The sequence below is a fragment of the Pongo pygmaeus genome, chromosome 8, assembly GCF_028885625.2.
Source record: "Pongo pygmaeus isolate AG05252 chromosome 8, NHGRI_mPonPyg2-v2.0_pri, whole genome shotgun sequence".
Taxonomy (NCBI): Eukaryota; Metazoa; Chordata; class Mammalia; order Primates; family Hominidae; genus Pongo; species Pongo pygmaeus.
In genome coordinates, this window is record NC_072381.2 from 129,055,762 (window position 1) to 129,127,200 (window position 71,439).

The window sequence follows — 71,439 nt, forward strand, 5'->3', positions numbered from 1 at the left end:
AAAAATCTGCTCATAAGTGGACCTACACAGTTCAAACCAGTGTTGTTCAAGGGTCAACTGTATATGAACTGTTCAGAAATAGGCAAACTCATAGAGACAAAAAGATTAGTGATAGCCTAGGCTGCCAGGTGTTAGTTGGTTTGGAAGTTGGAGATGGAGTGGGGATGAGAATAACTAATTGTTAATGGAAATGGGGTTTCTTAATTATAGTAGTAGAGAGAATCCAAAAGCTTCCAAAATTAGAGGTGGTAGTGATTGTATACTCAGTATATTTAGTATATTCAGAGTACCGAATATACTAAAAAACATTGGATTGTATACTTTAAATGGGTGAATTGCATGATATGTTAATTGTATCTCAATAAAGCTGTTGTAAAATGCAGATTAAATGTGTGCCCAGAATGTTTGAAAAAATAAAGTTTATCCAGTGGCATCAGTTCTGCCAAGGCTCTGTTTACGAGTGCTGGATATTCACAGCCTGCATGAAACTGAAACTTTCCATGAAAAATCTGCCAATGCCAATATTTTAAGGAGGTGTCCTGTCCTTTGATAACTCTAAAAAGCTACTTTATGGCACTGAAGATAGTTAGTGTTGCAGAATTATTTAAGTCCTAATTAAAGAGGTGCCTAATCCAATTATTGCTGGAATTGGAAACAAAACTTTTTTTCATGATTTACTTGCAATTGTAGCTGCACGTTGGTGCACATAGAGATAAACCCACAGAGTGCACGTGGTTCACTGGCAATATTCTCTCACACTAGGGCTGGAAAGAGCCCAGTTCTTTATTAAATGGCTTCACTGGTGCCATATGATGTCCTGCTTTTTTTCTTATCCATCAAACCTTCTATACAGAACACACTGACATCCTTTGGTGTTTGCTTGACCCAAATGTGATTGTCAATACATAAGCTGATGTTGACATTCTAGACTAGAAGCAGATTATTCAGTGGTCATCCTAGAAATCATGTGTGTGCATATGTGTGATTGCCATGCACATATATGTGCACAATTGTCAGAGAGAAATTTCAGGCCTGAACTGAGAAATACAAATTGAAAGGCTACAGAACCAGGGTTTGGGCGGAAGGCAATAAAAACGAGCCATGCAGGAGAAAATGGGTGGGTGTGCTGGCGGCGAGTTGGGTAGGGGTTGGTACAGGGTCCTGGACAATAAATTAAGCGTTTGGACCACAATGGGCCAAGGTGAGGCACCACAGGTGGGAGGGGGCCAGAAACTGTATTTGAAGAGGAGAATTTGAATGATAAAATGTCACCAATCTCTTCTGCTCCTTTTATTATTATTATTATTATTATTATTATACTTTAGGTTTTATGGTACATGTGCGCAATGTGCAGGTAAGTTACATATGTATACATGTGCCATGCTGGTGCGCTGGAGGCAGCTCCTGCCCTTTTTGCTATCCTGCACAAGGATTTGCAGCCATTTTCAGGTAAAAAGAAGAAACCACAGATGCAAAGAGGCTTCCAAAGCTGCAAGCAATGAGCTGTTCCAGAGAGCAGCCGGAGGGGCTGGCCTGCAGCCAAGGCCTGGCGCCTGCAGTGTCTCCACATCTTCTTTTGTTCCTGGGGATGGAAGGGAGAGAAATTGACTCAATTAATGGAACCTAGAGCCACTAGTGAACACTGTGGATAAATAAGGACTGAGATGTCAGTCCCTTTCCTAAGCAACCTCAGTGATGGGGAGGTGCTGGCGAGTTTTCCACGCTGTGTAGCCACATTCGAATCCACAGACTCCTCTTAGCCCCGTGCCTTCCAGGGTGAACACACTCTGCGAAGTGCAAATCCTCCTTGAACAGGGACCCAGGAAGCAAATTCTCTTTTGTATCCAGCACATATAAGGGCCTACATTTTGCTTCCAGAAGGTGGTGCTAACTGCAGATGCTGAGCAATGGGAAGTTCAAGGGTGAGTTTTCATTGGGACTTGGCGAGTGGAGAGCAGCAGCAGTGAGGAGAGTTTCCTATCCCAGCAAGTCAGTTTCCTCTGCCCCAGCACCTGGCTCAGGACCTGGCCCACAGTGGGAGGCAGCACCCATGGTCTGGCATGCCTGAGTGATGGGGAGACGGAGGACCCTGGCGTGGACAAGTGCCCAGGATCCTGGTGTCCAGGCACTGCCGCCCATAAACCTGAAAACAGCGGTTAGGCACTTGCCACAGACTCCCAGAAAGGAGAGGTCATGCACTGCCACCCTGGGGTCACATTCTGCACCTTACCAACTGCATGATCTTGGGCAAGTTACCGAACCTTGTTTTTCATCCATAAAAAGGACCTTACAATACCTAACAATGACTGTGACAATAAATAAGGAGATGCTGAGTGGCAGCGAATGGCCACTCCCTTCCCCATCCTCACCGCCCCACAGCCCCCAATCTGTGGCTTCCTCCCTGTTCTTCCGCTCACGATGGAGTGGCGGTTCCACTCCGTAGCATGGTAGTAGGAATCCCTTACCTGAGCATCTGCATATCCACCAACTTATTGGGTCCTCCCCCAAGGTAAGGGCATGTGGCTCATTATTTCTGTGCAGCTGATGAGCCGACGGAGACTTGGGAACTTAGAGCACCTGGCACAGGTTCACTGGCTCTAAGTCAGGCGTCTGTGTCCCCTGCTGCCCCCTGGCGGAAGCGGCTGGTGGAGCCACTGTCAAGCGGAGTTAGCATTCCTCCATCAGCCCTGCAGCCCCTGCCTCAGGGCTGACAGCCCACCACCCACCACCCACACTCTCGCCTCCCAGCCTCAGGTATCAAGTGTCTTTCACAGAGGTGACGTCAATGTCTCTTGTAAAAGAAGCTAAGGGATGTGTAAGTAAGAGCCGGACATGAAAGGTCACTCTTTGGCCCCAACCCCTTCCATGCCTCCCCCACCCGAGCTCCCTCCATGAAGGTTCTGGAACATCCTTCCGGCCCTTTTCTAAGCATTTACATACATATTCATGTGACTATATTTTAAAATGAATGTTGCCATATAATATATATCGTCCTGAATCTGATCTCAACAGTATGCCTGAAGGAGCCTTCTCAATCAGCTGCCTCATTTTTCAAGGATTTTCAGTGCTCTATTGTTGGCTGATCTCTTTTTGTCCAGGTCCTTAATGATGGATTTCAGGTTGCAGCAATGTCACAATGACCATCCCTAGACACGCATTTTTGTGCACATGTGTAGAATTCTGCATTACACTCATATTACAGGTGAAGAAATTAAGGTAAGACAAGGTGAAGGGATTTGCCAAAGGTCACCTGCTACCCCACATGGGACCACAGACTGGGTGTCCAGAATCCCCCATCCATGCTCTGTTCTCCAGAGCACAAAGAAGGGAATTCTAGGATTCCCACAGAGGAGCGATTCTCATCCTCGTATGGAATTCTGCACACAGGCCCTTCCTCCCACAGTCGTCCCATGCATGCAACTCTGCCTATGCCTTTCTCTGTTTAAAACGGCCTGGGGGGCCGGGGGCGGTGGCTCACGCCTGTAATCCCAGCACTGTGGGAGGCCGAGGCTGGCGGATCACGAGGTCAGGAGATCGAGACCATCCTGGCTAACACGACGAAACCCTGTCTCTACTTAAAATACAAAAAATTAGCCAGGCGTAGTGGTGGGCGCCTGTAGTCCCATTTACTCAGGAGGCTGAGGAAGGAGAGTGGCGTGAACCCGGGAGGTGGAGCTTCTGGTGAGCAGAGATCGCGCCACTGCACTCCAGCCTGGGCGACAAAGCGAGACTCCGTCTCGAAAACAACAACAACAACAACAAAAACGGCCTGGGTTTCCCACTGTCTTCAGCATGGAGCTGCACCTGGAAGCCTATGGGCCCCCCTGCCCCTGCTGTGTGCTTCCCAAACTCCTAATCCAATGTGAAGGAGCCAGCCATGCCACACACTTCCCCAGAGCGCTCTTCCCATGCTCTGCACAGTGTTGTTCATGAACATCCTTTTCTGTGCCACTGCCCCCTGAGCCAACTCCCACTCAGCTCTCAGGTCCCCACTGACCCATCACTCTACCTAGGAAACCCTCCTTAGGCCCCCTCCGCAGACCTTCCATCCTAGACTGTGATTCCCTGCTTACCTGCTCTTCTCAAGCCAGGTTGTGAGCTCCATGGGAGTAAGGCTGCATCGGCCATCTACCAGCACATCCCCAGTGCTATCAGCCTGATAATGAGTGTGGATGTGGAGAATGAACACATGCATGCATGTCAGAGACACACTCTGCTCCACCTTTGGTGCCCCTGGGACGCTGGAGATATACCAGTAACTTGAGAACACTGACACTTAAATGCAAGACCACCCCCTGTATCCCAGAACAGTCCTGGATGCCCAGAATTAGGCCACTTCGGTTGATTTTATTTCTACTGTTGATGTAGCCATAAGGTCTGAGTTTCCCTCAATGGAAGAGGAAGAGAGAAAAGAAGGAGGCCAAGGAGGAGGATCAGAGATGCCCTGAGGGGTCACAGGTGAGGATGTCTTCAGACACTGGCATCTCAGTGGCTGTGAATGTCACATACATTTCTTGTGAACAGCTTGTGTTTGGGGACCATGAAGTATGACATACTCATGATGGGCAGGGTAGTGGTGGTGATGATGGCACCTGGGACTCAACAGGGTGGGGAAGGAACAGGGCAAGGAAATGAGACGACACTGTGGTTACACGGTGAGCATCTCCCTTTAGCCTCCATTCCAAAAGGACCAGCTCCCAGGAGCATATCCACTCAACAAGACCTGGGAGAGCTCACCTTCTGGCTCATCTACCTGGTGCTGGCTGCTCTGATGAACCTGAGCACAGACAGAACCATTCCGGGGCCTCCTGCTCAGGTGTGTGATGTCTCAGCACCCTCCACACATGTGTTTCTCTGTTATTCCTGTAGTCACGCCTTCCTGAGATGTAGTTATTATTATTCCCGTGGTACAATTGAACAATGAAAACTGAATCTGGAGAGATGGGCAGTGCACCTACAGGTTCAGGAGCCCCAGCATGGCTGTCCTGACTCCAGGGTTCGGACCCTGCTTTCAAGGCATTGCTGCTGGCTCTTCGGGGTACACAGACTGTGTAGTCAGAGCCACAAATGAGACCTGTGTTTCTCTCTCCCTCTCTTCCTATCCAGCCTTCTCACTTCTTTTCTGCTGCATTCTATGCCAAGCCTCTCCTTCAGAACAGACCCCATGAGTAATTGTTCCTAGGAACACACAGTCCCCCGGGAAGAGACCCCTGCTGCCTTGTGGATGGGTCTGTGCAGCTAAAGCAGATTGAACGCTCGGGGACTGGAATAGTTTTTATTTTGAGGCAGAGTAATCCCTAAAATTAGAGAAATGTGTAAAATGTATGCTTCAGATTTTCTTTGAAGGAAGATTATTTGCCAGAGACTGGTATACCTATCAGGCCCTAGTTTTCAGCCTGGCTCAGCATCTTCCCAGGGAATTTTCAATGAGTTTCAGGGTGGCAAGTGCCTTATCCTTCACAGGTGGCTCTGATATTAGAGTAATTCAAAGATTCCTCCAAATTCCAGAAAGGGCCAGGTGGGAATATCCAACCCATAGGGGAAGGAATCAGAAGACACAGAGACAGGCTTTCCACTGCTCACAGCGGGAGGCCCCCAAGTCCAAAGTGAGAGACAAAATTAAAGGAGAAATCAGTGAACTCATGCATGTTGGTTACAGGAGAAAAAAAATGGTTACAGAAAATTGAGGGGAGAGGGGAATAAGTTAACGACATCATGAGAAAGCAGCTGGACAAAGGCCAGGTGTGGTGGCTCACGCCTGTAATCCCAGCACTTTGAGAGGCTGAGGCAAGTGGATCACTTAAGGTCAAGAGTTTGCGATCAGCCTCACCAACATGGTGAAACCCCATCTCTACTCAACTTAGCCGGGCGTGATGGCACACACCTGTGATCCCAGCTACTTGGAGGACTGAGGCAGGAGAATTGCTTGAACTTGGGAAGCAGAGGCTGTAGTGAGCTGAGATCATGCCATTACACTTCAGCCTGGGCCAGAAGAGTGAAACTGTGTCTCAAAGAAAAGAAAAAAGAGAAAGAGAGAGAAGAAAGAAAGAGCGAAAGAGAAAGAGAGAGACAGAAAGAAAGAGAAAAGAAAAGAGAGAGAGAGAAGGAAAGAAAGAAAGAAAGAAAGAAAGAAAGAAAGAAAGAAAGAAAGAAAGAAAGAAAAAGAAAGAAAGAAAGAAAGAAAGAAAGAAAGAAAGAAAGAAAGAGAAAGAAAGAAAGAAAGGAAGGAAGGAAGGAAGGGAGAGAAAGCAGCTGGACAAATCCAGCCAGTGGGTTTGTCTGTAGACACTGGCCTGGTCTCTTCTTCAGGTTTGTATCACTTAATTGGGACATTGCTGAGCTCAAAGGGACCTAAGGACATAAACACATGGTCTGAGGGGTCCTGCATCAAATGCTGCTTTGGGAAAGTCGGCTCTAGAAGACATTGTTGGGTCAATCAGGAAAATCAGAATATAGTCTGGGTATTAGATAGCATTAAAATGTTCCAAACAGACAGCATAGTGGAGATCATTTACTGAAAAAAATCAGATTATAAAACATTGTGTGCAGAATGATCTCATTTGGTGAAGTAAAAAGGGAATGATATGTGTACTGAGGTGTTAAAAGTGGAAATTTCTGGGTGGTAGGAATGTGATAATTTTCCTTTTTGTTTTTGTTTGACTGTATTTTCCTTTTTTACAATGCACACGTGGAGCTTCTGGAACAATGAAAGATTATTTAAAATTTATAAACCAAACAATTTGGGCAATATTAGTAAGTGAGCATGGCAGAAAAGGGCTCATAAGCCAATGCAAGTGTTCCCGGAAACTAATAAGAAAGCCAAGGCAGGCATGGAACCGCGGGTGTAGGAGGCAACTAGAAAATCCACCAACGAGGAAATGTGAAGGACGCATCTACTTAAAATGCTCAGCCTCATCAGTAATCAAGGAAATGCAAACTAGAAAGAAGAACCAAATTTCTACCCAACAAATGAACAAGCATTGAGAAGAAAAGAAAGATCCTGCCCTGAGGACGGTGAGAGGGGCGCCGGTGGGCACAGTCACTGGCACTGCCGCCATGGAAGGTCACTTGGCAATGAACACCAAGACCCTTCAAGCTGTCTGTGCTCAGCAATTCCATCTCTGGGATTCTTTCTTCTAAAAAAAAAGAAACCATAATATGAAAAATGTGATGCTCATTACATTATTTATAATTCTAAAAAAATTACAACTCCTCCCACCATCCGGCATTTGGAGGATGGTCAAGTAGGCTGTGCTAAATCCATTGAATGCAGCACCAGGCAGGGGTGACAGTGTGTCCTGAGAAAGTTGAGATGCATGTGGACTAGTTTTGTGATAACGTAAGTAAGTAAAAGAACAATTAACAGTACAGTCCCAACTGAGAAAAACAAATAGTTACAAAGAAGCATTTAAAAATACAATAAAGAAACACACAGAAACCTTCATACCATTGGGTTGTGGAGGTGGAATGACATTTCTCTATTTCCAAATGTTGACAAATGCCTATTACTTTTATAATGAGGAGCTAGAAAAGAATAGAAGGCTGACCATGAAGTCTTTTGGGGTTTGAGAAAGTTGTGAAAGTTTTGGACATGTAGAAAGATCAACTTAGCCAGGACCATACATGGCAGCTGCCAATAGGCTAAGCAATTCTTATGGATGCTTGGGAGCCAGCAGGAGCCCCTACCTCCCAGGAAGGGCGTATGAGTGACAAAGGGGAAGGAGGCCTGGCCGAAGGCAAGACCCAGGCTGGAAAGTGGGACTTTGGCAGAGGCTGGGGAGCAGTCTCAGGGAGGTGAAGGTAACAGCCAGACCATAGTCAGCTCCATCCCAGAAGCAAAGCCACACAGCCACGGAGTGGGACCAAGGACACTGTGCCACCTGCTCAGCAGGTTGCCTGGGATTGCAGAGGCCGCTCAGTATGCAGGACTGAATGGCAAGGCTGTGCCTGCTGGCCTGCTTCAGACCCTGGGCCCCTGTTCCTGCCCCCTGACATATTCTACCTCTGTCACTTCCCCGTCCTGTGGCTTTGGGCAAGGTGTTTGTACCTGTCTGAGCCAGTTGCTCCTCTGTAAGGTGGTGCATTCGTTTCCTAGGGCTGCCGTAACAAATCAGCACCTAACTAGGGAGCTTGAAACATCAGACACTGATTCTCTAACAAAGGAGGTTTGGGCTCCCTTTGAAGGTAAACTAATAGGACTTGGGATTCACAAGTCTCTGGCTATCAGACCAATGAAAACAGCATGGAGAAGAAAGCTGACATGGAGTAAGAGGAAGAAGTGAGTGTTGGAAAAGAAGGTGTCAGAGAGGGTGCGTTCCAGCACCTGCTTCCAGACATCTGCAGCTCCAGATGCTCCTGGCTCAAGGGTGCATGAAGCCAAAGAACTCTCTTCTGCCTGAACTAGTTAAAATTGGGTTTCTGTCCATTACAAACACAAATACCCTTACTAAAATAACTGGCTATGTACTTGGGACTTGGATGTAGTCCCTGTCCTCTTGGGACAGTTTTTCTGGGGAAATGAGAAAATTGAACAAATAATTCTAACTGTAGAGAGAGTTATAAACAAGAAAGACATCAGGAACAGTGTGGTCTGATGCTATCGCCGTGGGTTTTAGTTTGCTCCCTTGTTCCTAGAGGGAAGAAAACAAAGGTTGTGTGTGTGTGTGTGTGTGTGTGTGTGTGTGTGTGATTAAGCACAAAAACAGCATCCTGTCTGCCCTAGCTGAATATTCAGAAATAGTCAATCTTCAAAAACAACAGTGTGCCAAGATGCCCAGGGTTTTATTTCTCAGGTGTTGGTGAGTGACAGGTGTTTTCTACATCCAGCTTGCTTGTCAACTCCTCGGGATGTTTCTAACCATATTTCACAGGGGAAAAGACTGGCTGGGGGAGATGTGGGGGCCCCCTTCTGATTGGAGAGGAGCTCCTGTTGTCTGCAGGGCACCACCATGTGACAGGTTGCCCACGCGGCTGAACATGGTCCTGACAGATGGTCTCCCTTCCAACAGGGGCAGAGAGTGGCTGTTGGCACCATTTGTTTGCAGTTAGTGGTGTCTATCACCTTGCTGGGGCCTTTCAAAACCTTTTTTTTTTTTTTTTTTTTTTGTGGCTGGTTTTTGCTCACTCCCAAGTATGAAGCAAGACTGAGGAATAAGAAGTCTGGCCCCTTCGCCTGAAGCACTAGAGATTCTCCCAGTGTTTCACTCTGCATTTGCACACACCCTGCCTTCTTCGGAAGATGCCCTTCTCATGGTATAAGTTCAAAGCATAGCTCAGACATTCCTCTTTCCTCAGTCAGCCAACACATCTTTAGCAAGCAGGTACCAGCGATTTGCCAGGTACCAGCCTTGGGGGCAAGGCCTGGAGCTTCTTGGTTCTTGTACTTTCTGCAAGACCCAGAGACCTTCTGTAGTTTGTTGAGTGAAGGAATGGGCAGCACGTGGGATGCTGAACAAATAGCACAGAGCTTTATGATGACTTGGAATTATTAAAGCTTCTGGATGCAGAGCTGATGTCCCAAATATTTGATGAGACACTAACTGGGAGATCTTGGATAACAACCAACACTCTGATGGGGCAAGTTTTTCCCAGGTTTCCCTCCTTTCTCCTGGATGGGTCCCGAAAGCTTCACACCCTGAGAAGCCCTACCCCAGCCGGCACGGGCTTCCTGTTGAAGCTCCATTCCTTCCACTGGAGAAAGCACCAGATTGCCTCGTGGATTCACACAGTGAGCCTTACCCAGCCCAGGGAAGCCAGGGCCCTGGGTCTTGGCTGAAGCACACTTGTGACCTACTGTTAGGGTTTTGAGCCCTTTGGGATTCCCATAGCTGGAGCTTCAGTGGCAGCATAGGGCCAGCCCAGAGGGTTGTGCTGGATTTCAGGGCCCTGGTGTTGAAGTCTCTTGGCCCTTTCCTTGCCTTCCTGCTATAGGACTGTGCCCCCAGTGTTGAGGATTCGAGGTCTGTGCATTCTCAGGAAGTTCTGGAAGCTGCCTTCAAGTCCACCTGGACATGACTGGACAGAACCTGGATGGAGTGAGTGGAACCTTCCAGGAGCTGGTTGAAGAAGTAGCCAGTAGCAGTGAACCCACATGCTGGCCAATCCGATTCCCTCTTAGAATTGACAAAAGAGGTGGCCCAGCCAGAGGTTGCTTGGCGTGGCCAAGGACATGGGCTTTAGAACTAACAGGCCTGGCTGGGCATGGTGGCTCAGGCCTGGCTGGGCGTGGTGGCTCACGCCTGTAATCCCAGCACTTTGGGAGGCCATGGTGGGCAGATCCCCTGAGGTCAGGAGTTCGAGACCAGCCTGGCCAACAGGGTGAGACCCTGTCTCTACTAAAAACACAAAAAGTAGCCAGGCGTGGTGGGAGGCACCTGTAATCCCAGCTACTTGGGAGGCTGAGGAAGGAGAATTGCTTGAACCCGGGAGGCAGAGGTTGCAGTGAGCCAAGATTGCACCATTGCATTCCAGCCTGGGTGACAACAGCAAGACTCCATCTCAAAAAAAGAAGAAGAAGAAAAAAAAAAGAAGAAGAAAAAGAAAAAGAACTAGCAGGCTCTGGTTCTAACAGTCCTGCCCTCTCTTGTTGTAACTCAGGCTGGTTGCTTGACTTTTTGGAAACTCCTGCTGTAAAATTGGCTCATGATGGGCCCCTCATGGGGCTGCTTGACAAGGACAATGACATTGCAGGAGAACCCGAGTACACTGGCTGGCACACAGCAGGCTCAGTAGCTGGGAGCCACCCCTCCCTTTCCTCTCTTCTGATGCTGTGTTGACATGGAGGAGAGGGGAGCTGCCTGTGCTCTCCTGAGAAGGCCCAGCTTCCTGAAAAATGCTGGAAGCTGGGGGCTGACTGCTGGGTATTTAGGAAGAAGGGGTCTTGCAAGAAGCAGGAGATAAGGAGCCCACAGGAAGCCAGATATTAGTCTCAGGGTGAATCTGCCTGGGCTGCAGCTGGGGCAGCTCCTCCCAGGGTCCCATCATGGGGACTGCCCATCTGGCTTGCCCTGCAGGCATGTGGGCATCCTGGAATGTGCCCCTCACTGCAGCCAAAAAACCTTGAGGCTGACCTGCCCAGGAAGACAGGGGCTCAAAAGGAAGAGAAGCCTTACCTCTGCCTGGCATGGCTTGGCTCACTCCCCTTCCCTCAATAATCACAGTGTCAGCCCTCAAGGGTACCACTTGTGGGACTTCTGATTGACCTCCTCTTTGAAGGCAGGGAAGTTACACTCTCTAAATGCAAAATAGAGCTATTGTTTTTATTTTTATACTTTTTAAAAATAGCAATGGGATTTCACTATGTTGCCTAGCTGGTCTTGAACTCCTGGGCTCAAGGGATTTTCCTGCCTGGGCCTCCCAAAGTGCTAGGATTACAGGTGTGAGACACCATGCCCAGCCAAAATGCAGCTCTTATTCCAGATTTCTCAGGACACATGGAGTTGGGGAGAAGATGGATTGCCTTCCTGTGCTGTCTCTCTATTATATCAAGTGGAAATAAGGAAGGATAGAACACAGGCTGGGGAGCTGGAGGTGGGGCTCTGGGTTCTACGTGCCAGTGCTGTGTGACCTTCACCAGCACCCTCATCCCCACCCAGGGTTTTTGATTTCCAACCTGTAAAATTCGGGGACTGCAGTAGATTATCCTCAGGGTCCTAGTAGCGTTCCATGGATGTGACGCTGATGATATGGGCTTGCCTTATTGGGGACTTAGTGAAAGCTGATCAAGAGGGGAGAAGGCTGGGGGAGCCTGGAAGACATGGTTGAAATCCAGACTCGTGCCTCCTCAGCAAGTTCAGCATGAAATTAAAGAGCCCATGCATGTGAGGAAAGACAAAGAGTTGCCAACAACAACCAGAAGGATCTTGCTACATAAAGCTACAAAAAAAGAGTTCTGTTACAAAACAAAGAAAAGATTTTATTGACAAACCAGAAATCTTCTTTTGAGGTTTTGTGCTGACGTTGCCGCAAGATCTGGTGCTGGCAAAGATGTTGCAAAGATAAGTCTGATCTCAGGTACAGAAGGGCTTTGGCAAGAACCCTACTTTCTCAAGCCCACAGACCCCATCTCCCTCCCCAAATCTGGCTGGTAAACCTACATTTTCTTATATGTTGCTGGTGCTTTAGATTAAATTTTCTCAGAAGGTAGCGATGGTGGAGTGGGAAGAGTAGACAGAGCATTAAACCCCATCTCTGCCACTTGCTACCTGTGTCACTTAAACTCTATTAGGTTTCTCACCTGTGAGATGGATATAATAACACCAAACTGTCTTCTTTTGCTAGAAAATACTTGCAGTGGTCTTACTAATACTTATAAATGTTTTATATTATTAAGAGATGAATACTAGAAGACCAGTATTTGGAAAATCCTGAGTGCAATGCAGGAGTCCCTGGAACGTGTGGGCCACCTGCCTCTTCATTCAATAGGAAGCCTCAGTCCTGACCCATTCATTTGGGTTCTGGATGCTGCTTGGCAATAAGAAGCCCAAGGGGCAGGGCACAGTGGCTCATGCCTGTAATCCCAGCACTTTGGGAGGCCAAGGTGGGAGGACCACTTGAGTTCAAGAGTTTGAGACCAGTCTTGGCAACATGGTGAAATCTTGCCCCTAAAAAAAAAAAAAAAAAAAAATTAGCCAGGTGGCCACCTGTATTTCCAGCTATTCAGGAGGCTGAGGTGAGAGAATCACTTGAGCCTGGGAGGTGGAGGTGGACACCTGAGCCTGGGAGGTGGAGGTGGAAGTGAGCCAAGATTACATCAGCTCACCATAACCTGGGCAACAGAGCCAAACCCTGTTGAAAGGAAAGGAAAGGAAAGGAAAGGAAAGGAAAGGAAAGGAAAGGAAAGGAAAGGAAAGGAAAGGAAAGGAAAGGAAAGGAAAGGAAAGGAAAGGGGGAAGGGGGTATGAGGAAGGGGAAGAGGGAAGTTGGAAGAGGGGAGGGGAGGGAGAGGGGGAGGGGGAAGAGGAGGAAGGGAAGGGAAGGGAGTGAACAAATAAATAGAGAATAAAATTTACAAAACCATGGTGCATAGAATAACATAAAAACATAACATACCTAGAGATAAAAGGGAGAAATGTAAGGCTGAAAATGACAAATATTGCTGAGAAGAATTAAAGGAGCTCTAAATAAATGAAAAGATGTACCATGTTCATGGAATGAAAAACTCAATATTGTTAAGATGGCACATTTTCCCAAATGTATCTATGAATTCAGTGCCATCCAGTCAAAATTTCAGCATGTTTTTAAAATTTGTAAGCCAATTATAAAAATTATATGGAAAGTTAGAGAACCTAGAATAATGAAAACTATTTTGAAAAAGAAGAATAAAATTGAAGAACTCCTGTACCCTTATTTTGGCACTTGGAGATCCCACTAAGGGGTCTGATGCTGATATTTATTTTAAGGCGATTATTTTAAGACTTACTACAAAGAAAATGTAATCAAAACAGGATAGATTGATGTCAAGATATAAAAAGAGATAGAACACAGTAAATAGTGCAAAAATAGAATCTCTCTTATATAGTCAGTGATTTTTTACAAAGCCCCCAAAGTTATTTAATGTAGAAAAAAAATCTGTTCAACAAAACTAGATATCAAATGGAAAAAAATGGACCTTAACCTTACCTCACCATCATACACAAAAATCAATTTGAATGAATTCTTTGCCTAAATATGAAAGTTAAAACTATAAAACTTCTAGTAGAAAACATATCTTTGCCAATTTGGGATAAGAAAATTTTTCTTAGCAGAACAAAGAATCATAAAAATATAGATTGGACTTCACAAATATTAAAAAGTTCTGCTCATCAAAACACATCATTAAGAAAAGAAATATGTAAGCCACAGATTAGGAGAGTATTTAGAACACATATATCTAATAAATTACTTATATCCAAAATATATTTTAAAACTCAATAAGTGAAAGATAACCTACTTTAATGCTGGTTGCATTGTAAAATTGTACAGACATTTTGGAAAACTGGCATTTTCTTATAAAGTTAAATATATATGTAGGTATTTACTAAAAAAAAAAAAAACCTAAAACATGTATATTTAAAAAGTAGTGGAAGAGGGCCAGGTGCAGTGGCTCATTCCTATAATCCTAGCACTTTAGGAGGCTGAGGCGGGCAGATCACGAGGTCAGAAGTTCAAGACCAGCCTGGCCAACATAGTGAAACCCCATCTCTACTAAAAATACAAAAATTAGCCAGGTGTGGTGGTGGGTGTCTGTAGTCCCAGCTACTTGGGAGGCTGAGGCAGGAGAATCGCTTGAATCCAGGAGGCAGAGGTTGCAGTGAGCTAAGATTGCGCCATTGCACTCCAACCTGGGTGACACAGCCAGATTCTGTCGCGAAAAAATTAAAAAAGCAGTGGGAGAATGTCCAAAAAAAAGCTTTATTCAGAATGTTTGCAAATTGGATATAACACAGATGTTCATCAACAGGAAAATAGCTAAAAACAAACAAACAAACAAAACAACCCTGTGGTATATTTATACAATACAGTTCTGCTCAACAAGAGAAAGGAATGAACTGCTAAAATACACAACAGCATGGACACACAAAAGATATTATGCTGAGTTAAAGAAGCTTGATGTAAAAGAGCACACACCGTATGGTTCCATTCAAATGAAGTTCTAGAATTTGCAAAATTAATCTACAATGATAGAAAGCAGAACTCTACAGTTAGCTGGGGAAGATGAGATGTGGACTGCCTGGAAAGGGGCATGAGGGGGTTTTCTGGGGTGATAGAAACATTCTGTATCTTAATAGGCGTGTGAGTTACTTGGAAGATGTGTTTATCAAAACTCATCAAATAGTATACTTAGGATTTTTACTTTTCACTATGTAAATCCTACCTTGCTAAGAAAACATTTCTTACAATAAAGAAACAATTTGAATCTGCACAGAGGGAAAATATGCCTCTACTCTCAGAGCCATGAAGAGCCAGAACAGAACCACTCAGGTGGTCTGACTACTGGACTGCATCACCAACAGGGGAGGCGGGGCTGCCAGGAGCAGAAAGGAAGGGGAGGTGGGGTGGGCAGGATCAAGGCTTCCGTTCCCATCTGGCTAGGCCAGGCCCTGCATCACCTCCTGGTGGAACCTCCAAGTGTCAACACCACAACTTGTTGGAATGGTGAGCTTCTGAGGCTGACAAGTGATATTTGAGAATGCATAGTCAGGCTACAGTTAGAGAGAGGTACCAGATGAGCTTGGCAATCCCCTTTCTGTAACAGGCTCCCTCTAACCTCTCTGCCATGAGTTTGGTTTTCCATAAAGTGCCCTGAATAGTCATGCAAAATAAAGAAATGACCTTTTTTGCTTTCCAAATCTTGCTAAGCCCCGAAGAGTTGAGTCACTTAGTGAAAGAGACATATGCCTGCCTTGGTTTCCCTGCGTACCTACACCAATTTGCATAAGAAAACATCACTTTGAGGCTACTAACCAGACTTGAGCTTTTTTCTCTTTCTTGCACACACTCAGACACATCCACACATATGCACTGCCCCTGTCCCCAGCAGACTTACAAGTAGGCTGTCTCCCTGAATGCATGTACAGAGTGGGGCCTGAAATGCATAGGCTCTTTATGCATGATGAGGGCCAAAAGCTGAGCCCAGTGACTGTTCCCAGCAGTGCGGCCAGAGAAGAGTGAATCCTCCTCCATACGTCTACCCACACAGACCTCCGAAGCAAAAGTGATGCATGGGCTTCATCTGCCACTGCAGCGGAAGGGATTTAATTTCAGCTATATGGGGGAAGGAAGGCCCTAAGATGCCTGTCTCTGTTTCCTTTTACTGGCCCATTTCCCCTTATCCAAGTTCCTTGTGTGGCATCTTCAAGGGGCCTAAATTGACCAGTGAAATCACCTCATCCACCCACCTCATTTCGCAGGTGGAGAATCTGAGTTACAAAAGCAGAAGGAATTGCCCAAAGGCATGTGATCAACTAGGGTCACTGACTAGACCAGCATCCCGAACTCCTGGTTTGCAGTCCAGGGTGATGTCTGCTACACGATGCTGCCAGCCCACAGTCTCTTTTCCATCAGAGAAGGTGGCTTATTCCCATTAAAAAGTACTGGAAGGTGGCACCTAGGCTATGGGCTTCCCCAGTGGTCTGCTGGGGACTCCCCACCAGGACTGTTTTTCCAGTCCTGGCGTGAGGGCACAATTAGAGAAGCTTCAGAATCACCAGTAAAGGGAGGTTCTCCCCTTTAGTTGTTCACTGAGAACATAGTCACAGAGGTACAGATTATGGTTGCCAGGAAGCCCAGTGGAGTCAGATTAAGTCAGGCCACACATACCACTGAGAGCAGCCTGGTATGTGTTCCATGTCGTGTAGGTTACAGGAGGATGGACAGAGGAAGTGGAAGGCATAGTTTTGAAATATTCTGGCTGGGCACCATGGCTCATGCCTGTAAACTCAGCACTTTGGGAGGCTGAGGTGGGCGGATCATCTGAGGTTGGGAGTTTGAGACCAGCCTGACCAACATGGAGAAACCCCCACCTCTACTAAAAATATAAAATTAGCCAGGTGTGATGGTGCATGCCTGTAATCCCAGCTACTCGGGAGGCTGAGGCAGGAGAATTGCTTGAACCCAGGAGGCGGAGGTTGTGATGAGCCAATCACGCCATTACACTCCAGCCTGGGCAACAAGAGCGAAACTCCGTCTCAAAAAAAAAATCTTTATTTCAAAATGATGAGACAGTATAGTTCAGCGATTAAAAGCATGGCCTTTGGAATCCAACAGACCTGGATGTTGCCTCTCACTGTATATGTAGCCATGAACCCCACTTTCTGAGCCTGTAAATGGAAAGGAACAGTTATCCCAGCATCTACTCAGTGAACAGTACCTGAGGATGGCTTGCTTTGAAGATCTAGTTTCAGAACTCAGGAGACACAACACCCAGAGGCCAGCTCTGGGCCTTCACAGCCAGTGAATATAATTTTTTTATTTCTTTTCTTTTTTGTAGAGTCAGAGTCTCACTCTGTTGCCCAGGCAGGAGTGCAGTGGTAATGACAGCTCACTGCAGCCTCTAACTTCTATGCTCAAGAGATCCTCCTGCTTCAGCCTCTCCAGTAGCTGCGACTATAGGCATGCACCACCGCACCTGGCTGTGTTAGTCAGGGTTCTCTAGAAGGACAGGACTAATAGGATAGATGTATATATGAAAGAGGGTTTATTAAGGAGTATTGACTAACACGATCACAAGGTGAAGTCTCACAATAGGCCATCTGCAATCTGAGGAGCAAGGAAGCCAGTCCAAGTCCCAAAACCTCAAAAGTAGGGAAGCCAATAATACATCCTTCAGCCTGTGTCCAAAGGCCTGAAAGCCCCTGGCAAACCACTGGTGTAAGTCTAAGAATCCAAAAGTTGAAGAACTTGGAGTCTGATATTTAAGGGCAGGAAGCATCCAGCACAAGAGAAAGATGAAGGCCGAAGACTCAGCCAGTCTAGTCCTTCCATGTTCCTCTGCCTGCTTTTATCCTAGCCACGCTGGCAGTTGATTAGATGGTGCTCACCCAGATTGAGGGTGGGTCTGCCTCTCCCAGTCCTGACCCAAATGTTAATCTCCTTTGTCAGCACCCTCACAGACGCGCCCAGGAACAATACTTTGCATCCTTCAATCCAGTGAAGTTAACACTCAATATTAACCATCACACTGGCTAATTAAAAAAAAAAAATTTTTTTAAGACAGGGTCTTGCAGTGTTACCCAGGCTTGTCTTGAACTTCTGGTCCCAAGCAATCCTCCCACCTCAGCTTCCCAAACTGGGGTTACAGGTGTGAGCCTATACGCTTGGCCCCAGTGTTGCTTTTTAATTTCTTTTTGTGTAGACTGGGTCTTGCTCAGCTGGGCGCGGTGGCTCACACCTGTAATCCCAGCACTTTGGGAGGCTGAGGCGGGGGGATCATGAGGTCAGGAGATCGAGACCATCCTGGCTAACACACGGTGAAACCCTGTCTCTACTAAAAATAAAAAATAAAAATAAAAAATAGCCGGGAGTGGTGGCGGGCGCCTGTAGTACCAGCTACTCCGGAGGCTGAGGAGGGAGAATGGCGTGAACCCGGGAGGCGGAGCTCACAGCGAGCTGAGATCGCACCACTGCACTCCAGCTTGGGCGACAGAGCAAGACTCTGTCTCAAAAAAAAAAAAAAAAAAAAAAAGAGAGAGAGAGATTGAGACTGGGTCTGGGTCTTGCTATATAGCCGAAGCTCTTCCTGGGCTTAAGCAATCCTCCTGCCTCAGCCTCCAAAAGTGCTGGGATTGTTACAGGCATGAGCCACCTCTCAGGGCCCAGTGTTCTTTTTTTTTTTTTTTTTTTTTTTTTTTTTTTTTTTTTTTTTTTAGACAAAGTCTTGCTCTTGTTGCCCAGGCTGGAGTGCAATGGCACAATCTCAGCTCACCGCAACCTCCGCCGCCTCTCGGGTTCAAGCGATTCTCCTGCCTCAGCCTCCCAAGTAGCTGGGATTACAGGCTCCTGCCACCACGCCTGGCACTTTTTGTATTTTTAGTAGAGACGGGGTTTCGCCATGTTGGCCAGGCTGGTCTCAAACTCCTGACCTCAGGCGGTCCGCCCACCTCGGCCTCCCAAAGTGCTGGGATTATAGGCGTGAGCCACGGCGCCCGCCCCTCAGTGTTCTTGAAAGTGATCAGAGGGCGGGAGGATGAGTGGGAGGAGAGGAGCTGTCCACTATCCCAGTGCTGACCTGCTGAGAACTCCATCCTGAGCAGGACCCTGCAGGCTTGCAACCACTCAGGCCCCCTGGTAAATTTCTAGGCTGTGGTTGTGGGTGAGTGGGGGCTGGAGTGGGACAAAGAACTGGGAGAAATAGCTTTCCTGAAGGCTCCAGTCCTGGGAATACAAGACAAGCTCCACTGCCTCACTCCAGCTCAGAGGCAGGAAATGAACAGGGCCAGACATCTTTAGAAGGCAGTTTAAACCCAGAGAAGCTGTTGTTCATGAACCGGTTCAATGCCTCGCAGTCTAACACTAAGGAAGATCAATCACACACTTCTCTGCTCCTGGAATCAGCCTGCATTGCAAATAAAGAAGCTGCTGCCACCACAGACACATTTAATGGATTTTCAAAGCAAGGTGCAAACTCACTGGCTGGCTGTGTGCCTGTGAGTTCAGTGGAGAGGAATGGCTTTGAGTCAGGTAGACTCTAGCTGAACTGCAACTCTTTCTATTTGTCCAACTGTGGGGCAACTGTGGTGTAGGTGATGAAGTCCTTGGCTGAGGGAGGACCTGTGTTCTCATCTCAGATCTGCCATAGGGCATCTGTGAGACCTTAAGCAAGCTGCTTGGTTGCAAGTTTCTGACACTCAGTCCATAATCAGGGTAATTATCCCTATCCCATGAATGATAAGGGGAGAAATGAATTTAATGTGCTTAGCAGAAGGTCTAGTCCACAGCGAGCCCTCAGATAGACACTGACTTTATATACTATTCAGCAGGCATTCAGTCCAAGCATTCGGTTTGGGAAGAGAGTTAGAGGAGAGAAGAATGGGAGTGATGGGCATTTGGGCATCATCCGGAAAGACGGGGAGAACCAAACCTGGGCATTAGAACAGAGTCAGCATGTTTATAAACATAGGCTTGGGTCCACATCACCTCCCTCATCAGCTCTGGCCCCCTGGGAATGCTGCTTAACCTCTTTGAATCTCAGTTTCCTCATCTGTATGATGGGGTAACTAAAGTATCTCCAGTAAAGGGCTGCCATGAAACTTACAAGAGATAAAGCAAGGGATCCTAGCAAACCTTCAATAGATGTTGCTCAGCTTTCTGAGTCCCTTCAGACAGTGGGGCCTCAGCTTCTTCTAAAAGATCATCAGCTGACACTTCCAGGCAGTAGGCTTCCTCTTCTCTCTGGCTGGGCCCTCCGTCTGGCCTATGGGGCCTGGGCCAGCCAGAGACTCAGGAGTGGCGAAGGCCCTGTCTAGCAAGCCAATTCTTGTCCTATCTGATAATGAGCAAGTGAGCTGGAGGCTCAATGGTGCTGTTGGACTTTGCTTTCATGATTCGGCTTACCCCACTTGAGGACTGGGCCAGGGGTGTGCATAAACAGCTTTCCTGGGGGCAGGGACCACCTGTCTGATAGTAGTAGCAGAGAGACCATTAGACAGCAGTCAGGATCCTGAGTTCCAGGCCCTGGTCTGCCACATGTTCTTATGCAATGAACATTCCCTGTAGGGTTTCAGAATTCTTATCTGTGTGTCATTCCTACAACTCCCAGGGTTCTACAAGAATCCCATGAAGAATCAGATTTGTAAAAGCTTTAAAAATAGAGAACTGCTGGTGGGCCAAGGTGGAGAGACTAGAAGGGACCTATCCCCAGAATGACTGGATGCTGCAGGTCCTGCAGTTATCATCTGAATGGGACTGACCTTCCTGTCCAGCCTGGCATTGGGCTGGCATCCACAGTTTGCATCCAGAGTTTGCCAATGCTCTTTCTTCCTGCTTTTCTACAGACCTATGTTATGCTCAAGAGCCACAACCACATGCCAGGCTTCAGGTTCCAGGCATTTGTTCAGGCACTTCCTTTCCCACGGAATGCCAGGCCCTGGTCCCACTCCACTTGCAGAGCTCCAGATTCCCCCAAGGGATGTGCTCTCTGTGTCCATGGCACTTTTACAGAACTTCCCTTGGGGCATTGGTGACATTCTGGTTTGTGTTCAGTTTATATCAATATTTCATCTCTTTCTAAAGATGGCAGTGGAAAGGATCACTGCAGTCTGCAACCTCTCATTGGAGTGTGTACTCAGGCACATGCATGGATTAAAGACAGTAGCACAGTGGAAATAACAATGGATTTGAATCCTGACTCTTCATCAGTTCATTTTATTCTATCTGTTGGTGCCTACTTGGAGTGACCTTAAACAAATGTGGACCTCTCTGAGTCTCAGCTCCTTCACTTGTCAAGATGGAATCATGATATTTATGCCGCAGGGTTGCTGCAGGATAGGCGATGACGTGCACACCCATCTGCCTTTACCATAGTTCTGTTTTGAGCTCTCCCTTGGGTACCAGTTACAGCATTTAGTGATTCACATTGACTCTGTCACGAACATTCCATTGCTGCTGACTTCCCTCCAGCTTGAAGGAGCAAGCCATGCAGATCCAGCCACAGCGTGTTCTCCTGGTGGGCACACTCCAGGCCTTGTTGCCCCTGGTCAGGTGGGATCAATCATTGTGGCTTTTCATGGAGGTGCAGTGAGGACTTGTATCAAGGCCTGGATAGGGACGTGCATCTCCCCTCCTTGCTGAGTGTGATCTCACTGCCAATTGGTGTCTGGGGCCATGTTGGAACCTGTGTTTGGGGAGGCTCAGCCTGGCTGAAGCTAACAGGATTGGGGGCCTGGTTACTATGGGATATCAGCTCCCCCCGCCAAACCATGGTCCAACTGAAGGCAGGAAATTTTGCTTAAAACTAGAGGAAAATGAGCTCAGTTTCTTTAGGAAACTGAGTTAATATATTCTGAGTGTCTTTCTGGCATTTTAACCTTTCAATGTTGCCTTTAGGAATTCAGAAAGCAAATGATCTTTAAAATATGTGAGAGGGTATATGAATGTGTGTGTGTGTGTGTGCATGTGTGTGTGTTCATTGGTTTATTGATGTTGGACCTAGTTACCAAGTCACCAACATCAGTTTGGTGTTGCAAAATTGAGATACTTTTAAGTTACAGTCCAAGGACACCTTCCTGAGAAGGTGGCTGAGGACCTCTGGAGTGTGCAGAAAGAGCCAAGCCATGGAGCTAGAGGTACTGGCTTCATCCCTCACCAACTCTGTCACTTAACTTCTTTGAGTCTTTGGGTTCTCATCTGGAAAACGTGGGGCAGCAATAAAAGCTTTTCTTCCTGTCTTTGTTGCAAGAACTAAATAAAGTATGGTAATGTTTGGACATGTTTTATAAACTCCAATGTGCTAGGAGAATATTAATTGACATGTTATATTGTCAATATAAATATAAATAAATATTTATATAAAGATATAAAAATATAAATGGGATCCCGTGTGTCTAGAGTCTCTGATGAGGCTTCAGTGAGTGCCTCCAGGCCAGAACATCAGGTCATGGTTGGAGGATGTGCCCAGGTGACTGTTTCGCATCCAGTGGCTTACCCTGACCATTTCTCATAGAGCACACGCCTGAGAGCATGACCACAGACCACCCTCACCAGAACTACCTAAGGAGCTCATGAAAATGCAGACTTCCAGACCTTCTGATTTGGAAACCCCAGGGGGTGTGACCCAGGAATCAAACTCTTTAACCAGCACCCCAGGCTTACCAGGTGACTCTGATACACACAAAAGTGTAACAATCACAGATCCAATAGTGATCCCAAAACAGTGGCTGATTTACTCCACAGACAGTACTTGGGCACTATCTTAGTCTATTTTGTGCTGATATAACAGAATACCTGAGACTTGGTAATTTGTAATGAATAGAAATTTATTGTTCATGGTTCTGGAGGCTGGGAAGTCCAAAATTCAGGGGCTGGCATATGATGAGGGACTTCTTGCTACATCATCCCCTGGCAGAAAGTGGAAGAGCAGAGGGAGGGAGACACACAGGGAGAGAGAGAGAGACAGAGAGAAAGGGGGGGTGGCAAACTCATCCTTTAATAAGGAACCCATTCCCATGATAATGGCACTAATCCACTTATGAAGGCAGTGCCTCCATGAGTCAAACACCTCCCATTGGGACCCACCTCCCAATACTGTTGCATTGGGGGTCAAGTTTCCAACACATGAACTTTGGGGGACACATTCAAACAATAGCACAAATAGCTCCTATCTCCTGCCAGGAGCTATTTGTAGGGGACACTTCCTTGGCCGCAGGAGAGACACACAGATGAACAGCGTCCTCTGCTGTCATATACCAGGTATTTAATAAGACATGTAGCCAACACTAAAATCTGTAGGCTACATGAGGGGGCCAAGGGATGATGATATTGCTAGCATTCTGCCCTGTTTCCTTCTCTGGGAAGCAAAGCTAAACATACACATTACCTTATGTAGTCATCACCATAGCTCTGAAAGGTAAATAAGAAAACCTAGCCTCAGGGATGTTGAGTAACTTGCCCAGGGTCCTATGAAATCAGTGAGTGGTGTGTTGTTAAATGTTTAACCACAGGCTGGGGTGGGAGAAGCCCTGATTTATGGAGTTTGCTGATTTCTATAATGCAAAAACTCTCATTGTGGTGGATTTTAAGCAACCAACATGCTGTCACTGAAGCAGAGATGGAGAGAGATGCCCATAATGGGCCCTTGTGAGCTGGTGTGAGCTGGCTTCAGAACTCCACTGTCTGCAGCTGTCAGTCACTCAAATAACTGTCAATGAGTGTCATCTGTGGACACACAGAGAAGAGAGGGAATCTTGTTTCTGCCCTCCTGACACCTCATTTCATGAGCATTTAATAAAGTTTGGATGTTTGTCCCCTCCAAATCTCATGTTGAAACATAATCCCCAATGTTGGAGGTAGGCCCTGGTGGGAGGCAAAGGCGACTGGATAATGGGGGCAGAGCCCTCATGAATGGGTTGGCACCATCCTGAATGACTTCTTAGTCCATGAGAGATATGGTGGTTTAAAAGCCTGGGACCTCCCCATTCTCTTTCTTGCTTTCACTCTTGCCATGTGACATGCCTGCTCCCACTTTGCCTTTTGCCATGATTAGAAGCTTCCTGAGGCCCTCATCAGAAGCTGAGCAGATGTTGGAGCCATGATTGCATACCTTGCGGAATCATGAGCCAATTCAACCTCTTTTCTTCATCAATTACCCAATCTCAGGTATTCCTTTACAGCAAAGAAAAATGGCACAATACAGCATCTACAATGTGCTTGGTACTATGTGAAGGAGATAATTAAGTATAATGAGGTCTCTACCTTCATGGGGTAGAGTCAACCACATCCTTGCTTGGCTTACTTTATCTAGTGGCTTGAGGCCCAGGAATGTCCAGTCACCACTGGCCACACCAGGAGGCTCCAGGATAGGGCAGTCTATGTCCAGGACAGGGACCTGAGGTTGCTGACATGGTGCAGGGGGTTACTGCAGGGCAGCGTCACACAGAGTTGAAGGGAGCTGCAGGGGCTCTGAGAGCTGCCCCTGTCTGTCCATCCCCACCCCTTCCCCACAGAGTCTTGGTTGAGAACAGAAGGGCCACAGTCCCTGCACACTTTCCTGAGGGGAGGCAGGGGTCCCCTGTGTCCAGGGTCTCTGTGGCTTGGACCATGCCTGCCGCCTGATACCCTCCCCATTTTCTGAAGAGTTCTGGCACCTTATATCAGGCAGGTCCCTCATAAACCAGAATATGCTGCCTCACCAGTCTCGGGGCAGAGGGGTGTGTGGCTTCAGGGCTGCAGGAGGCAGCTGCTGGAACTTGGAGCAGGACAGCAGAGTATCCACCACACCAGGGCTGCTGTCTAGGCTGGTTATGGACAGCCTGGCCTGCCCAGGTGGGAGCAGTCAGGGTCAGAAAAGGCCTCTCCCAGCTGGAGAGATGCCCAAGGGATGTTACAGAGAGCCTCGGGGTCCCTGCAGCAGGCTTAGGATTCAGCCGAAGCTCTGGCTGTAGGGCGAGGGAAAGAAGGCACTGAGAATCGAGTAACCTCAGTCATGTAGCAGCTGTTCTTGGGACAGGCAGGCTGGGACACTCACGTCAAGGACTGCCAGGATGGCATGCAGGCGGGGACAGGTGGCACTGGGGCGTGAAGGTGTCCAGGCATCCCTTCCTTTTCTCAGAGAGATTTCCTTGACTCAGCCTGTCTTTGACACACACGGGGGGATGGAGGATGATGGGGGAAGGGAGCCACAGTGAGCCAATCACCCTGCACTGGAGCCTTCAGGGCTGGTTCCCTCCGAGCCTGTGTGAGTGTGTGTGCGCAAGTGTGTCTGTGTGTGCACCAGTGGGGATTCCTGTGATAGAAGCAGCCAGATTCCAGAGACAGAGAGAAGAGGAGGGGGAAGAACAAGAGGGGGGAGAAAATTGGGGTGGGAGAGACAGACGGAGACAACAGCGCGGGGGGCGGGGAGAGGGAGAGAGGTGGAGGGGAGAGCAGAGAGAGAGAGCGAGCCAGAGAGCAGAGAGGGAGGAAGAGAGAAAGCAAGAGAGCGGGAGGGTGCGCGGAGCGGAGCGGAGACAGAGCTCGCGGGCAAGGGGTGAGAGCGGGAGGAAGCAGAGGCAGAGGCAGAGCGGGGGCGCGGGTGCCTGCAACCCAGGATCCCGGGGCGCTAAAGACTTCGGGTTCGACCGCACGCTCAGTCGCTGGCTCCAGAGGGGCTGCTGGGGGCCGGGGTTCACTGCCGCGCGCCAGGTGCCTGCCCGTGAGGCAGCGCGGGGCTCCCGGGTGGCTGCGCGCCCAGACGCCTGCCCGGGAGGCTGCCTGAGGCTCCGGGGTGGCCGCGCGCCCTCCGGGGAGCCATGGCGGCTGGGGCCGGGGGTCGCCGGGCGGCGGCGGCGCGGAGGGGCTGAGCCGGCCGCGGGCTGCGCCATGGCGGCGCCGGGTTGCGGGCCCTGAGCGCCGGCGCGGGGCGCGCACCATGAACTCGTGGGACGCAGGCCTGGCGGGGCTACTGGTGGGCACGATGGGCGTCTCGCTGCTGTCCAACGCGCTGGTGCTGCTCTGCCTGCTGCACAGCGCGGACATCCGCCGTCAGGCACCGGCGCTCTTCACCCTGAACCTCACGTGCGGGAACCTGCTGTGCACCGTGGTCAACATGCCGCTCACGCTGGCCGGCGTCGTGGCGCAGCGGCAGCCGGCGGGCGACCGCCTGTGCCGCCTGGCTGCCTTCCTCGACACCTTCCTGGCTGCCAACTCCATGCTCAGCATGGCTGCGCTCAGCATCGACCGCTGGGTGGCCGTGGTCTTTCCGCTGAGCTACCGGGCCAAGATGCGCCTCCGCGACGCGGCGCTCATGGTGGCCTACACGTGGCTGCACGCGCTCACCTTCCCAGCCGCCGCGCTTGCCCTGTCCTGGCTCGGCTTCCACCAGCTGTACGCCTCGTGCACGCTGTGCAGCCGGCGGCCGGACGAGCGCCTGCGCTTCGCCGTCTTCACTGGCGCCTTCCACGCTCTCAGCTTCCTGCTCTCCTTCGTCGTGCTCTGCTGCACGTACCTCAAGGTGCTCAAGGTGGCCCGCTTCCATTGCAAGCGCATCGACGTGATCACCATGCAGACGCTCGTGCTGCTCGTGGACCTGCACCCCAGGTGAGCCGAGCCCCGCTAGGGCTCTGGGAACAGCCGCACGGGATCTCGGCCGGAGTGGGAGGTCCCTAGCCCCAGGGGCTCTTTTCCACCGAGACTGTTTCTTCTGAGAACACGAGGGTGGGGAGAGCGGCCCAGCTGTGGGGCTTAAGGAGGTGCTTAGGGTATCAGCAAACCAGGGCCACAAAAAATGTGGGTGAGCCAATCTATACATCGGTTTTTGAAGCATCAGGGTAGAAATCACAGACAGTCAGAACTCTGTTGGGCTTCTTCATGTTCATTTTCTGTGTTTGTAGCTTTCACTTTAAATGGCACATGGGAAGTCCGTGGTCTTTGTTCCCTGTTAAAGACCTTCAAAAGTGTTTGATTCTGGCCGAGAGGGCGGCCTCGATGCTTAGGGAGCTCCTTAAGAGCTCTTCAGACCCAAGTGTGTCGCTTCTCTGAGTCTTTCCCTTCTCAGGTGTGTGGCGCTGCCTCTTGTCTCACGACTGTGTGTGTGTGTGTGTGAATTCTGATGGACTCGGGCTGCGTCCTTCCCTGTGGTGGGCCCTGAGGGGTGGGGTGGGGGCTCTTCCTGCCCTCCCCAGAGAGCACTGTCCAATGTCTGCCTGACTTGGTGCCTAGAGGCTCCTGCAGAAGGAGTGTGCCCCAAGGCTCCTGGGGCTGAATCTGCCCCCACCTCCGTCCTCACGCTGGCTGCTGTTCTCAGGAGGGCAGATGGAGCTCGGCAAGCATGGGTACCCTCTGGGAACCCCTGCCATCGCAGGAGCCTGTCAGGGAGAGAAGGAGGGAACTCTTAGCTGCGCTGTCCTGAGCTCACCTCAGCTTTCCCCAGGAGAATAGGAAATCGAGGAGGGAAACAGCTGGCAGCGTCTGGACTCTGCTATTTTACATCCTGTTGTCCCAGGGGAAGGCAGGCTCCCCGCTCTGTGTCCTGGGACCCTAGATAAGGGGGTGCTGGGGTCCAGATGGTGTCACAGGTGAGGCAGGCAGAGAGTTCTGACAGGGCCAGTGAGGGCCTTCCGTGTGAGAGAACTCTGGGAACCCAGGGGAGCCTCCGGGCAGAGGAAGCTCTACCCTCTGGTGGATATGTTCCACACCAGGGTTGAAGGGGACAGGCTTCAACTCAGGCTGAGCATTCTGAGTATTTCCTGCATGAGAGCAGTAACAAGCAGTTCTTGACCTTCACAGTGCCAGCACATTGAAGGGCAAGTGTGCACGTGTTCATTGTCCCCCTGAGCACAGCCATTCCTGATTGCACACTGGACCAATCTTCCAGCCACAGAATCCCCACAGATTCAGGAACAGAATGTACATGTGAGTGACTGAGAGCACATAGATACCAGGACATGTAAATGTGGGAGCTCCACGCACAATCTCATGTGTTCACACATAAACTGTATATGTACCAAACAGCTGGCCATGTGTACACAGGTTTACAGGAGTGGCATGAGTGCATTCTGCCACAAAGACATACATTGGCTGTCACAGCACATGTCTCTGCATGGTTCAGTGTCCTTCAAGGAAATATTTGCAGCCACAATTGCAGAGCTATTGCCCTTTCCGTGACTCAGAGCTGAGAGGCTCTTCCTTAGACGGTGCATCCTTAGCGCTTGGGTTGGGACTGCTCTTAGAAGATGTAGGGCAATGCTTAACTCCCGGGACTAAAGACTCCTAGAGGGGGCCCTCTCACCATGAATCTAACAGCAGAGGAGGGTTGAGCTGGGAGTGGAACCAGTTCTTATTTAGAGCAGTACAAACTGCATTCCCACTCTTCCTCCAACTTCCAGAAGAGGAGGGGCCATGGTTCCTGTTCAGCCTATTTGGGATGTAGGGCCAGCTCCACTCCTGCAAATCCCTCTGGCTGATGCCAGGCCAGACACTGCAGAGAGAGTCCTGGGGTCTCAGGAGTGGAGGCAGCTACTCTGCTTGCCTTCAATCTCCCCTCCATTCCTCTGGGAGGACCTTGATCTCTTCTTAGCCCCAGGCTGCTTTGAAGAGCCCCTGCTCCCAGCACCCTGGGACCCTCCAGGCCCAGTCTCATTGGAGAGAGAAAAGACTTCTGGGGCCGGGGTTGCCATCGGCCAGTGCCAACAGGCCCCCTGGACTAACGCTCCCTGAGGTCATGGAGTAGCAGCAGACCTGATAGCACTGCCTCTTTAGTGAACACAAACTTGTCCTTCTCTGAGGGGTTGATCCCCACCAAGCATGTGGGAGGGACAATGCAGGAGGGGATGACCAGTCCGCAAGATACCCTGACAGCCAGTCCACCAGCTTCTATCTTGACAGCACTAAACTTTTCCTCCCTACAAATGAGCAAGTACAGAGCTAGCTCAGGGGCTGCCCTGGGTGCCACCAGTCTCAGGCAGTGAGCCTCCCAGGGCCGTTCGGTGCTGAGAGCCTGTAGGACCCGGGAGTGCTGGTCTTGGGCAGCAGGAGCCGGCTTCTCCCTCTGGACAGCCAGGGCAGCAGCCAGAGTCTTTGCTCACTGGAAGTTTTGTCAGCCTCCACACTGATGACCTGCTGGGACTTACTTACAAAGGACCTGTTTTGAGGACCCAGGGTGGCGTTTGTCTTTGTCAGGAAGCTCCTGGTGGTGTCTGCTCTACCTGCAGGATGTTTGGCACCATAAGTAGCAGTCCTCACCCCTTTGCTTCAGCCACCTCCAAAATACCTGAGACCCTCTCTTCTTAATTCAATCTGGGACCCTGGCCCTGGGAAGCATTCCCCACTCCTGCCTTTCTGTGGTGATTTCTTGAGTTACGTTTCTGAAGCAGTTTGGAGTTTCTAATATTTGTTAGACACCTGGTGCTCCACCTGAATGAGCAGCATTCACTTCTCCCAAACCACAGCTGGGGACTAGTTATAGGCAGCCCCTCTCCCTGGTGCTCCCAGGCATGGTAGAGCAGGTGGGCCCCAGGGTGTGGTTGCAGGGACCTTGCTCTTCCCTGACTCACTGGCTTGGCTTAGTGATTTAACAGAAACAGAATGTTGATGATGAGGTCTCAAAGGGAAGCAGTGCCAAACCTAACTGGAGCTTCCTCTGAGGCTGCCCCAGGCTCTGTTGGGTCCCCCAGTGCGTCCTCTGTGTCCTGTGAGCAATGTCTGCAGATGTTGGCTGAGTGGCTGACTCTGGTGGGTGTCAGAATTGTGGCTCAGTAGACAGGAACTACACTGTGCCCTTGACTTTACAGATGAGAAAATGAGAGACCCAATTTTCTAAGAGAAGAGAAGCACTCGCCTAATTCAACAGATCTAGAAAGTGTCTCAAGCTAAGACTCACACTCAGGTCTGCCCCTAAGATTTATGGATGGAACAAATAGTGCAAATGGAGGCTCACCAACTGTGTATATAGAAACAGACGTTGTACCTTAAGCTTACAAACTGTTAAATGAAATGTGTTCTGCCCTCCTACCTTTGTGAATATACCTTTATAATGACTGGCAAGGCTGGGTTCACATTTAGAATTCTCAGGCTCCTTGGGGATCAACCTCATATGTGCTGGGAGAGCCGAGCTGGCCCACCTGCCTTGCCTCCCACCCCAGCTCTACCCAGCACCACGAGGGGCCTCCCTTGCACTTTGCACGTTGCACACCCATATTCCATGCACGTGTGTTGCTCACAAACACCACCCCTCAGGCGTCTGGCTGGGCACACAGGTGGCACAGTCTACCCTCAGGAGGGTGGGACCAGGGGAGATGCCCACACACGTCTTGCAGGCAGGATGAGGACGTTTGGGCAAAGAATTCCATGTTTTAGGCATTTAGAGCTTGGTTTGGAATGGAAGGTGGGGGCTGTGGGTAGGCACATCCCCTTAGCCCTATGAACTCTTTATTGTGTGGGGAGGGATGGGGGACTCTTAATGTGCAGGGCCCAGGGCAGGGGTCCCTCTTGCTGGATTTGACGGCCAGACTGCTTATGCCAGTGTCCTGACCCCAAACTCAGGGCTCTTGCCCTCCATCAGTCAGCTTGTTCCCTTGCCTTAAAAGCCAGAAAAACCAATCTGAGTCACTCCCTAAATACTCAGAGCGTGGGCTCTGGCTGGACTTCAGTTGTCTAGCGATCCTTCAGGACCCAGGCCCCTTGTGGAGAGAAGGGAGGTGTCTGTGGATGGAAGGTTTTAGCTGAGATCACCTCGTTGATTGACTTTTCAGATTTTCCCAGAATGTGCCATCCTTTCTGCCCTATGACTGGAGCCGCTGGGGAACATCTCTTCCACCCCACATGTCACAATGCTGGAGGGCCTGTCTCCTTTTGTCTCAAGGAAACTTGTGTCACAGCCTCGGGACCTCCCCCTTCCCCCACTCAGCCACACCAACACACATGCTTGCACTCTGGCTGAACAGTACCTGTCACAATGCTGGAGGGCCTGTCTCCTTTTGTCTCAAGGAAACTGTCATGTCACAGCCTTGGGACCTCCTCCCTCCCCCACTCAGCCACACCGGCACACATGCTCACACTCAGGCTGAACGTACCTGACTGGGTTGCCTCAGGAGAGCTTTGAGCCTCACACCCTCTGCACCATAGATTCTGCCTGCAGGTCTGAGGACTCTGGGTACCACCACCAGGCCCAGGGATGTTTGAGAATGCCTGCCGCTCAGTGATTCTATGGCAGGCAGTGGGGTCTCAGGGAGCCACCCAGAACTCACTCAGGAGACCTGGGAAGAGGCCTGACTCTGTCCTGAACTCGCTCTGTAAACTTGGGCATGTTGTAAACTTCCCAGTCCTGAGTGTTCTCATCTGAATATAAGTAAAATAACAGCTCATAGGGCTGCAAGATTTCAAGGAGCTCAGTTTTGCAAAGCTATGGAGGGGGAAAAATGACAGCAAGCGCAAAGTGATGTTCTGGGAGCGGGTGAGCTGTTCTCATACTGTGCTTAAATAATAATCGTAATAATAAGCAAGAGGGCCGTGATGTTTCCCTCGGAGCCTGGGGACGGCTCTGCCTTGCTCACCTCTTGCCACCTCCCTGTTCTCACCTGGAAAGCAGGAGAGCCCCAGGCAGAGAAGATGGATTCATCCTTTTCTTTTGGAAGATTTCAGGAAATGAGTGACAAGGCTCCCGACTAGGAGCACCAGACTAGAAGTCAGTGACTGGATGCTAGCACCACCTGCACTGTACTCCCTGAGTGGAAAAATCACTCTCTCTTTTGAGCCTCAGTTTCCCCCATCTGTGATCTTGGGTGTGTGGATGAGCTGACCTTTCATACTACACGTGGCTGTGGGGTCTAGCTGGTCTGTCCCAAAGCAGAGGCATGACCGGGTCCATGTGGATGTGAACCCCAGGCACAGCACCCACTGTATAGACACCCTTTGGGCTCCATGGCAGGCCAGGTGCCATTAAGGTTAGGAAACCATGTGCACCAGGTCCCTGGAGGCCCAGAGAGGGTCACAGAGCCAGCATAAGCATCAGGCCTCCTGACTCTTGGTTCACTCTTGCTGTACCTTTGGCACAGTCTCTGGTTACAGCTGTCTCTGTCAAATGCATGGGGCAGGAAGAGAACTTCTGCAGTGGGGGGAGCTCTGTGGTTTTGGAGGTGGTGCACATGGCCCCAGAGTCAGAAGGTCTGGGTTCAGGTCCTGCCATCACCTAGAGTGACGAACCGTCCTGGTTTGCCCAAGGTAGAGGAGGGATTCTCAGATCTGAGCCTTTCCCTTTTAAAACTTGGATAGTCTCCTGCAAACTGTTCAGGAACAGTCCCAGATAAGCTGGAACAATTGGTCAGCCTATCACCACCATTTTCCAACTGTGTGATCTTGGGCCAGTTACTTAATACTTCTGTAATTTATATCTTCTCATCTGAAAAATGAGGACCATGATGATATCAGTCCCTCACTCACATAGATGTTGTGAGTTTTAAATAAATGAATAATTCTCCATCACAGTATCTAGCATGGCACACATATTATAGACTCAAGAAATGTGGGTTGCTAATTAATATTAATTTCTAGAAATTAATTAATAATATTAGTCATGAGTAATACATTTTCAGCCAGGACGAAATCTGTTTGTACCAAGCCCAACTCCAGTTCTCAACTCTTTAAATTCCTGGAAGTGCAGAAGTCAGAGGGAAAAATCTTGGAAGAATTTTAGGAGGCTTCAGTCTAAACTAATATGAAATTGTCCATCTGTGATAGGAAATCTAGTTAAGAGGAGTTTTGATTAAGTATCAAAATCATGAGTCTCCTGGCAGGCAAGGAAGGCTGCCCTGGCATTAGCGATGTACATGAACCTGGCTCATGAATATTCTCTCCACTGCTTGCGTTTTTTTAACAGACTGGCCTATTTTTGGAGCCAGGCCACTGCAGCTCAGACTTGGCACTGCCAAATTATCTTCACTTCCTGGGCAACTGTGTCCACAGTCTTCTTTCCTGTTCATTTTTGATCCTCTGGAAAGGTCCCACAGCAGAGTGGAGTAGAAACAGGGTTACAGTTAGAGGCACAAGTGGCTCTTGATTCCATCCTCGAAGCTATGTCCTTGATTCCATGGGGACTTGGCAGTCTCTTAGCTTCTTCAAGCTTGGTCCCTGGAGGAACCAAGTGACTCCTTCAATGACCCCATCGTGTGGTGTCCGTAGCTCTAGGCAGGGATGAGGCTGTGGATGGAAGAAGCAGGGTTGAAGACATGGAGGAAAGGAAGCCTCATGACACATACTGTGTGCATGGAGTCCAGGCTGCCCCAGATGTAAAAGACCAGCTTTGAGTCACGCACGAGGGTTCAAATCCTGCCTCCACTTAAGCAAATCATTTGGCCTCACAGAGCTCATGCTTTTCTTTTCTTCTTTTTCTTCTCTTCTTCTTCCTCTTCCTCTTCCTCTTTCTTCTTCTTCTTCTTCTTGTTCCTCTTCTTCTTTTTTGTTGTTGTTGTCATTGTTGAGACAAAGTTTCACTTTTCTTGCCCAGGCTGAAGTGCAATGGCACGGTCTCAGCTCACTGCAACCTCTGCCTCCTGGGTTCAAGTGATTCTCCTGTCTCAGCCTCCAAAGTAGCTGGGATTACAGGAGCCCACCACTGCGCCCGGCTAATTTTTGCATTTTTGGTACAGCCGAGGTTTCACCACGTTGGCCAGGCTGGTCTCAAACTCCCGACCTCAGGTGATCCACCCACTTCGGCCTCTCAAAGTTCTGGGATTACAGATTACTGTGCCTGGCGGAGCTCATGGTTTTCATTGTAAACCAGAGCAGGTTAAAACTTTCCTTGCAGGTAAAACACACCTGCCAGGATTAATTGTGGTAAAGACAAGAATCTGAGATACTACTTAGAGAGTGGGGCACTCTGGAGCCAGCCCATAGCAGATTATCAGTGAATGATATAAGCAATAATAAGAGGTAATGTTTAATGTTTCTTTGTACTGACTTGGGCACTGTGCCGGTGGCTTTGTGTGCTTCACACATGGAATGCATTCCATGCATCTCTGTGCTTTATGCACTTAATTCTCAAAACAGCCTCTTGTAGCATTTTATTACATTATGTGTAATACACTAAAATATATGATGCATATTATTATTTTACACACGAGGACCTTGAGGCTTAGTAATGTCATACTGCTTGCCCAAGGTCAATAGCTACAGCCAAGAATTGACCCTGGGTTTTTCCGACTCCACAGTCAAGTTCTCACGCTAGAGACTGCTGCCTGTGTTAGTAAATAGTGCCTCATCCTGACCTAGCAAGGGTGCCCCGTAGTTCACCTTCTCTCCTCTCTCACATGCAGTGTGCGGGAGCGCTGTCTGGAGGAGCAGAAGCGGAGGCGACAGCGAGCCACTAAGAAGATCAGCACCTTCATAGGGACCTTCCTTGTGTGCTTCGCGCCCTATGTGATCACCAGGTGAGCCTGATTGGCAGGTGTGTGGTGGGACTTTGAAGAGCAAGGCAGGGCCCAGTGACCTTTAGCAGTGGCAGCCTCTCTTGGCCACACATTCTTCTGCAGGGTGTGTTGTGGGGGGCAAGAGTGAACTTGCCAGATTTAGTGAACAGGAGGCTGCATGCTTTTCCTCTCCACCCTCGAATTCTTTTGGATTCAACTCAGAACCCAAAGGGTGTGAAAGACTCTCTCCCACTCGATTTCTAAATCACATAATTAAACCCTTTATCCCAGGCTGCCAACCCCCAGGAGGCCCTAAAGAGAAGGAGAAGGTGAGAGAAGACAGAGGGAAACATCTTCCCCAAAACCCAGCTCCCCACATCCTGCTTCACTGCCCACTGAATGCAAGACAGCCCAACCCCCAGGTGTCCCCAGCCTGAACACCCAGGTCAACAGCAAAGCCACCTGCCACCTGCACAGGGAGCAGGTAGCATGCTCTGTGTCCAGCCAGGTGGGCTTACTTGTCTTATGGCTCAGGGGCTCTTCCACTGTTAGGCCAGGTGCTGTGAGGCTTGTCGTGTTCTCTACCAGATATCCAGATCCTCGAGCCAGCCAAGGTTGCCTTGGGTTGTGTATCTCTCAAGCCAGCTTGCTCTAACTGGAGCACTCCCCACATGTGTTAGCCAGAAATATATATTAGTCAATCAGTTTTGTGCACTGAAGGGAAAATAAAAACTCCACAACTTTGCATCTAAAGGGGCTTAACTAGTTGAGAAGTTGACAATAAAAAAGGAACTTTGATGGTTATTAGAAGGTGGATATGGAAGCTTTCATCGAATCTGGGAAGCAGCATCTGTGCAGGGTTTTCTGTGTGTGTGTGTGTGCGCGTGTGTGTGTGTGTGAGAGAGAGAGAGAGAGAGACTCAGAAAAAGAACAGATCCCAGCTGCCAGCAGCCCCCAGCATCCTCAGCTGCAGGAACCAGGAGGGGCACCCCTGCCTCACCATCACTCAGCATCTTGCACACCCCAGTGAGGAGGGGGCCCTGTGGACAGTTCGCCCTGTTTCCTCCCATTTGTCCTTACACTCAGCTGAAGCATGATTCGCTCTGGCCTCTGCCGCTGCTCCCAGTTCTTCTTTCTGCCATCCAGGAGGCTGTGCTCTACTCGCAGGAGCCCCTGTGGGTTGCAGACACTGGGCCTGACTTCCTGGAGACCAGCTCTGCTCTTCTTTTCCCCAGATAGACAACTCTGGGGTGCCTTCCCCTGTCTTTTGTGGCATGCTGCTTTCTCTAGGGGAGATCTAGTTAGCGTGTGTCTCGTTTTGAACGTGGGACCAAGGCCTGTCTGCAGGTCTCTGGATGGGTCTGACTGGAGCAGAACTATTGGTTCTTCTTCCTAAAACTGTCCGCTAGACCTCAGCACCACCGACATTCTATGCCAGATACTTCTTTGATGCCAGGGACATCATGGGGTATTCAGCACCATCCCTGGCCTCTACCCACTGGATGCCAGTAGCACCTGCTAGTGAGGCAGGGGTACCTTTCCAGGTCCTTCTAAATTTTGATAACTAAAAATGTCTTCAGACATCACCAAATGCTCCCTGGAGACCAGAATCACCCCTGGTTGAGAACCACTAGCCTAGACCCACCACATCCAGCCAGGAAGCCAGAGCTTACATCATTCAGGGTTTTCCACAAGACACAAAGCCCAGGCAACAGAGGAGAAAGGATTTCTGTTGCTCCCCAAGTGAGGCACGGCAGAGGACTTAGCAGCATGACTCTGGAGTGTGCCTCCCCAGAGCCCAAACCTCAGCTCCCCCACATCCTGCTGCGTGACTTTGAGCCAGTGATGTGGCCTCTCTGGGCCTCCAGAAGGGAGTGTGGTGTTGTGAGTATCTAAGGACAGGGACCATGGAGACATGCGGCACAGGCCTGCGGAGGACATCTGTGGTCTTCAGTCTCCTTCCCTCTGGCACTTACAGCACCATCCACAGTGCCCCTGCCCTGGACTGGCTGCTGCACCAAGAGGGGATTTGATCCAGTGCAGGAACGTGGATCAGACAGGGGGGCACACAGAGCCCCTCCTCTTAGGTCCCAGAAGACGGGCGGCCGTGGGCTAATGAGGTGAATGGGCAGCCTCAGAGGATAGGTGATACGCTCCAACTTCACACTATTGGATTTTCTCCAGCTTAATTTCATTTCCCAACAACATTTTCCTTTTTTCAAAAAAAATTACAGCTAGGTTCTCTCTAATAGTGCCCAGAAAGTAACGTTTCAGTAAAATGGATGATGATAGATTACAACTCAATATGCTCCCTCCAAATGGATTTGATGCATCTTGGGTTTTAAAAACATTCACAGAACAGTTCATCCTCCATGGGGATGAGCAGCACCTTACCCAGGCGAGAAGCAATGCCCAGGAGACCTCATGAGTACAAAATATGTCTCTGGCAGAAGCCCGTCGGGCCCCACTGCCACCACCCCGGCTGCTCCTGCCTTGGCTTTCTCATGTGTGTGGAGAAGCCATTCTGAGAACACCTCCTAAAATGAGCACACACCCACATTCCAGTCCAGCCCATCTCTAGAGCACCTTTTCTGCGGAGCATAAAAGAATCCCTCCAGCGGAGGCATGGGTTGGTGCGACCCCGGGAGTTCCCCTCTGCTGGGGACATTGACCTCGTAGTCCTCTAACCCAGATGGAGCACTGTGTCATGGGAAAGGCCCAGCCTCCACAGGTTCTGGGGCAGGAATGAGCCCTCATGGCTGGGGCTTCACGGACAAGCCTTGTGAAGTGGGCCTGGCTGTTCAGGGCGACCGTCCAGGGAGAAGGGACAGCATGAGCCAGGTCTAGAGCTGTGCTGTCCAGCACGGGGGCCACCAGCAACAGGTGGCTACAGGGCACTTGAAACATGGCCTGTCCAAATAGATATGCTATAGGTTTAAAAACACACGAGCTCTGAGACTTAGCATGACACACTGTACATATGAAATTAATACATTTTTGGCCCGGGTCAGTAGCTGACACCTGTCATCCCAGGGCTTTGGGAGGCCAAGGTGAGAGGTTTACCTGAGGCCAGGAGTTCGAGACTAGTCGGAGCAACATAGTGAGACCTCTTTCTCTGAAAAAACATTTAAAATAATAACTAGTAATTTTATATAGAATTCATAGTGAAATCATAAAGTTAAATAAAATATGTAATTAAAATTAATTGCACCTGTTTCTATTCACTAGCAGAACATTTCAGGTGACACCCGTGCCTGCCTTCTCTCTCTGTCAGCCTTCACTGGCCTGTGGTCAGGGAAGTCAGGGGTGCGAGGTGTGCCGGTGCCCTGCTCCCCACCCCCTCCTCGTAGATGTTGAGCTGCTCATATCATCCTTCAGTGGCCAGGACCTCCATGTCAGGCACTCTAAGAGGATGCTCAGAACTCCCTCCTCCACCTTTCTCTCCCATCAGGGCCCTGCTCGATGTCAGGGTTTATCTGGGAATGTTTACTGAGCAGTCAAATCAGTGTCTTCCTCCTTGGGGTCAGGAGGCCTGAAGGGAGGAGACATCAGACCCTGAAACAAGGCAGCAGGGAGAGGAGTGCAAGGCAAATAGAGCCTCCTGGTGGGTCCTCCTGCAATCACACCCCTCTTGGAGCCACCTGACCTTGCCAATCCCTCTGCCCCCACATGGCTTCCACAATGTCCAACCAGATGCTTAGTCTTTAGGGTGGCTGGGAGCCCCCCCAGGCACACCCTAATGGGCTTCTGTGAATTTATATTTACTGCACCAGGGGCCATCTGAGCCCCAGCTGTGCATGGGTGCAGCCAGGACCCCATCAAAGCTCAGCTTCCCCTGCCAGGACATGGACTGCCAGGCTGGGCAGGGTGTGGAGAGGGCAGGATTAATCTCACAGCCACCTCCAGGGAGCCTGATGCAAACTCTTCCATCTTCCTCTGAGTCAGGGTTGAGAAACACACATTGCTTGTGAGGAGAAGCCAATCAATGGTAAGGAATAAATAAGATCACCCTGCAAAGCATTCAGCACAGTGTGGACTTATCATCCACTCTGGAATCCGGATCACTGACATTTCCAGTAGCAATTTTTTATTTTTCTGCTGTTCTTTTCAAGATGATTTCCAAGTGTAGACATGACCAGTCTCAGAAGAAGCTGAAGGCAGACCTCTGAAATGTAGTTGAAGATTTAACTTCTTATAGAAAATGAGTCCTTGTGGAGAACCAAAAGCCGTGGGTTTTGGAGGCAAAGGACCCCTGAAGCTATCATGTCATGCAGGAGGGTGAGCTGGTTGCACCATGCAGACCAACTTTAACCCACTGCTGGTGACCAGCAGAGCACTGTGTTGAAAGCAATTCTGAAGCCAGGCTGGGATTAGCGGGAAAGCGGTAGGAATGGCTGGGAGAGGCACGCAAGCTTGAAGTTTTTCTTCGGTTTGCTAACTTGGCTTTACGTTAGAATCGCCTGGAGAGCTTTACATCCAAACCCATATCTGGACCTCACACTGAACCAGTTCAGTTAGACTCCCTTGGTGTGGGGCTGTGCATGGGTGGCTTTAAGGTGCCTCAGGTGATTCTAACGGCCAGTGTGCTGATAGCCATGTCTCTATTGCATCCCAACCCATTTTACTGCTGGAGTAACTGAGGACTGGGGTCAGGGAGTGTTTGAATAATTGCCCAGAGCTACGCATCTAGTTGTCAGTGGAACTGGACTTCCAACCTCATTGGGCTCTCCACCTGCCCCTCAGGCTCTCAGAGGCCTCTGGGGAGTCTTTGCAGACCCAGGTCTCCCCTCCTCTCTTGTGTAGATCTGTGGCTGTGGCATTAAAGCCCATGGCATGCAAAGAGTGCTCCCAGACCCCTTCCCCAGGATCCTCTACCCACTCCCAAGGCAGATCTCCCGAGGCTTGCTGAGCGAGTCATACTCCTGGACTCCCATCAGCCCACTGCACTGCACTGCAGCTGCAATCGTGGACTGCAGCCCTGGGGCAGGCAGAAGCCTGGAAGAACAGCCAGGGGTAGGTCCTGGAAAGTTCTGGAGCTCCATATGGAGGAAGTCACTTCCTTGGCTGCACATACAGGCTCTCTTGACAACAGCAGCCCGAGCTGCATCCCTCCAACCTGCCAGGTGCTCAGTGGTGGTGGCCCAGGGGCATTGAGCTCAGCTGCAGCCCCAGCACTAAAGAGGCAACACAGAAGATGTGGCAGGTGTGAACCCTGTTCTGGGTCAGACCCCTGAGATGGGGGACTCCTGGCCTAGATGGGATTAATGGGGACCAGGAGGCAGCCCTTGGGTGGAGCTTGTTTGAGCTAAGAAAGGTATTACTGCAACGGGTTCAGCTGGGTCTGACGTTGCTGTGCCTTCCACAGCACTCCACAGTTTGCTCAGATGTTATTCTACTGGGCCCTACAGCACCCTCAAGGATGGACTGGGTGAGCTATGTGAGCTCCACTCTGCAAATGGGGGCACCAAGGCTCAGAGAGGAAAGAGACTGCACAGGTCATTTAGCTAGAAAGACTCAGGGAACCGGGCAGCCTTAGCCCATCTGCAGATGCCACTGGGCAGCTCCAGGGCCCCCCGGGCAGAAGGATGTCTCCCTTGCATGCAGCACCTCCTCGTTGTTCTCAGCCTTCTCACTGTCCATAGAAATAAAAATCAAAACCCACCGAGGCATTGACAGGCTGATCCCGGGGAATTCAGAAAGGAAAAGTGAAGACAAGCTCTATCTGCTTAACTAATTCAGGAAGGTCCCTTCATTTTTAATCCTGTAAGTCCTCACTCTGTACCTGAAGCTGTACCAGAGCTGTCCAGACACCCTCTGCACCTAGTTAACATTCTCTTCGGTTTTTTTTTTTTTTTTTGAGACAGAGTCTCACTTTGTTGCCCAGGCTGGAGTGCAATAGTGCGATCTCAGCTCACTGCAACGTCCACTTCCCTGGTTCAAGTGATTCTCCTGCCTCAGCCACCCGAGTAGCTGGGACTGCAGGTGCGCACCATCAGGCTGGATAATTTTGGTATTTTTAGTAGAGATAGGGTTTCACCATGCTGGCCAGGCCGGTCTTAAATTCCTGACCTCAGCTAATCCACCTGCATTGGCCTCCCAAAGTACTGGGATTACAAGCATGAGCCACCGTGCCTGGCGCTAACATTCCCATTTTAAAGATGAGGAAACTGAGGCTCAGTCAGGTTCCAGCCTTCCCCAATTCCATCAAGTGACTCAGCCTCAGTTCTAGTGTTCTGCCTGAAACCGGCGCCTGTGCCCAGCCCCTCACAATGACCGCTCTGCTTCTCCTCTCAGTAGAAGCAAAGTTCCTACTTTCCTCCCAGAGGGATGTGGGGAGACACGTTGAGGCATGACCCACTCAGAAACGGAATGCTGCAGTTTCTGAGATGATTGAAACCAAGTTGTTCATGTGTCACTTACACCGTTCATTGAGCTGTCGGCGCAGAAATTAATATTCCCCACAACTCCCCAGCGACTGTATCTAGGCAGCCGGCCTTGCCGCTTCCACCTGCCTTGTACCTTATAAATGGAGACGTGTCAAGAGTGTAGGTTGACGTCAGATGGCGGCTGGGAATGCTGGGACCTGGGAGGCCAGGATATTGAGGAAGAGAGGAGGATTCTGCTGTAATATCTGCCACTCCTTTGAGTTGATGGAGAAGATCCCACTGGCTGGGTGGGGGATTCCCTTCTCTTTGTCCCCCATCTATTCACATTTGCCTGTTAACTTTCTCAGATAGGAAAGCATAATTCTTGGGTTAAGTGTTTAAAAGAACCATTCCAGTGTTCCTATAGGTTCTCAAGCTTTCTATTGGAGAACATGAAGTCTTTATAACCATACCTGTCATTTAGTGAACACCTGCCAAGCACCTGGGGCTATCAGCGCATACCTTATTGCATCTGGGACAGCTCTAACAAGGTAAATGCTAGAATCCTAGTCTCACAGAAGTTCAGAGAGGTGAGATGAGTTGCTCAAGGACATATGGGTAGGGAGTGACTGAGCCAAGCGTTAAAGGTCAGTGTCAGGCCAGTTGGCTATAACTCAGCCTTTAGGCCATGCCACAACACCAAAGACTGGGGCAGGCACTGGAAACACAGAGAAGCCACATGTGTATGTTTTCGGTCTGATTTCCAGTAGGGCCACGCATAAGTACCATGACATGAACTCAGATGGCCTCCAAGCTCCTGTGAGTGAAGCAGGTATTTGAGTTTCTCTAGCAAAATTGGTGGGTTCCCCTGCAGTCATCCCCAATCTCCCATGTCACTGACAGTAGTTTATGTAGCTGGAGTTCCCAAGAGACCATCAGCACTGGTAGCCAGAGCCACTGGCAGATGCAGTTGGCATCTCAGAAAGACAGGACATCCAACTCTACCAGCCAAAGAGCCGCCTGCACTTGTGTACTGGGGCACACAAGGCCACAGTGGGAAACATTTGCAAAGCTGCACCTTCACTCTTAATAGAAGTCTGACACCTCCAAGTCACAGTCACGCAGGCTGTGTGTCCTCAAAGCCCTAGGTCACAGAGGACTCTTCCCAGAGTCTTTGAGCAGGGCCTGCACATCCACAACAGGTTCTCATCCAAAAGCTCAAATGACATATTTTCTGAATTAAAATCCACATGTCTGGAAGCATTTGTAAGGCTATGCTCTCTGCAGCGATCTACGCTTACAAATAATTGTGGTTGTCGTAAATCATTGGAATCAGGCTTTGAGGCACTTGAAAATCTGACAGCACCATTATTGTGGCTTTTCAAAGTCAGGAAAACGTGTAGATGGGAGAGGGGTCTCATATGCAGGGGATTCCCAAAGATTGATATTCTATTAATAAAATGACTTCTCCATTCTGTCTCATAAAAATTTAAAGCATCAGCTCATTACTTCAAATATGCAGGTCTTCAAATATGCAAGCTGAGTTCTCCAGAAGTCTTGGGAAGACCCTGGGCTGGCTGTCCAAGGAATGTTCTGTGGCCCACGTTGCATTTAGTACACAACGTATGTGTGTGTGTGTATACATGTGTATGTATGTATGTGTGTGCATGTGTTTATGTGGATGTGTGTGTGCGTGCATGTGCATTTATGTGTGTGTGTGTGTGAGTGAGAGAGGGAAAGAGGAAGAGAGAAGAGAGGAGAGATGATGGTGGCATAGAATGTGTAAATAAAGGGTGCTAATTTGTCACTTTAAATTCAGGATTTGAAAGTACAGGTTCTTGATCACACTGAGGAACGGGAACCTGAGTCAAGGAGGCCAGTGGGGCAGCCTGGCACCAGGAAGGCACATGGTTGCCAGCACCCACCTTCCAGTTTCAAACCCTGGTTCCTGCATGTTCTGGCTGTGTAGCTTTGACACTTCTCTGCCTTGGTTCCATCTTCTGTACCATAGGGAGAGTGATACTGGGGTCCTGAGATGGTGTCTGTGAAGCAGTTAAGGAGACACAGAGCCCCTGGGGGCCCACAGGAGGTGCTGGGTCAGGGCCTGCCGGGGTTACTGGTCCTGTTCTCACTTTGGAACTTGCTTCCCTTGGGGATTTCCATTGTGGAGCAAGATCAGGACACTGGTCTCTCCAGAGGCTCAGAGAAGGCCTTGGAGTTCTGGCAGACATGCCTCCCTCCTGCCTCCCGGGACCAGGACTGCCTAGGCTGCTGGGTGGGAGTGTGAGGTCCCCATGGGTGAGCAGCAAGGGTGGGCAGCTTCCTGTCTCCATCAGCCCCGGACTGTGGCAGCCAGCTCAGATGCGCCAGTCACCCACATCAGAGGGGCTTGTTACTGGACTGTGGCAGCCAGCTCAGCCGTGCCAGTGACCCACATCAGAGGGGCTTGTTACTGAGAGAGGAGGCATGGCTCTATGGAATAGTTCCCTGGACAGCTATCAGAACATAGGAGTGCAAGCACACAGGGTTTGGGGGTCTGGCAAGATCTGTGGGTATCTGCTCTGTGTCTCACCCTAAGTCAGAAAAATACACGTCTCTGTGCTCTGCTTCCTTTTCATCCACAAGCTCTGCGCCCTGCAGCACTTTGTATCCTCTCCAAACCCACACACCCCAGGCTTCCACAGGGGCTGGGCTCCTGTGTCAGAATCCCCTGACAGGCTTGGAAGAGGGGATCCCGGCCCCTCCCCTGCTCTGTCCCCTCCCCCAGCCTGATCTGCTGACTGAGGGTGTGGACCTCACCCCAGGGGATTTTCCTGCGGGGAGCTGTGTCAGGGCAGGCATGTGTGCCTTTTGAGCACAGAAGCATGAACGTTTACCCCTGAATGGAGCCTCATGGCCCAGAGAGCACAGGGAAAGTCATCTTGTGCTCAGTGGAAGAGTGGAAGGTCAGGGCAGGTGGCAGGAAGTGATGTTTGTGGGGACAGGCCCTGATTTCTAGAGGGTGGCAAGGGGTGGCACCCTGCCCCTGGGGCTGCTAATCTTTGTCAGATCTCCAGGGTTGACCTTGGCATACACGGGCTCTAGGATTGGGGTGGGGCTGGTTGATGCTGTTATGGCCAGGGGTCCCCAGAACAACCACACAACCACACAGCCTCCCCTGCTCCCCATGGGGTTCTTCAGGGGACATCTTGGTTTGCTAGGGCTGCCGTAACAGAGTACCACAAACCGAGCGGCTCTAACACAGAAAGACCTCTTACAGTTCCCAAGGCCAGAAGTCCAGGATCAAGGTGTTGGTTCCTTCTGAGGGCTGTGAAGAAGAGCTCACTCCACCCATTCCCCAAGCTCCTGGTGGTTTGCTGGCCATTTTTGGATTCCTTGGCTTGCAGATGTCTCACTCTGATCTCTGCCTTCGTGTTCACACGGCACTCACCCTGTGTGTGTGTCTCTGTCCAAGTTTCTGCCTTTATGAGAACACCAATAGTACGGAATTAGGGGACCGCCTTACTCCATTATGACCTGATTTGTATCTGAAACAATCTTATTTCTAAGTAAGATCACATTCCGACACTAGGGGTTAGGACTTCAACATGTGAATTTTGGGGGGAGACGCAATTCAACCCACAACGGGGGCCACGACAAAAGGAAGCCAAGTCCTGCTCTGTCAACACCTGAGCCCAATAACCCCTCACTGTAGGGCTCTCAGCCAGACCTGAGCAGGAGACAGGGCCTTAAACTGGAGACCTCTGCTCTGCAAGCTGCCTCCCTTCCACGTCCCATCCTGAGACCATCCACTAACTTTGACTGTGGAGGGGGAAAGGCATTAAATAAACTGACCACATGGAGGAGGAGAGGCTCCCTTGAGCACACTGTGGTGACCCTGCCCACTAGTGACATGTGACTGGGCAGAATCGTAACGCCCCTTTCCTGGAGGGAAGGGCACAAGGAAGGGGTGAGCAGAGCTAGATCTGGCAGGAAAACATGGACTGAATTGTCCCTCTCTAAAAGGTCATCTGGAAGGGATCTGCTGCTTATCCAGATGCCTGCCCAGATCTGGAATTAGAAAGAAGTTGTTGTGGCAATATCGAAACCCTTGCCTCTTCTCATCAACAAAAGGAGCTGGGGACTGTCGGAGCTAGAGTGGAGCATAGCCAGCAGGCAGCCACAGCAGGTGCAGGGAACCACCTGCATGGGGCCATGAGAAAGCAGCTCAGCCAGCCACAGCTGGGCCTGGAGGGGGCATCCCAGCTACCCCCCGCCAGTGGCCATGTGGCAGCAGTGTCCAGGCCTGTATTCAGCCAAAGCATCTCTTTGCTTGGAGGCCCTGATAAAGGCCAGACATTGGCTTTTCAAAGCAGAAATTGTCATTGTGCACAGTGTGGAGGGGCAAGTGACAAAAGTTCCAGGCAGCATATAGTGACCTCATGGGAAAGGGGTTCTTGGAGCCAGAAGGGACCCCAGAGCTTCCTTTGTCATGTCTGCAATGCTGAGATTCACATCTTGGCGTGGCCACCAGCCAGGACTTGGACGGCAGTTAGATGGAGCTGGGCTTCCCATGCAGGAGACACTGACTTGCTGCTCACCTCTCTGAGCCTCGATTTCCTCACCTGTAAAGTGGGAATAATGATTCTCATTCTGCTGGATAATTGTACAGTTAGAGATTGTACACATAAGTGCTCAGCCCAAAGGAGACACTCAACTGGGAGTTATGATGTCTGAGCCAGGTGGAGAGCTCAGACTTGCCATGAAATCTCTGAGAAGCAAATGCAATAGATTTTACCTCTTAATTATCTAAATGGTGAAATTTTAGATTGTCCTGAATAATTTTATTCTGTGAAATCTACAGAGCCTGCAAATAACGATTTTGATCTTGCTGGATGGTTTGATGATAGCTGGTTCTTTTAATAAATCCTTTTGGGACAGCCACAATGCTAAGCCTGAATTTAGCAAGGTATAAAAAACTATAGACATTTTGAAAAAGCAATTTGGCATCGCATAGCAACAATGTGTTGGCATTCAGCTAATTCATTATTATTATTAGGTGTGAATTCTAAATTCAGGGTTTTTTGTCCCTTTGAATTCATCACTTCTCAAAATAGATTTCTTAAAAGTGCAGATTTCCTAAATGTTCACAGCTCCATTGCCCCATTCAGGCTCCCAAGCATATGAGAGGAGACATAGCCACAGTCCCCCACAGGATCAGAGGGCAAAGGTAGACAGTGGTGCTGTGCTGAAAATGGTATGCTAACTAGAGGGGCCTCAGAGTGGACTCCTTGAGAGCCTGTTCCAGAAAGGGGCATTTCTGTGGAGGATCGCAGTCCACCAGCTTCCTCCTCCTCCTCTTCGCCAGCTCTACAGCCCAAAGAAGGCTTAAGAATAACCAGTTAAAGATAGAAGCACTGAGTTCCAGCTCAAGCTCAGTTCTTTCTGTACCTGGGTCCTCACCTGGGCAGATCCCCAAGCTGAGAGCCACCACCGCCTTCTATCTGCAGGTACTCCACGTAGAGTACAGGTACTAGATCCCCAGTCAGAGGGGAGTACAGGTGCTGCACCTTCCATGGCCACTGACTTGCTGTGTGATATCTGGCAACCCCTTTCCCTCTCTGGGCCTCAATTTTTTCACATGACAGTGGGTGGAGGAGAGAGTGTTATGTGATCTCCACACTCTCTCCCAGCTCTGTGGGTCTTTTCTATTTCATGTTAATGCTGGATGATGTCCAAATGCGGCCAAGGGTGCTGGACACACTTGAGAGAGTAAATGGCCTGATTTGGGTGGAGGGTAGAATTCTGTTGAAGGCTTTCCCTGACCTCATAACATGGTATTAGCACCCTTGCCTGGAGCTGTCTGGTGGCACCGAGAGGATTCTAAGAGACATGGGCTGTGTCTTTCCTTGCTCCTCCCCCAAAGAATGAAGGTCCCTTTAGGATCACCTGACCGCAGCTATTGTCAAAGACCACCAGGATCCCAACCCAGGGAAGAGGCCTTCCTTGCCAACATTCTTTCCTGTGCATGACGTACTCTGAGCTTTGCAAAATGTTTTCAAAATTGTTCTCAGCCCTTCCTTCCACGCAACTTCCTTAGGAACACAGAGCCAGGATTGGAAGCAAACACTGGGACCAGACTCTTCTAGTTAAAAGATCATTGAGACGATATTGTCCCACCTTTTTGTTTTTCACATGAGACGTGCAGGTCCAAGGAGTGGACAGAGGTGCCCAGGGCCACATGACACGTCAGCAGCAGAGTTGGCGCCAAAGCCAGGACAGCCAGCTATTAGCTAATAGCTGGGTTCTGGGTGCAGCTTGGATTTCAGAGTCAGACAGACCTGGGTTCAAATCCTGCCTTTACAATTACTGGCCATGTGACCTTGGGCAAAGTATTTAACCTCCTGGGACATCTGTTTCCTTGCATGTAAAACAGAGATGGTCATATCTCCCAGGGCTCAGCAAAATCACATATGGAAAGTGCTTAACACAGTGTGTAGAATAAAATACAGCCTGATGAATGTTCACCGTCATCATCATTATTGGTGTAAACTGTTATCATTGTTATTTGAGGAGGCAGTCTCAGATAAATTGAGGGTTGGGCTGGGAAACCGTGGTCTGCAGGGCACAGACAGGCCCTGGCCCATGGCCACTCCAGGCGGTGCTTAGCTATGTCCTCATTAACATCTTCCCTGTCTCTCCGCAGGCTAGTGGAGCTCTTCTCCACGGTGCCCATCGGCTCCCACTGGGGGGTGCTGTCCAAGTGCTTGGCGTACAGCAAGGCCGCGTCCGACCCCTTTGTGTACTCCTTACTGCGACACCAGTACCGCAAAAGCTGCAAGGAGATTCTGAACAGGCTCCTGCACAGACGCTCCATCCACTCCTCTGGCCTCACAGGCGACTCTCACAGCCAGAACATTCTGCCGGTGTCTGAGTGAAGGACCGCGCTCCTGCTGAAGAGTTTAGAATGAGGCAGTGGTGAGAAGAAGGGTGGGAGGGCGTGGGGGCCCCTGGGTGGACACCACCAGCCACCAGTCCCTGGTACGCCCAGTGATCCTGGTTCCCTGGCTTGTAGGGGCTCCAGAGCCTGCTTCCTGGTTCCTCAAGGGCAGACATTGGACACTCCTTATTTGTCACCAAAGGATGACTGTGGGCCATGTGCTGGCCTTTCTTTCTAAGGAGCTGCTTTGAGCTCGTGGACTCACCTGAGGCTCCCTGAGGGATGACACTCAGTTCTGTCACTGTCAAGGATGCGGAGAGCTGGTGGTAGGTGGGAAGCATGGTGTCCACCTGCCTGCTGACCACTGGACGCTGCTCCATGCTGAAGAAAAGTGACAGTCTCCAGGGGACATTTCAGCCATGCTGAAAGGGAGGCTGGCAGTGGTCATTTGGCCCGGATCTAACATGGCACCTCGTCTCCACAGGGTAGTGGTGGCTGCTTCAACCCAAATATTATTCAGCTGGTACTAACGCCATTGTGCCCAGCTGGGACTCTTGGGCTCTGCGCCTGAGGGAAAATGTTTCACAACTAGTGGCTGCCCAATTGCTGCTGACCAGTTGTCTTAGAAATGGTCAATTGGATTCAACTTTTGTCCTCTCCTTCCCCCTAAAAGCGAATGTTTGTGTGTGCAGACAATCTTAGCATGAAAATGGTTTAAATAGGCTGGTCCTACATGTATTATGTTCTTTCAAGTTTGACTGGGAGGTCACCTTTTTCTTATTTACAAGTCCTAATTGTTGGAGCTCAGTAAAGGCAGGAGGAAGGTGGCTGGTTGGTCCTCTCCTCCCCCTGTTTGTGACATGAATTTACAGGAAGTGTTTCACCTTGTCTTATGCATCTTATCTGACATGTCCTGGGAGATGGATGGGCAAGAACTGGCCTGAGCAGGGATTTTTGCCTTGATTTTAAGTCACTGGGTTCCATTGTCCTGGCACCTCCATTTCCTTAGTTTCCGTAAGCCTATTAACAGAAAGTAGAGGCTGTTCAAGGTTATCAAGAAAGTGCCCTGTGCTAATGATGAGACAGTTAATTTTTTTTTTTTTTCGAGATGGGAGTTTCACTCTTATTGCCCAGGCTAGAGTGCAATGGTGCGATCTAGGCTCACCACAACCTCCGCCTTCCAGGTTCAAGCGATTAGAGACAGTGAAATTTTTATGGAATACTGCACCTATAAAACACATGCCAATCTGTTAGCAGTCCTGACTTGATTTAATAAAAACCAAGGAGAGCCACCCCTGCTTTCTGGCCATCTCTTCTTTGTCTACCATTTCAAATTGACTTGTGAATATTCAGAGCAGTTATTTTTCAATCCTCCACTCTAAGTGATTCCTCCAAGGTGGAAAGCACAGGGAGCAATGGAATCAGATGGCTCATTCTCTCCTGCCAGCTCTTTACATCCTAACTTTGGAGGTATAGAAGGAAGGATGTGGTCCAGCGGGAAGGAAGTGAAGAGTCTATTGGTTTTTACTTCTAGGCAGTCCCAATTTTTAAAGGCAGAGAAGTAGCTGCATCTTTATTTGAAAAGATGTCTTATTAACTCTTAGCTCCTCAGTTAGAAAACAATTCACCTGGCTTAGTCTTGTCTAGTTTCAAAGTTTCCATGGAGACTAGAATGGAGACAGGTGTAGCTTCCAAGGAGGCCTTGGCATCTTGCAGTTGCTGTCAGAGATGGGCTCATATCTGCTTGGGGAAGCCAATGGGGCACGATCCTTCCCAATTTCATGATCTGGGGCATCATGTTGGTAGCTGAAGTCAGCCACGGTGGGAGTGTTTATACCATGAAAATCAGCAAATGCTGTAAATCAGGCCTTTTGCCCCACAGAGAGCTGATTGTGAAACATCTACTAGCACACCGCTGCCAGACATGACTCTGTGTGTCCCTGAAACAAAATTGCTCTGGCTCAGAGCTCCTTTGGCCACTCGTATTACAATAGTGACAGACATTTGCTTCCTGGTGGCAAGTAGCTGTGCACCCTCCACATCCCAACCCCAGAAGGACCAGTGGGATTGAAAACCAGCAGAAGCCAAGACAGGATGCACAGCTGAATTGGAGGAGAGTAGCTCCCTTCTCACACAAACGCTTTCCAAGTTGGGCAAAAGTGGCCCAGTGCATGAGGTCAGTCGACAGCCAAATTCCAGCAGCAAAATACATTTTCATCAATATCACTTTGGGAGAATAACCGTGGCACGTGCTCTTTCTGCTTTCTATGTACTGTATAGGCAACATGTTGTACTCCCAGTAGCAACTAGATCTCTTTTACCTCTTCTTTAGCCAAGAAGCAAGATCTGTCACCCACAACATCACGTATCTTGAAAAGATGCTTTTCATAATTTTCACTATACCTCCAAAACCAATTGTACCGGCATCACGTAGACAAAAACTCCAGATAAATCCATTGATTGGGTATTTTCATTATTATTTGGACACATGAATTAAATCCCAAGGGAAAGTGAGAAGAAAATTAATATATTAGCAACCAGTGTTAGCCAACTCTGCTGTAATTACCTTTAGATAAATGTTTATTTTCATCTCTATACAGTCTTATCAAATTTGCCCCCTGGCTTTATTACTCCCAATTGAATTATCTACCTCATTTTGTTAATTTAATTTATCAAAGGTAACATTGTTTTCTCAGGTATAACACATAGAAACACCACGATTTTCAGCATCTGAATCAAACTAAAACTACTTGCTTGACTTCACTCCAGGATGAGACTTGACCTTTAAGGCCCAAACTCTGGTGAACTGTTGGACTGGGTGGAAATCTTTCAAGAAGCTTGAAAATAAGGCCATAAAGGAGGGGCTTTCAAATTCCTAAATCCACATATAGAGCTGAGTTCCTAGTCCTACACAATCAGAATTTGCCTTTTTAAGTCACCCTGCAACTATTCCGGCTTTTTATATGGCACCTTTCTGAGGGAGGGGATTTTACAGCCAAGGGACCGCCAAAGGGAACATCCATTTGCATGTGTGCCCTGGTATTTAGGGTTTGTCTCGTGGTCAGCTCACCTCTCAAAGATGGCTCACCAATCACCTGCCTGTTTTTACTTAGAAAGCAGGCTTGGGCAGGAGGGGAAATGGATTTGAACCATCTCAGACCAACTCTATCTCTTCTAGGACTCAGCTCAGCCTCCTGTCCCCATGAGCAATAAAACTCTCTCCTTATGTCTGTGAAATTCGTTTTATTTTTCATGGTGCCTTTCTTTCTAAGAAACGATGGAAAGAATGGGGCCAGGTTCATGTCCTGGTTGTCACCCCTTTACATGCTTGGGTGCAGGTAGATGAGGCCTTCCCATGGCTGCAATGTGACTCTTGGAGGAACCAAAGTCTGTGCATTGTTAGAATTTAGCCCAGATGCAGGATAAACTAACTTGCCTGAGTTTAATGAGGATATTTTATCAGGTGCCAAGAATCCCTTGGGTCAGCTCCTATCCTCTGGACTGGGAACACCATGGGAAAAAGAGGTCCGAGTCATATTTAGGGCCTCATGTGTCTGGAAGGGAACCAGTAGCTCTTAAATTATATTCAAAGAAGTCACCACGGAAGGTTGTTTAAAATGCAAATTCCAACATCCCCTCCTCAGAGATCGATTTCAGCAGGGCCAGGCAGGACCTGGGTTTTTGTACTTTTAATCATCGATGCCCAGGTAACTGATAGGAGTTGTCTTCAAACCATCCCCTAAGGAAAAATGATCTTAGACACTTGGATAAACTCTATAGAAAACTGAGTGTTTCTATTAATAACTATCTAGGTTTCAATTGTCTTGTATCTTTCCCTAATTCTCCAAACAGTTCAATCTCCAGCTTTATTCAATGGCTGGGCCATTTTGTTCTTGGAGGGACAAAATTGACCTCTCCATGAAATTGCAAAAACCCATCTTCATTCCTTTTTACAGGGCTCCAGGTCATAAGGATGAGATATATTTGGGGTACTGGCAGAGGATGGCAGAGCTGGCTGGCTCTGAGCCAGGAAGCCTTGTTAGAGGAAGGGACTGTGGCATTCAGAGGGGTCCCCTTGGGGGCACTTGCTTGGGTCTTGGATCAAACTCTACTGGGGCAGCCTGGCTGTGGGAGGTGATGACATCTGCCACCTCTGCCACTACCCAGAGCTTGTCCTGCCCTCTTCCCAGCCAGCCTCACACACAGGAGCTGAGCCAGGCTGAGGCAAGGTCAGCGAGAGACAGTTCTGCATGCCAGTCTCTGGGTGTGGGTCTCTTGTTGGCTCCCAGCTCATCCTGTGTGGCTGACCCTTCCAGGTCACTTGGAGCAGCCAGTAATGACAGTGTCCTAACAGCTGGTGGGTATGGAGGAAAGACTAGACATCAGGCTATGGACTCACATGGAGGGCCCTGGTGTTGGCTATGGGACCTGGGCTGGGCCGGACCCACGGAGAGGGTAGGTGGAGCTTGGCCTCTGCAGTTTGCGCTTGCAGGTTCAGGGGAGAAAGTTGTCTGAGATCAGGGTTTAGGGGTAGTGTTTCCCATTAATCTTCATCATAATCTTTTGATGTAGGGGCTGTTATTATCTCTACGTTACAGATCTGGGAGGATTTGAAAGTCCCGAAGACAGGGAGGTTTTGGGGAGAATGCAAAACAGGGCAGGCCTCTCAAGGAGGGCAGGCCAGTGACCATGGGGAAACTGAGTGTTTTTATTAATAAGTATCTAAGTTTCAATTGTCTTGTATCTTTCCCTAATTCTCCAAATGGTTCAATCTCCAGTTTTATTCAAGGGCTGGGCCATTTTGTTCTCAGAGGGACAAAATTGATCTCTCCATGAAGTCACCTTCACCTCACACTGGGCAGCTCTAGGCTCAGCGGATGTTTTTCTGCCATTAGGAAACAGCCCCTTACTCTCAGCTCCTGCACTAACACCCATACCCACCAGCTGGGCCTTGGGACCTCTCCCGTCATATGGCTGCCACTTGCTTGGGAAGGAATTCTCTAGACTCCTCTTACTTTGTATGTGTTTCTAGGGGAATTCTGAGGGAAAATGCTTTGCAGCAACCTCTGTGCCCAGAACATACGGCTCACAAGCCCTTTGCACCGACAGGGAATCTATCTAACTAATTGTTTTAGTGTGTGAGGCTCATTGTCAACCTGGATTTCCCTGAAACTCTGGGCCAGCAGCCCCCAGGAACATCAGTAGGACCCAGCATTTCCCCTGGCACCAAAGTGGACCTCTTTGCACCTTGCAGCCAGGAGAACTGACTTAGAGGGCCCTGGTGTTGGCTCTGGGACCTGGGCTGAGATGGATTTGGGGAGAGGCTGGGTAGAGCTTGGCCACTACAGTTTGTTCTTGTAGATTCAGGGGAGAAAGTGGTCTGAGAGCAGTGTGGTTTGTAAGTTCCCCAACTTCCCTGCTGGCTCACACTGTCTGCCCAGATCAATGGCTTATTAGCCCCCAAAAAGTTAGTCCAACTCCAGGCCAGCTGCCTTTGCTCTGCTGTGGCCTAAGTTCTGGCCTGGTCAAAGGAAGGTGGCAGGAACTGCAGGGTTGCTCCTGCCTCCTCACACCTCATTCCACAAATACGGAGTGAAAGAGCAGGAGCCAAACACTTTTGGGGGTTGATTGTCTAGAAAGGAGGAATTAGAGGTCCCAAGGAACACAATCGTGCAACTTCCTAGGGAATCTGCATCAGGAGAAAGAAGCGGTTAGGACACATGGTGGCTTCACTCAGCCTGGCCAAGACATCACTGTGCAGAAGAAGAGATCTGTCAGGGGTCCAGAGGAGTGGAGTCCTGGAGCCTCTGGGAAAGTGGCATGTGGCAGCTGCAGGCTGTGGTCCAGAACTATGAACAGACTTGCCTGTTGCTCTCCAAACATTTACTGAACACCTACTGTGTGCCAGGCCCTGTGCTTTGTCAGGCTCTGGGGGAGATAAGTCATTACTCTGCAGTGTGGGAAGCGGGGCTGCCCTGGAAGTGTGTACTCAGTGCTGTGGGGGTACAGAGGGAGGGCTGGAGAACTTAGCTGGTGGGAAAGGAGGGTTCTGGAAGGCTTCTCAGAGGTGGTGGCATTGGGCCAGAACTTACAGTAGGGAAGAGCATGTGGCAAGGCACAGAGGAGATGGGAGCCTGCCTGGTGAGGGGTCCAGTGGTGACAGAGCTCAGTGTGGGTCCAGAGATGGTGTCAGGTGAGGGCTGAGAGGGAAGGCAAGTGCCCCTTGAGATGGGCTGAACATGATGATGATCTGTGGCCAGTGGGAGATGATAGAAGTCTTGAGGTTGGGAATATAAGAATTAGGTCTCTTTCAGAAAGAGAGGACATGGAGAAAATCCATATATTTTTAGCTACCAAAAAAGAGAAGGAAGAAAGAAAAGAAATAAGAAGAGAAGCAAGACAGAAAAGAAGGAAGGAGAGAAGGAAGAATGGGAAAGGAAGGAAGAAGGAGAGAAGGAAGGAAAAACAAAGGAAGAAGAAAAAGGGAAGGAAAGAAGGAAGGAAGGAAAAAAGGAAGGAGGGAGGGGAGGAAGGAAGAGAAAAGGAAGGAAGGAAGGAGTCCTAGCCACTTCTTTCTCCTGAGGCAGATTCCCTAGGAAGTTGCATGAAGAAGGAAGGAAGGAAGGAAGGAAAGAGAGAAAGAAGGAAGGAAAACGAATCTCATTCATTTTGAGGGGCATCTTCATTACACAGCGTGGGGAAGGAAGCATAATTCACTCTCAAGAAACCAACCACATCAGCCAGGGCACATCTTCTGACAATATTCTGAAGGGGGCGAATGTTTGTCTTCAGTAGGGAGTGCCACACATTTAATATCAATGCAGGGTCTTGATGGGCACTGCCACACACCTCCGGGACAAACGGAAAAATCCACACAGCAGAAACAAGCAGTTGGCAAAAGCTGTCCTCATGCTACTTGGCAATTCAATCACCCTCCCTTCACTCCCACACCTATCTCCGGGTGTTGCACAGTTGCCCGTACAGTGTGTCATGTAAATAGCATCTAGCATTTAAAGGTCAAATTTGATGAATCTAATCAATCTTAGCAGTGTTCTAGTTCATCACGTATACCCATATTTAAGGACTTTTAAAGTAATTTGGATTTTTAACTCAAAAGACGATGTGTGCCCCTTGGGGCATGCGTGTGTTCTTAGGAACACCAGCGTGTGGTATTTCCTGTGTCCTCTCACGCATGCTCAGCATGTCACTGTTGTACTCATTCCCTGGCATGGAAGAATTGTTGCACGTCTTTAATAGAAGCCAAAGCCCATGATTTGATGGTTGCAAGAGCCTAAAATCTGTATTTGGAGAGAGGAAGTCTACTCTGAACTGTGAGAGTTAGAGTATCACCATCAAGGCCCAAGGCTTCAGTCTTACCCCGGACAATCCTCAGGGATTGGGTTTGGTGTCGGGGGAGCATTGGATGCCATCACGTTGACACTCAATTGATCGGGTGACCCAAGATGGTCAGTTTCCTAAGGACCAGACCATAGTGACTGCTCATGCATCGGCTGAAATACCAAACACCCTGCACCAAAAGACTCAGCTTGACATTGCCTTGCACTCAACTCATGTACTACCAAATCTTTGCTTGAATTATTAATAGTAACCAAACCCTCTGCTCTAACAACCTTCGAATGTCAAGTTCCCTTGCAAGCTGAAATTGTTCCAAACCTCAACACTCCTGTTTTACAACAAACATGTAAATACAACCTTTTTTGGAGTGCAGAAACATTTGTGGAGTCTGGTGTGCCGCCAACCCCATCAGGATTTCCCCAGGGGAAAATGGCTAACTCTGGATCACAAACAGCACAAATTAAAAAGGTGCCTTGCCTGATGCCCATTACCACCTGGGGTGGTTTTTCTAGACACTGGAATAGGCCAGACTTAATTTTCTCAGGCTTATCTTGGAGAAGGATCAAATCCTGCCATCTGGATGTGCATTATTCATGCTGGTGTTTGGTGAGGAAGCTCCTAGGAATGCATAGATCTCTCCTTCTGCCATAGTATGTCATGCGTAGTGGATGCCAGTAGACAACTTTAGCCACTCCTATCCGTCCTTCTTCACGGAACACACTCATTTCCCCACACGGAGGCTTTACTCTGCCCAGTGTCCAATGGGAGAACCATCCCTTCCCTTTAGTGAGAGGACAGTTGGCTAAATGCTATCCTCAGTCCTCCTGGAGGCTCCTAGTAATGAGGGCACTGAACACTAATTCTTTACATTCCTTGAATTTTCATAGATTCTATTTTTTTCATGTCTGTGCAAAGTAGGGTGGGGAACTCACACCAACCATAGCTTGGGGCATCCAGAGAGTGGCTAGTAGATGATAGAAGGGAGTCCAATTAAGGAAACCTAAGGTATGTGCCAGCTGGTTTAGCATTCAATATGGAAATGCACTTTATATTTATTTGCACACGTCAAGAATACTTTTGGAAACCAGGATTTAGAAAAATAAAAGATATTTCTTTCCTGGGGACAAAGTGACCTGCAAATGATTGGCTTCTGTACAATGTTGCAATCCCTTAATGTCAGACTCTTAGGAAAATGGGTGGGACATCTGTGTGTTTGTGTTGGAGTGAATGTGCCCATAACCCTGTGCTCCCATGAGTCTGTGTGCCTGTGATCATATGCATGTGGGTGAATGTTTGTGTGCCCATGATTATATGCATACGGGTGAATGTTTGTGTGCCCATGAGTATATGCATACGGGTGAATGTTTGTGTGCCCATGAGTATATGCGTACGGCTGAATGTTTGTGTGCCCACGAGTATATGCATATGGGTATATGTTTGTGTGCCCGTGATTATATGCATACGGGTGCATGTTTGTGTGCCCATGATTATATGCATGTGGGTGAATGTTCATGAACACAAACAGCTACACTCGGAGTAGAAAACAAATGAAGCAAAAGTTTAGCATCCTCTCATGTGTGTCAACATTGTAGTTTTACATTTACTTTCTTCTAATCTATTAAACATAAGTATGGCTCCATTTTTTTAGCATTACCAGAAGCCCTCCCAATACGGCAATATTACCTTCTGTGTAATCCACTTGCCAACAGCTGTTTTCTGTTGAAACGGGACTCAAGAATTTTGAATCCAAGGCCAATGCTGCCTGCTCTGTTTACAATGGTTTGTGTTTCGTGGATACATATCAAATGCTGTAATATATTTTTATGATAGAATTGATGGTTAATACAGGGAAAAAGTATATATTGTGATTATGTCCAATAAAGCCTCCTGTTATAAAATCTCATGCACACTTTTGATGACCTGATGTAAACACATTTTTAGGTACAGGTTAATTGCCAGAAATGTTAGTTTCACGTAATTTCATGGTAACACCAAAGTTTCTATTTCTTCTCTTTCCTGTCTTTCACTATTGTGCCCCTTTTCTCTCCCATTTCCAATGCCCCAGGTGCTGCTGCCCACCCCCGCAGCCTTCTGAGTAGTAGGTATTCATCCTTTGGGGGCCATCTCTTAACTTGCCCAAAACCACAGCAGCCCTCCCCTTCCCAAACACCCCTGACCAGGGGGATGCGTATTCCCCACCCTCTCAAATACATTGCAATTTTTGCCACTTTGGCCCAGTTCCTCAGGCTTTGCTAGATGACTAATTAACTTCTTGGATCTCAGAAACAGAGTAGGAGGGACCTGGGAGAAGGAGGACCAGACTTCTTGGTTGCCTGCTGTGTGCTTGGCACTTTGCTAGGGGTCTTGGCTATAGTTTCTCATTGAAGAGCTCCAGAGGTGGGGCTTCTCAATTAGTAGATGCAGGGACTGAGTTCAGAGAGGTTAAATGACTTGCCCAGGATCACACAGTAAGGGGGCATAGAGATTTGAACTCAGGTGTGACTGATACTAAACTCCTATTTTTACCAAATCCATGAAGACACTTCCTGAACTTAGAGATGATTCAGCAAAGGCCTCTCCTTTACAGTTGGGGAGACTGACGCATAGAGAAGGAACTGACTTCCTGATATCAGATACTAGAACTCATATGTCCTAGGATCTTAGGCAAGCTACTCCATTCTTTCAAAACTCTCTACTATTTTCTGGTTCAAATATCAGATTTGCCTCTTTCTATCCTAGCACATTCCCCTTTTTGTGGCACCATTTCCTCCCCTCCAAATGGGGAGAAGGACCCTCTATTCCTCAAGGTCTTGTGAGGATTAAATCAGCATGGCACATAAAGCACATAGCAGGTGCCTCACATCTGCAGACACCAGGGGCCAATCCACATCACAGTGGCTCTCACAGGACTGGGGTCCCCCGGGCCTCAGCTACTGCTTTCTTAGGACAGTACTTCCTTCTCAGCCAAAGAATTAACATAAAATTAATACCCTAACATGAACAGCGACTAAGAGCCAGAGCACATGTGATCAAATTACCAGCATTGCCACTAACTGGCTGTACCACCTCGAATGAGTGACTTATCCTCTCTATGCCTCAGTTTCCTTGTGGGTAACACTGGCTAGCATCACTACTGAGTCATCATGCTTCAGGCACTCAGAACAGCACTTGACACAGGGTTAGCGGCACAGTCAACGTTGCCAGTCAGCCTTAGTGCTGTCTTTTGAGATAGCACTCTGTCTCCATAGAGGGGATGTAAAGGCAAGCATGGGAGAGATTGTGGATGAGGGGACTGGGCTGGGGCACCTTAACCTTGTTCACACCCATAGTGCTCATAACATTGCAGCTTGATCCATTTCTGAGTGAATTTGCACAGCAGTCTCAAGGCCTGACACTGGAGCCAGGTATTTGAGCAAGAAGATCCAGACGTAATGCAGCCGGGTATCCCGTGGTGCTCGACGGCCAAGCACCCACCTGGGACTAATGCAGCTGACTCTAACTTCACTAGGCCCGTAGAGAATGGACATTGTGTATGGGGCTTCACTCCTGCGAAGTGAAGGAGTGGCAGGGGCCCCACAAACATTCTCTTAGGGTGGGCTCCAGGCCACTGTTCTGAGCAGACAGACCTCTTCTTGCCCTCCAATACTGAATTTGGCCGTCTTCAGGGGAGTTGTGAGTTTCCTTGTAGGTCAGCCCAGCCCCAGAAGAAAAAGGAATCAGGAAAGCTGCTGTAACTGGGAATGGGAATGGGATGCTTCAGTCTGTGGGGGCCACTCTCCCCAGCATGGGAGCATCTCTAGTATCAGCTCCAAGGGAAGACCCTTATGCTGCCTAACGCTGTGAGTAGCTACCTACCCTGAACACCTATCCAGTCCCAGATGCTGCACTAAATACTCCAAAAACACCATCTCATTTAATACCTCAATATTCCTATGAGGTGAGTGTTTTTCTTATCCCATTTTACCATTGAGGAGCCTCCAGGGATGGAACAACTTGTGCAAGGTCACATAACTGCTCCCGGAAAGCCCAGCTCCATCTCTCTAGCTCCTAATGCCTCTCCCTTCTGCAGGGGCCCCGCAGGCAAGCTCGGGGGCACCCAGGGAACCACTGTCCCAGCGTCAATAGCCACACTGCGACTTATACTCCCTCTTTGCTGACTTTCAACAAGAGTTTAAGATGGATATTTACAGAGTCACAGTCCATCTTGGCTTCTAACTTATGTCATGTGGCCTGATACAAGGCTCTTCACTCTCTTAGCTGTAATTTTCTCAAATTTAAAAATAAAGCTGGGTGTAAGATTAGACATAGAAACCAATAGAATAGAGTCCAGAAATAGACTGACCCATAGATGATCAATTGACTCCAACAAACATGCTAGGATAAGTCGGTAGGGGAAAGGATAGTTTTTCATCCTATGGTGTTGGAATAGCCACATAAAAAATAAATAAATAGACAGACCTCCACCCATCCCTCACCCTATGTGCTGAGCTTAACTTGAAGTGTCTCAAGACCCAAATGTAAAGATGGAAAATATAAAACTTCCAGAAGAAAACATAGGAGAAAATCTTTGCAACTTTGAGGCATGCAAAGGTGTCTTTGATAGAATGCGAAAAGCATTAACTGTAAAATTAAAAATTGATGAATTGGAAATTCATCAAAATAAAAAACTTCCGCTCTTGAAATACCATTTAAAAAATGAAAAGACAAGCTACAGAATGGAGAAAATATTTGCAATACATAGTCTGGCAAAAGAATGGTATCCAGAATATGTAAGACAAACAACCTGTTAAAAATGAGCAAAAGATTTAGGCCATGCTTCCAAAAAAAGATTTGCCAGTGGCCAAACAAGCATATGAAAAGGTCTCAACATGATTAGCCATCAGCAAAGTGCAAATTCAAACCACAATGAGACACCACTACATACCCATTGAAATGGCTAAAATTAAAGATCAACAATACTAAGTGTTGAAGAGAATGTGGAACAAATGAAACTCCCACACATTGTTCTTGGGAATACAAAATGATACAATCATTTTGTATCTTGCGAAAGAATGTTCACAGTAACTTTATTTGTAATAAACAAGTGTGTACTTTAATTGTACTGGTGGTTATGCAAGTATATACATTTATTAGAGCTCATAGGGTTGCAACACTTTAAACGGGTGCATTTTATTGTATTTAAATTATGGCAGAATAGAGTTGATTTAACAACAAGGAAAGCTGTTTCTCTTAAAGGTAAACATTAACTTACTATATGACTCAATAACTCTACTCCTAGGTTTTGTTCCAGAAGAAATGAAAATGTGTCTGCAGAAAGAATGTTCACAATAGCTTTATTTGTAATAAACAAAAACTGAAAACAACCCAAATGTCCATCAAACAATTGTGGTATATTCTGTTTTATTCCATTTATATGAAATGTTAAAAAAAAAAAGACTAAACTAATCTACAGTAACAAAAAATAGATCAATGGTTATTTATGTTTGGGATGGTAGAGATTATAAAGATGCACAAAATTGATATATTGGGGGTGATGGAAATATCGTGTACTTTTTTTCTTTTTTCTTTTTTTTAAGACGGATTTTCGCTCTTGTTGCCCAGGCTGGAGTGCAATGGCACAATCTCGGCTCACCGCAACCTCCGCCTCCCAGGTTCAAGTGATTCTCCTGCCTCAGCCTCCCAAGTAGCTGGGATTACAGGCATGCACCACCATGCTCAGCTAATTTTTGCATTTTTAGTAGAGACAGGGTTTCTCCATGTTGGTCAGGCTGCTCTTGAACTGCTGACCTCAAGTGATCCATCTGCCTTGGCCTCCCAAAGTGCTGGGATTACAGGCGTGAGCCACCGTGCCCGGCCAAGGGAATATTGTGTAATTTAACTGTACTGGTGATTATGCAAGTATTTTGTTAGAGCTCATAGGGTTGCAACACTTTAAGTTGGTGCATTTTACTATATATAAATTATGGCAAAAAAAGTTGATTTAATAAAAAGGAAAGCTGTTTCTCTCTAAGATCTCTTCTAGCTCCTGGAAACCTTGACAAATATGCAGAATTACCTTCTCCTCATTATGAAAATTCTTCGCTTTTTCACACTGCGTTAAATTCTCCCAATAAAATGAAATTCATCTATGCTAACTCATCTTCCTTTAGAGCAGGGGTCTTTAACCTTTTATGTGGGCCTGTTGCCAGCCTGGGAAACCTATGGACTCCTCCAAATAACACATTTCAAAGAAGGAGGTGAAATAGATAAGATTTCAAAGGAAGCCAATAATATTAAAATATAGTTACCAAAATATTTTTAAATATTTGCATTTGCAATATAGTAATATATGTACTTTGTTAGCACATTAAATGACAAGATCTAGTGGCAGCCTAAACATTACCATCATTCCAAAATATGAGCCGAAACAATATTTCAAATGCCTGCAACAATTGTAAAGTGATATGAAGATGCATGTGCTTTCTGTTGGTGACAAAGTCACAAGCCACCTGACATCCCTATAATCTATTCCTCACTTGCAATTGAAAGTAATACTAATTTTTTTATTTTTTTATTTTTTTTGAGATAGAGCTCTGCTCTTGTTGCCAAGGCTGGAGCAATGGCGTGATCTCGGCTCACTGCAACCCCTGCCTCCTGGGTTCAAGCGATTCTCCTACCTCAGCCCCCCGAGTAGCTGGGATTACAGACGCCCACCACCACACTCGGTTAATTTTGTGTTTTTAGTAGAGACAGGGTTTCTCCATGTTGGTCAGGCTGGTCTCAAACTCCTGACCTCAGGTCATCTGCCCGCCTAGGCCTCCCAAAGTGCTGGGATTACAAGCATGAGCCACTGCACCCGGCCAATACTAAATTTTAATTAGAAGTTAGTGAGAATGAAGACCGAATTTTCCATCCAACTTCGTAGATTGAATTCTGTCTATGGAACCCAGTTTGAGAACCCCTATTTTAACAAGTGATTTATACCTGGTGTGAAATTTTTAATCAGATTAATTTCAGTTAACTCTGAGACTACCCCCTCTCCCACATGAAGGTGAAAAGAAGGCTTGGAGCACCAGGTAGGGAGGACAGGAAGGACAGGAAGGCCTCTGAGGGTGGGCAGAGCTGGAGAATGGATGCAAAATCAAGATGGGAAGGAGCCACCTCAAGGTTTCATGGGTGTGGTGGTGGGGACCTGGTTTAGCTTCTCTCCTGTTCTAGACAGCTCTACAGAGACAGAGCTCAAGGGAGGGTTTTCTACAGGTTCCCCAGTCTGGAGTGCCCAGCTCCTATGGGCCCTAACTGAGGCACTAGAGGAAGGATGGATGAGCAGAGCCAGGAGTGGGCACGCCTTTGTGCCCAGGCTTCTAGGTCTCCTGGGTTGGGCAGGACACAGAGCAAAACCCCTTCCCCAACTCACACAGCTCCAGTCAGCTGCTGGTTGTTGGCAGGGTAAGGCCCACCCCCCAGAGCCCGCCCCCCACAGCTGTCCTCTGAGATCTCACTGCCACAAGGGTGAACTCCCACCCAGGGTTCTGGGCTTTGCTTCAGGGTGCTTTGCTCTCTGCCCAGAAAAAAGTCCCCCAGGAAAGGAAAGTACAAAGGGGTGGTTACCTGCTGAACTCCCCACAGGTTTACCCTGAACTGAGGCCCAGAGAGGGGAAGGGACCTGGCCGAGGTCACCAGGAGGTCGGGGATGTGCTGGTGCCCTGCCAGGCCTGGGCTTCTGCCCTCTCCTCCCCTCAGACCAGCTCCCATGGGAATGTGAAGAAAGGAGGACCACAGGCACCAGTGAGGCCACCCTGGGGAAATACAGGTGGCTGGAGGCAGCTCAGACCTCAGACATCATCCAGGGCACTTTTATAAACAGGAAAAATGTGGCCGGGCAAAGAGTAGAGGCTCCTGCTAACACCACCAGGTGGTAGGTGGTGAAACCGCACGTTAGCCCTTGGGTACGTGATTCCCCAACCTGACCATGGATTAGAATCACCTGGATTGCTCACTCAAACCATGTCTCTTGGCACCAGGCCTGACCCTATGGAATCAGCGCTCTGTAGAGGGGCCTAGCACCTGCACCATCAACGAGCAGCCCAGATAGCTCCAGTGTGCAGCCAGGTTTGGGGCCCATGGCACTGAGCCATTCCCAAGTGTAGCGTGGGAAGAGGTCCTGAGCTGTGGGCAGAGGGAGGGAAGAGCTCAGGGACAGCGTCTGGTTCAAGACACTTGATTCACTTCTTTCTTTTTGTTGGTTGGTTACATCTAAAACTAAGGACGGGTGACTGGGGCAGGGGCCAGAATTTAGTCTTAGCTGAGCTGGGGGCCAAGTGGAGTGTGCCCTGAGGCTTGGGACAGGAGCATGTGGGTGGGACTTCCCATCCCTGACCCCCACCCATATCCTGCCCTTCAGTGGCTATAAGAGATGGCAACCAGGTCACAAGGCTGGACTTTGTGGCCTCAAGCCCCAAGGAGTAAAGCTGGGAAGGGCTTTGGCCTAGATCAATTGGCCTTAGGACTCAGCCCACACATAAGTGGGGTGAGTGCAGCACAGGACAGCATTTGTGTTCTCCAAAATCTGCCTTCACTCTGACTCAATCACCAGGGGATTCTGCACCCCGGTCTTAGTAGAAATGCACCTCTGAGTTTCAGTTTAGCTCCCTGCCCGTCACGTCACCACAGTGGTCAATGGAATCTGATGCGTCCCACAGCTCGGCCCTTCCACCTTGCCCAGTGTGCCCTCCTCATCGACAGCTCCCGCTCCCAGCCCTCTGCCTCTCCGCTTCTAGGCTGCAATCTGCTTCTGTCTCGTCCTTGGACCACACACTTGGACCCAGCTTCCTGTTTTGCTCTGGGCTGCGCTTTCTCTTGTGGAGTTGGTGTCACCGAAGTCTTAGGTGAGAAACTCCTTCCTGCCATGTGGCTGTCTGTGGAGAAGCGGGGCACCCTGTGGGGGATGGGATACAAGGGGTGTCTGTATCCAAGCTGTGGCCCCTTGGGTTATAGATCAGTTTTAATCCAAAGACCCTTGTGATAAGTCCAGGCTTGAGTTTAGTCCCTATTCCAAGACATGAGTTTGCATTTCTTCTTTCATTAGAAGATGACATTTCAAAAACTTTCCTTGGCTTTCAAAAAGCTTAGCATTAGATGATAGAAATCAGCTCATGGGCCCCTTGCTTTTAGGTGATATTTATTCTGTTTCATCCTTGAATATCAATTTGTCGTGCATCCAGACTCACTATGTCAAGCCTTTTGAATGAATGCAGGGTGTATGTCTTAAATTAACTCCATAAAACTCGAGTAGCTAGCATAGAAATTTAAGGAGGTATGTGAGCAGGACGTCATTTCCCCCAGTTCACCCGGCCTTCTTGCACTCAGTGCTTTTAGCAGCTGGAGGGCAGTTTGTTTGTGTCGTGTCTAAGTTACTGACATGAAGGGATGGGAGTGAAATCAGTTATCGGACAACAAACAAGTGCTCTCATGTCTGATGGGTAGAAGAGAGGGGCACTCACTTCCTCAACATGTGAGATGACACTGACTTTGCAGTGAGCTCTCCCCAGGAAAGAGCAGAAGCCCTGGGCAGGCGAGATGGGGAAGGACATTGTGGGAACCACGAAGTTTGGAACTCTGTGCTGGAGCATGCAGCCTGCAGGGCTGCAGACAGAAAACTTCGTTCCGCCCTGGTTTGGAGGTTTGCTGGCTGTGTGAACCCTGACAATTTACTTCTCCTCTCTGAATGTCAGTTTTCTCAACTATATAAAGGAAACAGTAATAGCTACTTTGGTTGTTTGTGAGGGTCAAACGCAACACACATACAGAAGTCCTATAAAATGCAAACACTTTTATCCTCAGTTCTGTGCAGAGGCCACTGTGTTTACTTATGTATTTATTCTCTCCCACCCCATCCTCCTCCCCACATGCCCTCACCTTCTTGGTTTTGTCCTCCCAGAAGTAGGGGAGTACAGTTATTCAGTTAGAGCAGTTACACTCTTGGGGGTTTGCTTCAGCCAAGAAGATAGTGAGCCCTGGGGATCGTAATTAATGGAGGCAGACTGATTAGAAATGAGCCACTGGATTGGGGTGTTTGCTGCTTCATCTTGGAAACACTAGGTCCTGAGTCCCAATCGGCTTCTACCACATCGGTCATTGTTCTACTTCTGCACTGTTCTGTGCAGAAGCACCTGTGTTTACTCAAACTTACATATTGATTCTGTCTCTTCTCCTACCCCCATCCTCCTCCTCATATCCTAAGTGCTCAGCATGGTGCTAGGTACACAGCAGGCACTAAATAAATGTTTCTTTAATTAAATTCCCATTAATAGCTACACTGTGTGAATGGTACTTTCATGATAGATTTTTCTGTCACCCCTTGAGTTTCTGCAGACATTAGGATTCACAGAGAATGCTGTGTTCCAAGTCAAAATATTCATTATGACACATGCTGTTTGCAATTTCCACAATCCAAGTCATTACCCATAATGTGCTTGGGGAGGAAAACAAACCTCTCTTGGAAATGCTGCCGTGTAGGGGTTGGGGTCAGAACTCTGCCTCCAAATTTCGTGACCTTTCCTGGAGCACTTCTCTGTTGACCATGACCAGGAGGCATTCCAGGCTTGGGAGCACCAGCCAGAGGACCCCCAGCCAGATGAGATGCAGTCACACATCTCAGGCAAGGTCAGACAGCCCAGGGACCCCAGGAATGCAGCCCACCAGATGTGTACTAAGGACAGCATGCTTATTTGGAATGCTGGGTACCCTGTCATGCATTGCAGAAACATGGAGATCTCCCTGTTTGACATTTTCCCCTATTAATCCCATTTTTTAAAAATAGCTGTGCAGTGCGGAGGTTTCCTCCTGGTCTCATTAGGTGTCTCCTTATAATTGCAGGTTTTAAAGCAAGCTCAAGGCAGAGCCTTTCAGAGAAATTAAACCTAAAGAGAAAGAGAAGAGAAAAAGAAAATGCGTAGGAGCTGGATAATTGCATGCCTGTGTCTCTAGGGGTGGGCTCAGGCACACAGAGCAGCAGATGGGATCTAAATTGAAGGAAAAATCGAAATGAAACGCAACTCAGACAAATGATCATCAAAGCAAGCCATGAGAATTTCTGGACAAGCCTCTAGCTAGTTATTGCTTGGTGACTTTACCTGGGTAATTGGCTCCACTGTTTCTCCCCAACCCCAGATGTCACTCAGCTGCACCTCCTCTCTTTCCTCTTGGTGGGGGAAGATTTCTAGAAACTGCTTCTTGGGCTGCAGGTCATCGGACATCAGCCAAGAGACAGTTTTCCTCCGCTTTGCCTCCCTGCATCTCCCGCCAGCTGCTGCACTTTGATCCAACCATCTGCAAACCTACCCAGGACACATGGGGCTCCTAACCCTGTACTGTCACATAGCAGGTGCTAGTTTTGTTTTGTTTTTAACATGGGCTCATGCTTAGAAGCAACTTCAGCATGGGTGAGTAGAAAGCCATGGGCTTTGGAAGCAGAATGACCTAGAATGGAGTCCATTGCTTGCCATCTTTTTCACCTTAACCTCCATTAGCAAACTGTTGACAACAGTAGCTGAACCCTTAGATTAAGTGAGCTATTCTGGAAGGTGCTGGCACACAACAGACAGCATTCATGCTAGTTCACCACTTAGCCTCTAGTTTCTCTGGGGTAGGGGCCATATTCAGAGTTTTCAGAACTTCTAGCCCTTCCAGGGCAGCATGAGGTGGTGTGGTCAGTGAGAGGAACCCCATGGGTTTGAGACTCTGCTTGCCAACTCTGTGATCTTGGTCATGGCCCCAATGTCTCTGGCCCTATGTCTTCCTGGGGCCATCAGGGATATAGAGACGTCATCCCAGGCCTGCCTGCCCAGCTTAGCTGATTAGGCTGCCATGAATTCTGGGTAGTTATGCATGAAAACAGGTTCTATCAACTGTTAAAGGCGAGTCCTAACTCCAACCCAAATAGTGCCTTAGGACAGCTAAGGAAGGAAGGAAATGAAGGTCCCTGAATCCAGCTTATGTGTGGGCTGTTAAAGGAACCGGAATGCTTACCCAAGGCAGAGGACAGAACCAATGAGAAGATTTGTACTTGAAATAGACAAGACTTTTCTGACCATTAGAGCTGCCTAAAGAAGAGCCAGGCTGTCCCAGCGAGGAACGCATGTTCCATGGCTGCTGGGGCTATTGAGGTAGACACCAGATGAACCTTTCTCATGGGGTCACAGCAGAGTCTCAGGTTCTGGAGGATTTTGTACAGTGCAGAAAGTCCTCCCCGGGCAGCAGCTGGAATCATGTGGGGAACCTGTCAATCCCACTGACGCCAGGGCCACCCCAGACCAACAGAACCAGAATAAGGAATATGAGCTCTACTCTGGCCCCATCTAATCTTGCTCCAAATGGAGCTCAGAACCTTCCAATGGTTTCCCATTGTACTTAGGACAAAGATTATATCCTTACCAAGGTCTCGAGTCCTCTTTGTGGTTCGCTCTCTGCCAGCCTCTTTAACCGCATCTTGTCCCTCTCACTCACTCACAAGGGTGTGTTCTGCTATAGCCTGAATGTTCATGTTACCCCAAAATTCCCAAGTTGAAATCCTCACCTCCAAGGGGATGGTATTAGGAGGCAGGGCCTTCGGGAGATGCTTAGATCCTGAGGGTGGAATATTCATGAATGGGATTAGAGCCCTTAAAAAGGAGACACCAGAGAGCTCCCTTGTCCCCTTCTGCCATGTGAAGACACACCAAAATGGTCATTTATAAACTGGGCATTAGGACCTCACCAGACACCAAGTCTGCCAGTTCCTTGATCTTGGACTTCCTTTGATCTTAGACTCCAGGACTGTGAGAAATATATTTCTGTTGTTTTTAAGTCATCCAGTTTTAGATATTTCATCATAACAATGCAAATAGATTAAGTCACAGTCCAACTGCTTAGTGCCATGGACTTATCAGAAGTACCACTAACACATTCACTGTGCCTCTTGACTATTGGTTATTATTTTTTTCTTTGATTAAAAACACAGGTGCACTTGTTACTTACTTCAGGTGTTGTCTAGGACCAGGGGCAGCCAATTATCCCATTACAGAAACCATGTACTTGGAATAATGATTGTGCTGCTGAATAATCCAATTCCATTCACCTGAGTAAAGTAAAAGAGTTTATATTCCTGTTGAGATCAGGCATACGAAATGACTGAGTTCTTATTCGGGGAGAGGCTAGCTTGAGTGGCTAGTGGATGGAAATTCTACCCACTGAGATCAAGAACTAGGGGATGGGAATGATGGGTCCATTTGGGGATACGTTGAGTCTGAGGTGGGTAAGTCCAGGCGATAGTTCGTTGATGGCTTTAAAGGAGGGACAGTTGTAGGATGGGGAGGAAGATTTGGGAATCATCTAGATTTAGGAGGTCGTTGAAGCCATCCAAGTGAAGAAATTACCCAGGAACTGTGTGTTCAGTGAGAGAGACTCAGAGAACCTCCGATGGGGCAGGTGAAGAGAGAACAGGGACACTGAGAAGATACAGAGAGATGCGCAGTGAGAACTAAAGGAGCAGGGCCACAGGAATCCAGGTTGGAGAAGCTCCAAGACTGAAAATGTGGCAGAAAGCATCAGTAAGGTGAGGTCACCTCGATGATGTTGCACAGCGGAGTGAAGACAGTGGGGACTATGGGACTGTGTCAGGTGTGGTTTGGGCAGCAGGGTGGCGGTGAAAGTCAGCACAGAAGACAGAAACGTGAGGTCCTTCCTCATCTCCCATTGGATTGATAAAAACTGGCTGCTCCTCTCTGCACACTAAACAAAGTGAAAAACAAAAAGAAAGACAAATGTTTCTATTTTTCCAGCCCCTCACTGGCCAGGAGGCCTCTTCTTCCAGCCTCATAGATTGTATGTGTGTGTCTGTGTGCCTCTGTGTGTGTTGTGTTTAAGTCACTTTGCTTTCAGATTCTTGCCTTAAAACTATTTAAAACAGGGGGAAAAAGTAATGCATCCTGTATCAGTCAGGGTTTTCCAGAGAAATAGAACCAATATATATTAAGAAATGTATTTTAAGGAATTGGCTCATGTGATTGTGGGGGCGGCAAGTGTGAAACTTAGGCTGGAAACCCAGGCAGGAGTTAATGCAGTTGTCTTGAAATAGAATTTCTTCTTCTCTGGGAAACCTCAGTTTCAATGGATTGGAGGAGACTTTGCCCCATTATTGAGGATAACAGTCTTTCTGATTTAAAGTCAACTGAGAGTATATGCTAACCGCATCTACAAAACATCTTCACAGTGACACCTAGATTCTTGTTTGATTAAACAACTGGCTACTATCGCCTAGCCAAGTTAATGCATAAAACTAAACATCGTACATTCCAAATCATGCAAACTGCTAATTTCCTGCCTAAGCTTTATCACTGACAGTCTCATTTCTGTTTAACAACATACTGGAAAGTGGAACAAGAAGAACCTGGGGTGGGGTTCCTCCTCTGGCCCCTCAATAAGTCATGGGATAGCAGAGGTGGCTGCAATAACTGTGCTTTCTAAGTCAATGTTCAGCTCTTTCAGAGAATTCACCTCCCGTGGCCTATAAGGCAGAAGGAAACCTCTTATTTACCCAACAGTTATAGTCTCAAAGTAACTTTCTCCATGACGTGTTAGCAAGTAGGCACCTTCTCAGTGACAAACATCGGGGAGCTGATAAAACGCTCCCTCCCACGCTCGGCTCTTGTGGTGGATTGAACAACACTAAATTGGTTCAGAGTACTTGTTGGTATTTCCCCACCTTTTTTCAATGTCAACCTATTAGCAGCTCGAAGGGATGTCCCTTGAGGGCCACACATGTATTATCACAATGGAAGTGAGACGCCACTGAGACGCCCACACAGCCGCCTCTATAAGATGCTCTTCCTTCCAACTGAACCTGGCCACTCAGGAGTGAACCAGACAGTGGGACCGGCTCCCCCTTGTGCTGATCACTGGCTTCAGATCAGGACGGAGCAGGTGGAGGGGCTGCAGGGGGCTCCTTGGGATTCCTGTTTGCCCACACCTCACCAGTGGGCTTGCTGCCTTTACCTCTGTGCAGCCGTGCTTCTTTTCCTGGCTTTTAAAATCAGTAGTTTCCCAGTGAGCAGCACCCACAAGGGGTGTGGTTACAAGTCTACCTGGGATGTGGATCTGCATTTCTCAATCTGACCTACCAGAAAGACCCAGTGGCTTATGGGAAAATGATCAACCTTGGGCAGTTAAGGGCCCCCCTGGCTGATTCCGACAGTTGTTAAGCAAACATTATTTACCTACTTTTTCCTGTTTGGTACTCTCATTTCAGTGTTACAAGAAAAGAGTAGCACCTCTGATCCTGTTGCAATAAAAATTTTGAGATTAGGGCTGGACACAATGGCTCACGTCTATAATCCCAACACTTTGGGAGGCTGAGGCAGGCAGATTGCTTGAGCCCAGGAGTTGGAGACCAACCTGGGCAACATGGTGATACCCCATCTCTACAAAAAATACAAAAATTAGCTAGGCGTGGTGGCGTGCACCTATGGTCTGCTACTCAAGAGGCTGAGGCAGGAGGATACCTTGAGCCTGGGAGGTCGAGGTTGCAGTGAGCCATGTTTGCACCACTGCACTCCAACCTAGGTGACAAACTGAGACCCTGTCTTAAAAAAAAAAAAAAAAGGTTTAGGATTACTGAGATAAAATGTGGATCCACTAGACCAGGGATTCCTATCTGGGGATCCACAGACATTTTGGGATTTATGAATTTAGATGGCGAAAAAACATTTCTTTGTTTTCACTAAACTGAAATGTAGCATTCCTTCAATCATGAATGTAAGTGACACTCAAAAGTAGTATTAGCAGCGCCTGTGACTTTGTCACTAATAATAATCATAGATATTTTCATATCACATTACAGTTGCAGAATTCTAAAAATAGCATTTCTGCTCATCACTACTTCAAAATTACAGCAATATGAGTTGGCTGTCAGATCTTGTATTGAAGGCATTAATAATGAAGCACACATATTACTGTATTACACATTTGTTTATTAAAATATTCTTATAATTGCACTTTAAGGTAATGGGTTTCCTTTCTAATCCTATATACGTTGTTTTGTGCATTGTAAAATATGTTTTTGAGGAATCCATGACAGAGAAGAGATTCCAAACCTCTGCACTGGATCAATGGTTTTCAAACTGCAAGAATAATCTGAGCATTCATGGGTCATAGAATCAACTAGCAGGTTGTGATGGCCCTTTTGCTTTAGGAAAAAAATGAATAAAATAGAAAATATCAGAGTACATCATGTACTAAAGATACATCAAACCTTTATCATTGTGTGGTAAGTGCGTACCAGCTGAAATGTTTAAAAATCATGAGCCTAGATGGCAAGGGTTGTAAAGACAGGAATCATGTCTATATTTTCTCATCATTGCCTATCTCTGTAAGTACTTAGAACAGTGCTTGAAGGTAATACGTGTATTTGACTTCTCCAGAAAGATAGAATCAATAGAAAATATAGATATACGAGAGGAGATTTATCAGGAGAATTGGCTCAGGCGATTATGGAGAGGTCCCACAACAGACCATCTGCAAGCTGGAGACCCAGGGATGCCACTAGTGTGGCTCAGTCCAAGTCCCAAGGCCTCAGAACTGGGAAAGCTGATGGAGTCACTCTCAGTTCATGGACAAAAGCCTGAGAACCCAGGGAGGGCTGGTGTAAGTCCTGGAGCCCAAAGGCCGAGGAGCCCAGAGTTCTGATGTCCAAGGGCAGGAGAAGAAGGGTTTCCCAGCCCCAGGAGAGAGGGAGAGAAAGAATCCACCATTCCTCTGCCTTTTTTTCTTTCTA

The 71,439-nt window shown here is 48.4% G+C and overlaps 1 protein-coding gene across 1 annotated transcript; it reads left to right on the forward strand.

Moving 5' to 3' along the window:
• Positions 1 to 25,487: 25,487 nt before the first annotated feature.
• GPR26 (G protein-coupled receptor 26) lies at positions 25,488 to 56,548 on the forward strand. The gene is made up of 3 exons (XM_054436472.1): positions 25,488 to 26,208; positions 33,918 to 34,031; positions 47,061 to 56,548. Exons 1-3 carry the CDS (start codon positions 25,541 to 25,543, stop codon positions 47,290 to 47,292), a joined length of 1,014 nt encoding a protein of 337 aa, XP_054292447.1. The 5' UTR covers positions 25,488 to 25,540; the 3' UTR covers positions 47,293 to 56,548.
• The last annotated feature ends 14,891 nt before the right edge of the window (positions 56,549 to 71,439 follow it).

Excerpts from the sequence above, each read along its gene's own strand:
- GPR26 (XM_054436472.1), top strand. The coding sequence starts at position 25,541 with ATGAACTCGTGGGACGCAGGCCTGGCGGGGCTACTGGTGGGCACGATG. Across the intron at positions 26,209-33,917 it reads CTCGTGGACCTGCACCCCAG|TGTGCGGGAGCGCTGTCTGG; the intron begins GTGAGCCGAGCC and ends TCTCACATGCAG. Across the intron at positions 34,032-47,060 it reads GCGCCCTATGTGATCACCAG|GCTAGTGGAGCTCTTCTCCA; the intron begins GTGAGCCTGATT and ends GTCTCTCCGCAG.